This window comes from Glycine max, chromosome 2, assembly GCF_000004515.6.
Source record: "Glycine max cultivar Williams 82 chromosome 2, Glycine_max_v4.0, whole genome shotgun sequence".
Taxonomy (NCBI): Eukaryota; Viridiplantae; Streptophyta; class Magnoliopsida; order Fabales; family Fabaceae; genus Glycine; species Glycine max.
Window position 1 is genome coordinate 8,609,945 of NC_016089.4, and position 60,757 is coordinate 8,670,701.

General features: G+C 33.3%; 7 protein-coding genes, 1 long non-coding RNA gene and 2 other non-coding genes across 14 annotated transcripts; 2 read left to right on the forward strand and 8 right to left on the reverse strand.

Annotated features, from left to right (window-relative positions):
- Positions 1-816: 816 nt before the first annotated feature.
- On the forward strand, positions 817-3,086 carry LOC100792809 (small nuclear ribonucleoprotein SmD1a). The gene is made up of 5 exons (XM_003518618.5): positions 817-963; positions 1,090-1,147; positions 1,249-1,325; positions 2,340-2,531; positions 2,643-3,086. The coding sequence occupies exons 2-5, from the start codon at positions 1,134-1,136 to the stop codon at positions 2,708-2,710; spliced, it is 351 nt and encodes a 116-aa protein (XP_003518666.1). The 5' UTR covers positions 817-963; positions 1,090-1,133; the 3' UTR covers positions 2,711-3,086.
- A 6,626-nt stretch (positions 3,087-9,712) lies between these two features.
- Positions 9,713-10,456, reverse strand: LOC100797942 (glutaredoxin-C5). The gene has a single exon (XM_006574811.4). The coding sequence runs from the start codon at positions 10,422-10,424 to the stop codon at positions 10,005-10,007; it is 420 nt and encodes a 139-aa protein (XP_006574874.1). The 5' UTR covers positions 10,425-10,456; the 3' UTR covers positions 9,713-10,004.
- A 10,419-nt stretch (positions 10,457-20,875) lies between these two features.
- On the forward strand, positions 20,876-24,375 carry LOC102660216 (neurofilament medium polypeptide). Its single transcript, XM_006575763.2, has 3 exons — positions 20,876-21,069; positions 23,387-24,160; positions 24,327-24,375. Exons 1-3 carry the CDS (start codon positions 20,876-20,878, stop codon positions 24,373-24,375), a joined length of 1,017 nt encoding a protein of 338 aa, XP_006575826.2.
- A 516-nt stretch (positions 24,376-24,891) lies between these two features.
- LOC100798466 (uncharacterized) lies at positions 24,892-29,488 on the reverse strand. Of its 5 annotated transcripts, none has more exons than XM_041011839.1 (7): positions 29,290-29,481; positions 28,924-28,990; positions 26,977-27,076; positions 26,844-26,897; positions 26,252-26,329; positions 25,955-26,052; positions 24,892-25,444 (listed from the first exon to the last, which is right to left on the reverse strand). In XM_041011839.1, exons 2-7 carry the CDS (start codon positions 28,941-28,943, stop codon positions 25,435-25,437), a joined length of 360 nt encoding a protein of 119 aa, XP_040867773.1. In that variant the 5' UTR covers positions 28,944-28,990; positions 29,290-29,481; the 3' UTR covers positions 24,892-25,434. The 5 variants fall into 5 exon arrangements, with proteins under 5 accessions (XP_040867773.1, XP_040867771.1, XP_040867767.1 ...); XM_041011833.1 differs by lacking the exon at positions 24,892-25,444 and adding an exon at positions 25,491-25,880 and having other exon boundaries at positions 29,290-29,488; XM_041011835.1 differs by lacking the exons at positions 24,892-25,444; positions 29,290-29,481 and adding an exon at positions 25,491-25,880 and having other exon boundaries at positions 28,924-29,140.
- Positions 29,489-30,556: 1,068 nt separating this feature from the next.
- LOC100798999 (ACT domain-containing protein ACR4) lies at positions 30,557-33,652 on the reverse strand. The gene is made up of 7 exons (XM_041011842.1): positions 33,329-33,652; positions 33,181-33,226; positions 32,970-33,084; positions 32,793-32,860; positions 31,642-32,241; positions 31,295-31,399; positions 30,557-31,204 (listed from the first exon to the last, which is right to left on the reverse strand). Exons 1-7 carry the CDS (start codon positions 33,400-33,402, stop codon positions 30,860-30,862), a joined length of 1,353 nt encoding a protein of 450 aa, XP_040867776.1. The 5' UTR covers positions 33,403-33,652; the 3' UTR covers positions 30,557-30,859.
- Positions 33,653-44,660: 11,008 nt separating this feature from the next.
- Positions 44,661-46,349, reverse strand: LOC121173972 (uncharacterized). The gene is made up of 2 exons (XR_005889568.1): positions 45,538-46,349; positions 44,661-45,407 (listed from the first exon to the last, which is right to left on the reverse strand). It is a non-coding gene; the product is annotated as an uncharacterized lncRNA (long non-coding RNA).
- On the reverse strand, positions 45,836-45,939 carry MIR1512C (microRNA MIR1512c). Its single transcript, NR_048912.1, has one exon. It is a non-coding gene; the product is annotated as a microRNA MIR1512c (primary transcript).
- Positions 46,350-47,652: 1,303 nt separating the features above from the next.
- Positions 47,653-52,268, reverse strand: LOC100793694 (glucose-6-phosphate 1-dehydrogenase, chloroplastic). Its single transcript, XM_003518620.5, has 10 exons — positions 51,531-52,268; positions 50,917-51,149; positions 50,749-50,843; positions 50,549-50,663; positions 49,667-49,872; positions 49,436-49,585; positions 49,230-49,350; positions 48,910-49,139; positions 48,586-48,786; positions 47,653-48,285 (listed from the first exon to the last, which is right to left on the reverse strand). The coding sequence occupies exons 1-10, from the start codon at positions 51,730-51,732 to the stop codon at positions 48,030-48,032; spliced, it is 1,809 nt and encodes a 602-aa protein (XP_003518668.1). The 5' UTR covers positions 51,733-52,268; the 3' UTR covers positions 47,653-48,029.
- Positions 52,269-54,882: 2,614 nt separating this feature from the next.
- Positions 54,883-54,971, reverse strand: MIR1512B (microRNA MIR1512b). Its single transcript, NR_048898.1, has one exon. It is a non-coding gene; the product is annotated as a microRNA MIR1512b (primary transcript).
- A 2,417-nt stretch (positions 54,972-57,388) lies between these two features.
- LOC100794218 (uncharacterized) lies at positions 57,389-60,465 on the reverse strand. The gene is made up of 4 exons (XM_003518621.4): positions 59,600-60,465; positions 58,879-59,119; positions 57,934-58,051; positions 57,389-57,799 (listed from the first exon to the last, which is right to left on the reverse strand). The coding sequence occupies exons 1-4, from the start codon at positions 60,223-60,225 to the stop codon at positions 57,708-57,710; spliced, it is 1,077 nt and encodes a 358-aa protein (XP_003518669.1). The 5' UTR covers positions 60,226-60,465; the 3' UTR covers positions 57,389-57,707.
- Positions 60,466-60,757: the final 292 nt, after the last annotated feature.

Sequence of the window (60,757 nt, forward strand, 5' to 3'; positions counted from 1 at the left end):
GCATGGGCTTCACGTGCCAGAAATCTTGCGAGACAAAGATGACGAGTGGGAGCTCCTTTGGCGGTGCGACTTTTAGGGGTGGGTCACATTTTTCGAGGCGATCCTAACCCTGGCCTCGCCGGAGAAAAACGACCGGAGACACCGACGGCGTCAGACAGTGCGGTGGCGGACGACAGACGGAACCCGCTCTAATGCCAACTTGAAGACTAAGGTGAGTTGAAGGAAAAATTCACTCTTTCTCTCTTAGCTTTTATTGATTTCAAAATGATACATATATACAAGACACAAGAGAGAGAAGAACTATTAACAATGAAGTTGCCTTCTAAATAAAGCTTACCAACTAAGCTACCAAACATAGATAAATACTAAAATATTCAACAAAACTATTTGAATCAAATTAAAAAAAAAAACAAAATAGAAGTGGGAATTTCAGGTATTATTTTATTTAGTAAATAAAAATAATGTACTTGTCATTTAATTATAAATAATATAATTTTGTTAATTTTTATAATAATTATTATACAATTCATATTTATTATGAGGTTGATATTATAAAACTTTTTACGCTAACAATATATAGAAATGGAGCTTTTTTTTATTTAAATATTTATATTTTTAATTAATTGTTATACACCAATATTAATTTTTATTAAATAAATTGTAAAAGGAAATGAAAACAATGAAAAGTATATAAGCTAAAATTACACGAAAATCATTGAAGTATGCGAACCAAAAAAAATACAATTATAGCCTTTAAAGGTAAAAGAGAAAAAAAAAAAAAAGAAGAAGAAGAAGAAGTAAAGATAGACAATAGATTGAAAAGTGGAAATTCAAAATTCAAAATCACAAAATTGTCCCTTAAACCCTTACAAAAGAACCGCTTCTTCTTCTGTTCATCTCTCCCACTCTCACTTTTAATTTTTTGCCCTAAAACCCTCGCTACCGCCGTGGTGGCCGCCGAAGGTAAGTTTTCATCTTCTCTGATCTGCATCGTTGCTATTGCCTTCTAAATTTCTGCATTATTATTTTAATTTGTGCAAAAGAAAATGTTCACACCCTTGTTTTTGTTTTCTCTGTATTGCTTCACAGAAGGAGAGTAGAGAGCGCAATCGAGTCTTCATCTTCGACTCACCATGAAGCTCGTCAGGTTTTTCTCTTTCTTTGTTGCGTTATCTGTTAATTGCGTTTTTATTTTTTTTTCATTTTCTGAGATCAAAGTCTAATAATATACGAACACTGTATGAGTAGGTTTTTAATGAAGTTGAACAATGAAACCGTGTCAATTGAGCTCAAGAATGGCACTATTGTTCATGGCACCATTACAGGTTTCTTTTCTTTCTCTAATTTTTTCCCCCAGTGTTGTACAAGTGTAGAACCATTTACAAGCAACATATTAGAGTTGAATTCAGTGTAGTTTCGAGCTTGATTGTGAGGCATTTAATTATTTGCAAGGGTTCTCTCTACTCTTCAGGTGATTACTGATTAGAATAGATTATACTTCAGTACCTTCAACTTTTTAGGCATTTTCTTGGTCTGGTATGGGTAAACATATATAAAAGACCATCTCATTGGGTCGCGGGTTTCTATTAGCATGAAAGTGGAGAGGGATTGGGGATTTGGCTTCCAAAATTAATTTTCTTTGGCAGCTGAATAACTACAAAGGTTTCCTTTACTGAGTAGTTCATTCTGGGGGTAATTTGGAGTATAATTAGACTGTGCTGCTGTGTAGGATGATAATTTTGAGATACTGCAATTTCTTATAGTTCTTATAATGGTATGAGACAAGCTAACTCAGTGGGCTTTGGATGATGGTTTATTCTTGTATTAAGTTTTTGGCAGATAATTTGTGGGGAAATGATCCTTTCCTGGAAGATCTCAGGACCTCAATCACCTGTCTACTAAGCTTCTCACTCAACAAATTTCTCTTCTCATGGCTCAGTATTTTCTTGAAATTTCAACTTTTAGAGGAACTTGCATGATAGTGAAACTACTGAACTAGACTTCCTGACCATCTTACACTCTTACAATTTACAGTTTTACTTGATTCTAGTAATATCTTCCCTAGTTCAAATAGATCAATTTGGATTCCCCCCCACCCACACCCACTCTAAGATGTAACTTTACCATTGTTTGATTGAAATTATTGCAATCAATCTCTTCCGTGAAATTTCCTATTGGACACCCATCTGAGTTGAGTTTGATCCAGCCACGTGGGTGTGTAGATAATAAATCTTTGATTTAGTCAGTCCTTTTACTATCTTGCTTCTTTCTAGTTGAACTACACCAGCAACTTTAAGAGAGGAAGTCTTAGCTTACTGATTCTGGGACTTTTGCCACAGGTGTTGATATCAGTATGAACACACATTTGAAAACAGTTAAACTAACTCTGAAAGGGAAAAATCCAGTCACTCTAGATCATCTCAGTGTGAGGGGTAACAACATCCGTTACTATATTCTTCCTGACAGCTTGAATCTTGAGACCTTGCTGGTGGAAGAGACACCCAAGATCAAACCCAAGAAGCCAACTGCTGGTACTGTTTATAGTTTGACTACAAAATTTTCATCCATACTCAATTCACTCTAATTGTTTCTTGGTGAGTTCCCCAGGTTTTAATTTTAGCATATTTTCATTACATTTCCAGGCAAACCTTTGGGACGTGGACGAGGAAGGGGCCGTGGCCGTGGTCGTGGTCGTGGTGGTGGCCGTTGATTTGCACCTTTCTTCATTTTTGTGGCATGTGGTTGTAAGCTATGCAGCAAGAATTTCTGGGTGGTTTTAGGAACTTCTACGGAGCATATTTTTTATTCCTGCTATTTTCTTGCAAGAGCTTATCATGCTTTAGTGTACAACCATCTTCCTTCTGAAACTGATGTAACATGAATTACCTATCTGCTATTGCCTTATACTAGTTGTTAATGGGGATCTATTCATTGAGCAGTATGACAAATCGCCCACGACTTTGGTCATACATAACACAGTAAATAGGCCCAAGAGTTGCCTAATGAGTTTGAACTAGATGATGGATTTCCTGATGGCACATATTGTGTTATTTATTTATTTACATGTATGAATGGTATTTCTTAAACGTCTTATTTTTGTTTGCTTCCATTGTGTCACTGACTTACTGTCATATATACATATTAAGTTAATAATGTAAATTTGTTTAGTAAACCAGGGATATACTAGTTAGATGCACCTTTCGGACTGGTCAGACTCAGTCAGAGGGTACAAGTTGGTGCCTTTTGAGACAATACACATTTTGTTGTGCTACCTTGTGAAGGATACTTACTAATATAATGCCGCTCCTCTATGACTTTTTTGAAGTGCTAAATCATTGCAGCGACTCTGTTCATTATACCATATAGGTTCCTCTCTCTGTCTTTGCCCGTAAGCTTTAAGAGAGATACATGGCTTCATTTTCAATAGAACCTGGATTGCAACTTCCACGTGTTGTGGTTGTGAGCGTGTGATTCACATTAATCTAAATGGCCGTATGGAATGTTGCTAATGATATTCAATCAGCTTCATTACTTTCGGATTGGTAATAAGAATGTATGCCCTTTGGGATTGGTAATAACTAGTAATATTTTTTATTAATGTAGAAGTATGTTACCATTTGGTACTTGATGGAATTTAAGCTCAGTTAAGATTTACTCTTCATTTGAAGCTGTTGCGCTAAAGTTCTTTACATGGCTACGATCACGATGCCAATGTGGGGTGATTCAATTGGTTTAATAGACAAGACTTGTCATTTCTAATGTGCAATGGTCTGAATGCTCCACATAGTATGAGATGTAGAGCTTTCAAACTACATTGAGCTGTAGTTTGGGATTCCAAAGCTCCCGAGGGATTATTTTTCCATAGAAAACCCTGACATGATAGTGCTGCACAGCTTTGTTGTCATAGAAACCCCAAAGAATAGTAACACCCTCTTTATTATTGAGTCAAAACTTATAGAGACCGTTGCTAAATAGCCTGACTCGAATGAAGCCTTGTATATAAATAATGTCTAAAAATGTGTTTTTAACTTTCCTAAACATTAAATATCATAAGCACGAAATAGAGCATAAGATAATGCATTCATCTAGTTCCAGTTTCAAGGCCTTCCATTCATGCACAGCCCTGACATTCCTAAACCCACCTAAGCACACGACCCCATTTCCCCCAACAAGGTACTCATCCTTTACCCTCTTGAGTATCTCCGCAGAGTCGACGGATAAGAGCCTCCATGGCTCAGCAATGCATGCATGGCCATGCGGCTGATACCGGCCGAGATCACTGGCTTGGCCTTCAAGGAAAGGACACAGTGCTGTTCCAAGTTGTAGAAGCGGAGGAGAACGGGGAGGTTGGAAGTGAGCTCTTTGTTCGTGCCGTCGAAGATGTTTTTTTGGATTAAGGTTTTGGGGTGGAAAAGTGCAAGCAAGTTGGAGACTTTTTGGTGAGTGGCTGAGTCTGGGAAATGCATGAGTGCTTTTAGGATTCTAGTTTTTCTGCCTCTAGAAATGGATAAGAATTTGAACGTTGCCCGTGATTCTTACTTTGCCCACGTAATTTTATCTTCTATTTTTTTCACCTCGAGGATATATATGTTTTTACTTTTTAGTGTAAGCAGAAATTATCATATAAGATAGGCAGATTAATATTTTTTACAAATTATACCCAAAAATATTCTCTCATTTAGCCCAAGTTTTGCCATATGAATTGACGATGCCACATGACATGCTGCATTTTAGTATATTCTAAATAAAGCCGACAGATTATAATAATATTATTTGGAAAAGAAATATAACTAATATAAATAAATATTAACTATACCCAACATTTTTACCAAGAACTGTCAAATTCGCTAACTTGGCCAAAAACTACCTCAGTTAGTTAGAGCCTAGAGGAGATGTTTTGGTATCAAAATTCCCTCGTAAATATGGGAATGGAAACATGAAATTTTGTTTCACATGCAGACTCATCAGAAGAAGTGCCATGTTTAGTAACGATATTTGGTGCATTGAGGGGGATGTTTTAAAAAGGGAAGCTATTTCCTTCTTTAAAGACTCTTTTTGTGAAAAATCACAAAGCAACCCAGATGATTAATCTCTACAGTGAGTTCCCAAAATTGAAAATCAGTTAAGCTTATCTTTCTTAAGTGACTGGTAATTAAACATGAAAGTATTTGCAGCTCTAAGCTCTATGGATTCCTACAAGGCCTCAGGTCCTTATGGTTGAGTCTATTTTCTTCAAATCCTATTGGGATATTGTGGAAGATATGTTTAAAATACTGCACAAAGCCTTATTGCAGAAACATATCGTTCTTATTCTTATTATAAGAACTTAGGCTAACAACTTGATACAATGACATTTTTGTAGTAAAGTCCCACATCGCCCAAGTCATTGCAATGTCCACATCGTCCGGGATTTTAAATCGATAACGAGTCCCACATCGTCTAGTTCGATGACTGGGGTGTGGTTTTTCCACGTATTGCAAAGTCCTACATTGTCTAATTGAGAATTTGGGATTTTAAATCTGTTTCCATAGTTTTGGTTAACAGAATAAGGTCTTTTCTCAATATGTCAGCATGGAAGATTCTTTGCACCAATGTTACGGAATATTTGAATCTTGGAAAAATTGAGCCTTTAAGTGAGTACAATTTCACAGGTACTGATTTCAATTATTATGAGAGGCTCTTGCAAGAATCAGATAGAACATTAGTCCATGATGTCGGCCAGGTATATGTAGATCAAGACATAGTTGTCAAACAACCAAGAAATGCAATGAATGAGTGACAGTAACATCAAATAGAATTTGGGCCCAATCTAGCGTGGGAAGGGGGACTTAAACTAAGAAGCATCATTAATTTATGCAGGTATCATCGTTCATCAGCAAATGATTTGGTCGAGACAGTTCATTGTACTAACATTTTAGAGCATACTATAAGGGAATCTAATTAATGTGCATTGTTGGCTGCCAAAGGAAGGTTCAAAAAATTATGTGACTTTCAGGATCTGGAAATTAAGTCCTCCTCTTCTAAGTAACATCATGCATGCTATCTAATGCGATGGGTGTTTCCTATCTTAGAGCTTAGTTGCTCTTGTTTTTCCTTGTTATATCTTTCTGAAGCATAAAAAAAATCATATACAACTTAAACTCGTAGAAGTTTATTAACTTAATTAAATGACTTTATTACAATGTAAACTTTTTAGTACAAAGTTTGAAAAGTGTTAGGTTAAATAATATTGAATGAAATGCAATATACAGTGTGATTTAACATAAAAATGTCAAATAAGATTTAACAGAAAATACGGTTGTGTGATTTTAACAAAAATGATTTAGTAACTATCTGCTGCATTTTCCTTTTAAAAATAGTTTATTGAATTGATGGAATTGATCGAGAGACTTATTGAGTGCTTAAATAGTTTAATCATAATTGCATTACAGAATAATTAAATGCATATTTATTATACAAGTATGTATATTCAACATAGAGTATATACCACGCAGGTTCAAAAAATCATGCATTGTCAAAAAATCAAGAAGAAACTTCTTGCTGTGCCACTGCAGGCTCACATCACATGCGCAGAGCAGTACTTAAAATTTGGGGTTTAAAATCTGAAGAGGTCCATTGCAACTTTGCGTTACATATATAAGTTCTACATAAATCTTGCCACATGAGAAACTCATAATATCATATCAAATGTTGGAGAAAAAAAAAAGGTTCCACTCATACAACTAACTCAACATTGCAATTAAAAGAAAACTTGGTTAGTAAATATATTGTCGTTCGTTCAATCCATCATCATATTATTTTTATTATTCGTGACGCTTTAATATTTCGTGAGACCACACAAAGCACAAAAACATCACAGCTTTTCCCAAAAGGATTTGGTGAAATCTAGCCTGCCCCCTCAGTATCAGCTAAAAGTTATATAAATTAAGAAACTTTGAATACGTCACTCTACATACATTAATTTATCTTTAAGATTTATTTTGATCATATTTCTCAAATGTCTTTAGGACTCTTTTTGTGAGACTAAAACACAATCTACTTTTCTTTTCTTATTAGTGTTTCTTAAAATTTTATCTGCATATATCCAAACCAATCTTAATATGATATTTTCTTGAATACTAGCTAATCTATATAAACTATCATAAATTCATAAACTTGTTCTTATCGTTTTCATTAAATTTCATTCAGTTCAAGAGCATTATGCAGCCTATGAAAAAAATCTTAAAACGAATGTAAAGTACGTTTATAAATTATACATTATTAACATAATACTAATAATTGATTTATATCACTTTCTACCAAAATTACTATAGTCTTGTAACAGTGCAGATACTAGGGCCACATATAAATAATAACAATATTCTCACAATTTCTTCACACCTTTCCTCTGCAAAGCTAGCGAAACAAAAACAATACAGGAAGAAAAGTATTTTCCCCCTTTTCTCAGTTCATTTCTTATTAATTTGCCTTGTTCTGGAGACACAAAAAACAATGTTGAATGGCAGAGAAAAAAATGGCCCTTCTTGTACTTTCACTTTTCTTTAGAGCACTTATGGTCTGTTTCTGCTTCATCCTTGTGATCCATTTTGTGATAGAATTGTCAGCTGTCATGAATAATAGAGCCCGAAAAAATCAAGAAGTGCTGTGGGCAGGATTTGGCGTTGCTCTTTTCTTAATATTTTGCTTTGTTTTTGTTGTCTTTGCTATATTTTCTGGTTGTGGTATGCTTTATATAATGAATAGTAGCATCAAGATTGCACCTGCACCCACTCCTGTGGAAGCAGAACAGCAGCCACCCATGGTTTAAACACTTGAGATCTTCATGATCAAGAAGGATATTTGATTAACAGTATAATAGTAGGTGGTTTATTGCCCCCTCTTTTTTTAATGTTAATTTTACTGAATCTTTTTGCACCCAATTGCTTGTAATTAAGATTATATATGAACTGTACATGTTTTTTGGGCTACATAGAAAGGAGGGAGGGACACTTTCTCGTTCTCAAAAGCTCAAACCCACACCATACAAGATAGGGACTTTAGTGACACATAATAATCACACTAGCTACAATTAGCACTGACAAAATGGATCTCACTGATGGACCGGTCCTAATTAGAGTGAGACTGAACTAAACAAAAAGGAAACTCTAATAGTTCAATAGGTTAAATGAACTCAAGTCAGAATGGTATGATTAGTAATATATAATAAATATTAAATAAAATATAATTTATAATTTTAAATTATAATTTATAATTTTTTAAGAGGCAAAACATATTTATTAAACATAAAATAAGTGTCTATAAAAAGTGACAACTCCAAAGCAGTATTATTAATTTGAATATTCATTAAATTAAACATGATTTAAATGATTTTGTCAATACTTATTAGACAAAATTTATGCATAATAAATAATTTTTTACATAGAATTAATTTTTAAGTTTTTTATTAATTTCTAAATTGATTTGACTTGGTTGGATGACCTAACAGTCCAACATATAATTGGATTGGACCTAAAAAATTTCACTCCCGAAAAATATGGATAGAACCTAATTAGTCAGACAATGTTCAATGTGTAGCCTGATGGAACAGGCTAGACCGGCCATCACATTTTACCAGCCCTAGCTACAATGCTTAAGAGTCTCTTTGCGCTATATATGTTTTAGTGTGGCATCCTCAAATCATTTTATTCGTAGTCATTAATTAATACCCGATCTAACTTTCTTTTGCCTTATGCATTTCACCTTGTATTTTTATTTTAAGTAGTCCACCTCGGTTGCCTAGCAAAATGAAACCACAAGTACCAGTTATAAAAATAAGTAAAACCTTGTATTTCAAGACCATCTCGATCGATGGGTTGCGCAAATGGGGAATTGAAGTTTTACCATCTCTGTTGCCATGTCAACTTTGGAAATGCATGCTCCCGGAATTGTTCGTGAATTACTCCTGGAATCGGCAATAGATTCTGTAAAACGACTTGAGCTTCCTGTTTCTTTTGTATCACCGATTGTCTAAATTTTTTATGGGGGAAGATCCATTGCCACTGGGATTCTATGAAGCATGGATACGGATACGACACAGACATAGACATATGGACACTTATAATGTTCAAAATATAAAACATAATACCGATGTCGTATCGGTGTGAGACACTGACACGGACACGTGTCGGACACCATCATAGCTGGGATCTTACGTGTCTTCCATGCATTGCACTATTGCAAGCACCTGACACACCCCAACTAAATCTAGTTAAACATTTATTATTGTGTAATGATAATGATTATCTTAGCTAGCGAAATTACTCATTGAGCAATGATATCATCTTGTAAATATAATGTAAATTTTTTAATATTTTATAGAGACTTTGTACCGGTCGATTGTTATTTTCTCTTCCCTTTCATGAAGCAAATTAATAAGTTAGACGAATAAAAATTAGACCACACACAACCACTCTTTCACTTCATTCGTTGAGAATGCTCTCCAAAGAGTAAGCAGCTAGGTCCATTAGGCGAGAGATTATGACGTTTACTCTCTGGTCTCATACCGATTTTTATGTGATATATAGTTAAATTATTAATTAACTTTTTCCATAAATTGAAAAAAACTAGCTCGCTGCGTGTAAGCAGGAGATTGACCATAACTATGGACATGTGTTGGTCCTCTACCATATATAGGAGCACATTTATATATCAGAAGTTAAAGCTAAGGAAAAACTTTCACCAGAACTTCTTGTTCATTTCCATAAAACATGTGCTTCTTTATACAAGCTACACAACTCGCACAAACTACAAACAAAAAAAGCAAAAGAAAATTGCTTTTCCTACTTTTTCTTGTATCTTTGGAGGAAAACTAGTTAGCTAATGATACTCATATATAAAATCTCAAGTATGGATATAATAGTAATACTGTTGGATCCTGGAGATAATAAGCAAAGCAATGTCTTAAGTTAAAAAAAAAAAAAAACAAATAAGACAATAGACAGTGCTTTGTTTTACTATAATTAGTTTCAAAGCCACAAGGCACCAGCTTGTTTGAGAAGAGGAACAAGGGTGCCACTGATGTGGAAAGCCAAAACCCTGTCCATGGGGCCAACAAGTTTCCCTCCAATGAAGACCACAGGAACAGCAGAAGAAGTTGAGTTGATTCCAATTCCAAGGAGCCTCATGAGTGCTCTTTCCATATCTTTCCCTTTGGGGTCTTGGTCAAGCTCATGCACCGTAGGGTTAACCCCCATCCCACAGAAGAGCCTCTTCATTGCATGGCACATGCAACAGCTACTCACACTGAATATCACTACTGCACTCTGTGAGGCCAGCCTTGCAACTCTCTCCATCTGGTCCTCTTCCATGCTCCGATGAACCCTCATGTAGTAGCTCCATGCAGCAGGCTCCACTTGGTGGTAATGCATTATGTTCTCTTGCCTCATACTAAACAAAACCAATTATCAAAGTGTTAATTAGAAGGAATACTGTGTATGTGACTATGTGGTGAGAAAAGGGTGAAGGGAAGGCATGGTTTTATAAGGGTGAAGTAGTAATAAAGTTGAAGAATTGAATTGAATTGCTTTATTTGTCTGTTGTTGTCGCAGGGAGTGTCTCTGATTCAGAGGGAGTGTTGTCTGTGTTGTGTCTACTGTGCTTTGATTTATGGATACATTCCAGCCGTAATGCTAATGCATGCATAATATAAACACGCACAAAAACCAAAAAGCAAATGGTTACATTTAAATAGAGCCGGATGGATGTTTGTCCAAGATTGAGTGAAACCCTAAGAAAGTAAAAGTGGAAACATTTAAATATTTACAGATATACTATATTTAAAGGTAGTAAAAAAATTATGTATTTAAAGATTATCTTTCTTTACAAAATATATATACTTATTTATCCAACAAAATATAATTTTTTTTGTTACATTATTATATCTCTTTTGTCTACCTTTGTTAGTTGTTACATTAACCATATTTTTTAGCACGTTCTCCGTTCTCTTCTCTTCTTATAATTATATTATTAAGAAATGTTAGATAAGAAGAAATGTGGTATTTAAAGAGGCATTATTAATCTTCTAAAACTAAACAATATGGGATTTAAGAATGTGGATGTAAGTTAGTTTAGTATTACTATTATTATTTTTATCCGTTAAAATTAAACATGCATGATATAAATGTATAATTAATTGAATTGAATCCTTTGATTAATATTATTATTTTCTTAGTATAAAAAGGAGGTGTGACGTGAGAAAATCAATACAAGAAGTTCATACTATGGGAGTATATCATTGTAGATTATTTTATTTTATATATTTATGAAATCCATCAAATATATGTAACTCTCTTTAAAAAAAAATATATGAAAACAAGATTGGTATTGAAGGTTAGACTTTAGAGACATACTTTTTCTGGGAAAAGTGGAATTAGGTAGGATGTTGTAGGCAGATCTAGAGAGCGGTGTGCGTCCTTGTTGTCGACCAACCACACTCCCTTTTTGTTTCTTCCTTCTGACATTACCCATTCGCTTATGTTTCTGCCTTTGCAATTTCCATCATCTGCCTTCCCAAAATCCCAAATACTATCACCACACTTCAGAGTTCAGACTCAACACATGCTTGCTTCATTCCACTTCGTTTCATCTCCATCATCCTTAATTTCACTAATAATCATATTCTTAGAGTATTATTATAGTCTACTCCTAGATGTAAAATGATTGATTTATCATTTGCCGATTAAGTAAACGCCTACTTAAATCAAAATTATCTCAAGAAACATATATATAAACCAATACCAAAAATATAAGAGGTGTATTTTTTTATTAAAAAAGAAAATTATATATATATGCACGATTTAACCTTTGAAAGAAATTATCATATGGTCCAAAAAGAACATGATCTCAATCATTTTTTATGTAATAATGATTGAATTATATTCTTTTCATAAATTGAAAATCTTGTTATACATTACATAAAAAATGATCAAAACTATGAATAAGTAGTTACAGCAAAAAAGAAAAAGAAAAAGGATACGTAGTAATCCCAAGTCATGCAATAATTTTTCGCTATTTGTAGAGTTGTATGGCAACCGGTAAAACACACTTATAAATAATAATCTAAGGTATGTGGAAAGGAAATTATGTAGTATTTCTTTTGTTTTTTCTTTTTATTACATCAACCATACTATTTTCAGATTTTTCCTTGTTTGTCTCTCTTATTTATGTGAATTATTTTATAAATGTATTGCATGCATGTAATTTATGTGTGGAAGTAGAGTTATTATTATTTTGGGTTAAAAACTTAAAAAAATATGTATTAGATTAAAAAAGAAAAGAAAAATATACAAGTAGCAATAGCAATAGCATAGAGGGGGATGTTCACCTAAAGCAGTGACAAAGTGGCAGTTTTGGTGTTGAAAACACAACACATGAGGAAGGTAGGCGTGGGGTGGGTGTTCTTCAACCGCATGCTGAATCAGGCGGCGGAACCATACTGACGTGGCCTCACTTTAGGATGAGTTGTCGTTTTGGAATACTATGTGCATTGGAAATCACACTACTTACTTCACTCTCTCAACTCACCCCTTCATCTGCCATCACTCACACATTTCACCTTTTAACTTTTTCTCCTCTTAACTGTCATTAATCTAATTTTCTTAATTAAAAAATTAGATAGTAAACTATTACAAATAAAAAATATATTTAAGTCAAGAAAAAAATAGGCGGGTGAATATCTTTATTATCTAAATAAATTTATTAAACTCAAACTAGATGGTTGAGATTGAATAAAATTTATTTTCTTAGGTCCAAAATATATATAGTTTTCAAATACCAAGAGTTAATTAAAATAAACTCGGCCATACCTTATTAGTTTGTTTAGAAATGAAGTAAAGAGAAAAAAAAAGAAGAAGAAGAAGAAAGATATAACTAGGGAAGAAGTGGAGAATAAAAAGTTCGGATAGATTAATATAAGAAATAAATAACAAAATTAAAGAACTTCTCTGACCTAATAAGTTGGAGAATAATATTATGTCAAAATATTATGTCAAAATATATTTGAGAATAATATGTAAAAAAATTCTTAATCTCTGACCTAATAAGTTGGAGACATCCATAAACCATGATCTCCAACTACATGCTCACTCAAGTTTCATGGAGGCCAACCTCAAGTTCTATGTATATATAAGGCAAGATTGGAAAGGCACATGGAAGTTAATTTTCCAACACTGATATGGATTTGGTTCATCTCTCATGCTCAAACATTATTCCAGGATACTGGTCCCTCAACGATGGGCGCTCAAAGCAATAGTTATGCCATAAGTCTCCACATACAACACCCAATGCCATTTCAAATGAGTTCCAGGCAACAACTATATTTAGATTTAAGGATATTTTTAGGAAAAAAAACAAATTAAAAAGGGAGATATTCATCAAAATTGTATAATTAACATTATGGTTTAAAAGAGAGACTGAAATTTCATGAACAAAGACTATATAGTCTAATTCTTTACCATTTAGTTTTCTTTTTAATAAAGTTCTCTAATAGTTTGTGCACTACTAAAGGAACAAATCACATCCATCCCAATGTGTTTGTGTTTTAAGCCACTTTATTTTATTTATAAATTTTAACCAGATATGTTGTTCTTCAGAATTGGTGCAAAAATAGAGGACACATCATGTGAAATATGGAGACAATCATCTGAGTCGGTCTACAAGATTAAACACTTTTTTTTTATTTTGTAATTATTTTTTTATTTCCAATTTTTATTGTAATTTATGGTAACAAGATCGATCAAATATAAAATAACTTGAAGTTTGAATTTTAGAATTATTAACATTTGTTAATAATTTTTTTAAACGAAAAAAGGTCATATATGAAGATATCACGCATAATTTTTTTCTTTAAAGGTATAAAAAATTCCTCTAGGCCTAAGTTTGGACCGATCTCGCATTGCTTTAATGACACTATCTCAGAACACTAATGGGAAAGGAGGTTATGACAGAGAACATTCTAAATTTATAACAAAAGTCATAGACTTTTTCAACTCATTAATCCAACAAAAATCACAGGAAAATACTGAAAATATATAATATCAGTGGGCTGAAGGAATTTGTTTAAATGAAAAAATATAATTTGAATATATAAAAATATATTAAGAAATATTTTTTATTAATTTATAATTTATCATAAATAATTCATTGAAAATGATATTTTTAATATATTATGTGCATTTTTAACGAAGAAATAAAGTTTTTATCGGTTCATAATTTATTATAAGGAATTCATTGTAAATTATGTTTTTAAGATATTATATTTATTTATTATTAAAAATAATCATGTTAATTATTAATTTTTTTATGAGGTTATCATTAAAAAAACACATAAAAATATCATTATATATAAATTATAGTTTATTTAAGTAATTCATTAAACGTTTCCTCATAAACATTATATTTAATATTTATTAACATTTTAAAAAATAAAAATAGAAATAATTAACTTGGCTTTATAATCATTAAGACCTTGTTTGGTACAGATAAGAGAAATATGGTGATGAAAAAAAAAAGTAGAAATATGTGAAAGTAAAATAAAAATTATAAGTAATTGGTTGTAAGAAATAAAAAATAAAAAAAGACAGGAAAAAATCCAAGGATGCATTGAAATAGGTGAAAAATAATCGAGTAAGTCTCACCCTTTTTATTTTATTTTTATCTTATTTCTCCTCCTCAAAACACTCCTACTTATTTTCACCATTCCTCCTAATTCCTCAAAACTGTTTGGGTTATTTGGAAGAAAAATAAACTCTATTATGTTGAAAGAAAATAAAATAAAATTTGGAGGTGCTATTGGAACTAGTGAAGCTACATTCGTGGAAATGGCTAGCAGGCAAATTAATGAGTTTTCATATACACAATAATATCAGTGATGGATCCAGAAAATATTTTTAGTGGCAACAAAATATAATCTATTATTTTTTCAAACGAAAGATAGTATAAACTCTACTAAAAGAATATTAGAAAAATTAAAAAATAATAAAGGGAATAAAATTAGTACTATTTTTTTTTTATCTTTTTCAATTTTTTTACATTCATTTTTTTCAAAATAAGTTTTTAATGGAAACAACACCTATTTTTTTGTGAGAGTGAAAAAACCAAATTCTTGTGTGTTGAGAAGGTCTTATGAATAACAAATTAATGTGAGAACAATTGAATAGTGTGTTGCTGCACTGAATCAATATTGGATCAAACAGCGTCGGCATGCAGGGATATATGATTACGCACAAACGAAAGTAAGTTTGTGTACGTATTGGTTTGGGTTATTTACTAAACTGCATATTTATCTTTTTATGTATTTGGAAACACTGGTGGTTGTATTTTTGCATCTAGTTTTTCTTTGACGTTCCCAGTGTCAAAGACCAGATTTTTAATCAACGATATCTTAATTTGCGCTTTTTCAAAAAAATTGGCACATGATAAAACATTGAACTGCTTGGCTTATCTGCATTTATTTGTATAATTGAAATTGCCAGTTGGATGATCATAATTTTAGAAAATACTTGACTATTTTTTTATCATTGACTTGACTTGACTTGACTTTGAGTGACTTGGTTAATTTTTACTTTATTGAATTTTTTGTTAACGAACTTTAATTTATTGAAATTAAAAAAAAAAGTGAAATAGTCATTTGAGATATATCTACGTACGTAAGTTTTTCTTAGCCCGTACTCCTCCATGTGATTCACTGTTAATTTGATAAGGAATTAGAAACAAACAATAAAATTGCATTAACAAAATTGTGCAAAATTTTAAACTTTTTTTCTTCTTTGAATTGTTTTTTTTTTATAACTTGAACCATGCATACGACCCCTCTCACTAAAAAATAAAAATTCCATGCATACGACTTGTATCAACTCAATGTGTGATTCGCTTTATCGATGCATATAATAAAATTGTCATGGAACTCATCCAGCTCACAAAAGTCACGTGCATTAATTTTAATTGAAAAATATCTTTGTAGATGCGTTATAAAATGCCAAAATTGATGACGTGGAAAAACATGGAAATTTTATCTGGCATTCTTCTTCATTTCTGCAATACAATATTCATATAAAGGCATTTTTCTTGACCTCTGAAAGAATGATATAATATAGCTTACAATGGTGGTTTGATGAAGCCCAAGTGATCAATCAATACAACTGTAGATGGAAATTCTGTGCACAACTGCTCAATTTCAGAAATATATAGACCAATCCCCTGAAACCATTCGACTCAGTAATTATTAATTTCATTAACTTCATACATACAAAAAAATGTCCCATAACTGTCTAGAAGGGTAGCAATACCATAGGCCACAGACAAAGAATCTGACAACCTAAAGTTGTATTAATGGGAGGAGAAGAAACTCTACAAGATAGTTCTTTTATATATACAAGCAAATAAAAAAAAACACCTTCATACACCAGAAGCCCACTGGTATATTCAGTTCTCCGGCCCTTTGGAAAATTGCCTTCCCAACTTTATTTATCATCTGCAATGAGATCATTTCAGATATAACCCAGAAAAAAAAATAATTTGATTTGATAAACAGCTACAGCAAAACAAGAATTTTTGGTCACTGTGATGCAGGTTACATAGATGAAATGATGTCATTGTATTCTGTCCGAAACCACAATTTTGGTCCACTATAATGTATAAAGTTGTGCTCTAATAACTATTAGTGAAACATAGGCCCGAAGGAAAAAAAAATGGAATAAAAAGATTTATTTTGTATTTAAATTATATTATAAATAAATGACATATTAAAAATGTATCTCTTGAAGTATAAAAATTCTTCAATAGTATGAAGACTCTACGTGTATTCACGTCAAGATTGACCTCTATTTGTCAACAACCTTGACAGGTGGAAAAATACAAATAGAGGAGTGATATTGGGATCGTTTCAACCTGCCGTTCAAGGTTATTTATAGCACGCTAAGGATATCAAATCTCTTATCAAATCAAAATCATTATTGATAGTATCCTTTTTTAAGTTATATTATTTCTTGTTACCTTTTATTACTAACCATTTAGCTTAGCAATTAAAATTGAAATAATAATTGACCAAGTCAAACTTGTATCTAACCGTCTTTTCAACCTAAATTCCAAATATAAAATCATATATGTTTGTTTCTCTCCTTTCACCAAATCTTTCATATTATTTATATTTTCAGTGCTTGCAAAAATATAATAATATTCTACCTTTTTGAAATCAATTAATCATTTGATCATATTAAATTCTCTAATTTAATTAATCATCAAATATTAAAATAATTTCTTTAACAGAGATTAGAACATTCGTTTGTGTGTGACCCCATAAGTTTAATACTAAGTTAATAATATATTAATCAAATTAATATACTAATCAAGGTAGGCGTCTAGTAACACTCCTAAACGTCCGGATAGCATGAAGTAGCATTTTACTTTCAAGAACCATTAGAAGAGTAGTGTAATAATTTCTTCCATCTTTACAGCTCTGGGTTAACTCTAGAGTATGATATTACTGTCAAACCCTTGTGAGTTAACTCATAATGACTTAAGAAACTCATTTCTTCTTTCATTTAATTTTTTTGATCAGGATATAATTTTATTTATAGAGCTTAAACTTATTACCAAGAGTTGATGAATTCCTTCTTGATTAATCATTAATTCTACAAGTATTTAATCATATCCAATATCCATTCAACAAGTGCTTTAAAACATTAGGTGTCCAGAATTAAAATACAACAAATAACCTGTTAATTACTATGACAATCTCAGGTCAAAAAAAGCTATTATACCTCTTTTTGAGAATTTTTTATTGACAGTTTATGGTAAATTTTAAACATTAGAAAATTTCAATTGAGTCAGTTCAATGATCACATTAACATGTGACTCATCTATATATGCAAATTAATAAATGAGATCTATTAATATTTATCCAATAAATACTATTACATATATATTAATCTACCCAGATTATTGATACCCTATTTATAATAATCCTATGATCAAGAACAGTTTAGATTAAAATTAGAATAAACTTGTTTCTCATTATCATAATCTCTATTATAATAACACGTCTTTAATTTTAATCAAGGATATTATGAAATGGACCATGTAATCAAATAGTGAAATATGACAATGAAAATAAAATAATACTTTATTATTAAAATTAGAATTGATTACATGATGACTTAGATAGTGGACATACAAATTTATTCCCAACAAGGTCACCTATTACAACTAAGGAGGAAAATAAAATAGTTCAATTGTATCTCTTCAGCTTACACTGTGAATTCACACTAGAGAGATATGTGAAAAAGAAATGGGGTTGCCTACCTTTTCCCCAGGTGGCCACAATTCTGGGTTGAATCGAACAACACGATAACCATCCTAACAAACAAACACAAAACTCCAATTGCATTCTGAAAAAAAAAAAAGTTATCTTGATAAAAAGATATTATCCATTAAACCTTTAAGACAAGATCTTCAAACTACTTCAATCCATTTCCATTATCAGTTGGATTAGCAAGGCAACAACCAACAAATTCAGTCGGGGTATTTCTTCAAAGCATTGTCCAATGAACAAATTGACATATGAAATACCATATAATAAATTGAGACTTTATATGAACCTCTAACCTCCTTTGATACAGAAACCATAGATGAGTGAATGGATACAGTTGACAGACCAGGCTTTTTAAAAAAAACCATTCCTTACATACCTACTTCCTCCAACTGATATACTCTAGATCAGAATTATGGGGTAAGTATACTATGGATTAGAATTATGGGGAGTACCGAGAAGATCTACACCAGTGGACCACGAGCCATCACACAAAGGAACTTACACCACACTTTAACCCAAAACCTTAAGGCTTAGGTTTATGGGTCTTCTCCTCACTTATATGGTGCTCAACTTTTTCACTTTTGCCTGATGTGAGACTTCACCTCACACTTGTAACCCAACAATACTGCCTATTTTTTTCTACCAACGGAAAGCATTACAAAATAAAAAATATACATAAATATCTTTGTTGTCAGTTAAGTGATGACGTGTCTGTTAAATATTTGATAATACGGTTTATGATGGCTCAAAAAATCGCCCGCATTTGTTTCGAAATCAAATTTAAGTTTTTTGGTGGTTAAAAATCGTCCTAATCAATTAAAGTAAAAAATAAATAAATCAAACATGGAGAAGCCTCTTTCGAGACATCCAGTAGCCCTTCACCTACCTTCTTCTCCCTTCAACCTTCATCTGCCAAAACATATCTCAATTTTTTTTAAAAGAAACAAATATCAACCTTCGTTGAGGAACAACCTCTTCATGGACTTGATCTGTTTCCCCATCTCAAGTCATTGACAACCACAAACGACATCACAACAAAAGTCAAGCCATCACATGCAACACACAGGTTTATCATATCCACAAAACAATCAACAGATTCCTAAGCTTCACCTCTCTTAAGAAACCAAAACAGTGTCTTATTCCATGCAATAACATCAAACCATCATCATCATTATACATAAACAACTTTGTTACATAAGCTTTATGCTGCTTCAACTGCCATTCCAAAACATTCTGTTTACTTTTCACAAGTCGCGCGAGAGTATGAAGAGTGACGTCATTGGGACGAAGTCCAACTCGGTGAAACTCAGAGAAAAGAAGCAGCGCTTCATATTCGAGACATATGTCAACATAAGCTTTCATAATGACGCTCTAGAGAACAATGTCCCTCACACCATTCCATCCTACACAATGTGTGCCTCTTTAATTTGTCTAAATTTGGCATAAATGTTGACCAGAACACTGGTGACAAACACATCCTATAAGTTGATCATGACAGTGTTGCCTTAGAGGGACTTGGCGGCAGAGAAGGAGGCTAAGAGGAGGCACATTTTGAAGACAGGGGGCGAGAGTGTGGTGCATCGTAGAGACAAAGGAGTGGCGAAGGAGGCGAAAGAGGTGAAAGTCGTTGCGGGCTTTGCCGGTGTGGGCGGCATGGGCGGAGAGGATAGCGTTCCAAGTAATGAGGTCATGGTTTGTGTCGGGCGTTGTATCGAACATTTTATGGGCGGAGGAGATGTAGTTGCATTTGGAGTACATGGTGGTGAGCTTCCTCTCCGTTGTTGTTCTTCCTGGTGAGCTTTCTGTTGGGTAGGTTTTCCTCTCCACACTCCCTTCACTAACAGATCTTTTCTCAAATTTGGATTTTTCTTTGCATTATGTGCATGGTGTGTTTGGGATTGGGATAAGGTTTTGGTGAAGAGGCCTTGGAGGAAAGAGGGTGGGTTTCTAGAATCATTCGAGGAAGAAAGAGAAGAGGGCGGAAGAGAGAGGCCAAAAAGAAGGATGATACAGAAAAAAGAAATAAATTTATTTTAAATTTAATTTTGAAACAAATATCACACTGTTTGAGATTATCAAATATTTAATACACACATGATCACTTAATAGAATACACACATGATCACTTAATGGATGACTAAAAAAAAATTTAATTAGAAAATAGATGCGGAGAAAAAAAATAGAAAAAAAATTCCGGGAGATTAAAAAATTGATGACGTGGGGAAAGACAAAATCTCCATATGGTATTTTGAAACAAAGTTTGGGAGAACATATAAGAAGAATTGACACTTATGTAGAAAGAAAGCATAACTCAAGCCACGTCAGTAACTAGTTAATTTCTTGGCTTCTATTTCCTTCTCTTCTCCTAGTTCTCGAACTTTCATTCTCATCCCTCCTTCTATTATAAATCTCCTTGATTTTTTACCTTATTCTTCACGAACAAAAACAAATTCCTTAAAATTCCCAAAATTGACACGATCCGAATGATGCAAATGAAGAACACCCATTTGTACAGAAGCCGTTGGGGGCATGGTTGAGCCTGGCTACCACAAAGCACCCTCTAAGGTGGTTTCTATCCCTGTTCACTTCGTGGGTTTAAAGTGCACTGGAACCGAATTTGCCACAAAGATCCAGAGGGTGTTGAGAGATTTTCTGGTGAGGAACACCTTGAGGAAGATCGCTGCCATGAGGGTGGAGTTGGAGCGTGTAACATCCCATTTTTCGTAAACTAATTTTAAAAAAATTGTTATTTGTAAATAAATAGAGTTTTAAAAAAATGATGAGGTTTTTATAATTAAATAAATAAGAAGAAATAACTTTATTAATTAAAATAATGGTTTGAGAGAAAATAAATAATGTATTTTATTTATTCATTTTATAGGGAATAAAATAAAGTTTATTTTTATAAAATGATAAAAATAAATAAATAGAGTAAATGATAGGTTATGAGTACCATAACTATAAATAGAGACATGTGAGGTCAGTTTTCAGTTTCTATGCCTCATTTTTCCGTCAAGTTCGTTTTCTCTTTTTCCCTCCCAAAATCCTCTCTTTTTCCTGCAGACCACCAAACCTATCTCAGAAAAATGATGATCCTGGACTCGTTCACTGTTGGATCTGAAATTTAAGCACCATGTTTGCAACTCAATTTCGAGCATTCTCATCGTTGGGAATTGCGAAAAGATGTCGGGGCTGAGAGAAAAACCTTTTTTATCGCAACTTTTTATTTTCCCGTAGAAACCCAAAACTGTCTCCGTAAAACTACGATCCTGGATTCGTTAACCGTTGGGTTGTCATAAAATTTTAATATGTGGTTCGAGATTCAATTCCACACACCTTCACCATTGGGATTTGCAAAATAATATCCATGGAGAGAGGAAATAGAATCACACGAAGACATTACAAAATGGATGCTTCAATCCCTTCTCCTTTTGTCTAACACGTTTGGGAATCCTATCAGAGTAATCAGAGGAAAATCTTGAGGAATCTCTGAAAATTGCTAGAGATGCTGTTATCGCTTCCGGAACACATGTGAGTCCGCTTAGAGGTAAGGGATGAGTTTATTGCAATTGGGGATAAAATGAACATGTGTAGGGATTCTTAGGGGATTAATTTGGGATTTATTTTGGGATGTTTATTGAATTATAATTTTTCCTTTATGATTATAAATATAATATTGATATCCTGATGCAAATTGGTTGATAAAATAGAGTGCACTTAGTGTTTTCATTTTTTTTATATACCTATGATTTTGATATAACTATCTGAAAATATTTGAGGGGTTTTACTCCTTATGTTGTGATAAACCTTTTGTATAAATTGTTATATTGAGATTATGAAATGGTGATTCAAATTATGAGTATGTGTCAAATTGAACCTTTGATGAATGGTAAAATAAATGTGTATTGAGATGTGTGTATTGAGTTGTGAGCTATGAACTGTGCAATCACACAATTGTAAGTCCCTTTAAGAGCGACGAGTTAATACTAAGTCCCTTTAAGGGCGACGAGTTAATGCTAAGTCCCTTTAAGGACGAAAAGTTAATGCTAAGACCCTTAAAGGGCGACAAATTTAAACTATTTTGAAAACAATTGAGGAGTTGTGTGTTTTGTACAATTCATAGATAGAGTCTGTGTGCTAAAATGTTTTCTGGGTTGAACCTGAATCAGGAGAGAGATGCCCTAACGGACTCTTCGAAGTGTAGGCCTTGGGGGTAAATACACCCAGTTTGAGTGCTCCTTTAAGTCTATGTTGATCCCATATGGTAGGAGCATTCTCGCAAAACAACGTGACCCTGACTGGTCTCTCTATGATTTTACCTAGTGAGAGTGACCTGACATGCTAGTGTGTGGTTTGTCTTGTCATGTACTCCTAGGCGCCCTACGAGGTTTTTTACTAACATGGTACCACATTGCATATAGGATTGAGTCTTAGTGTATATGTTGCATAACACTTGTGTATTGATCGATATTGATTGACTTGGTGATATTGTGTTTGATCCTTGAGTACGTGAATGTTGCGAAAATGAATGAGATGTGTTGTGTTGTGATGTGATATTGAGCGACAAAATGATGAAATGACGTGAGCTATATTTAAGTAAGTTTTATTTTGTTTATATGATATCTATACCTACATGTTATCTTGTTTCTCTCCATTAGTTAGGAATGTGATAACTCACTCCTTGTGTGTTGTTTGTGTTTAGATCTTGTGATGATCTTGAACTTTGTGTTCGGGGGAGCAGATGACTAGGTGAATTGCTTTAAGGAACCTTGTGCTGAAGGACGTTGGGACACAATGCTCTGATAGGATGTGACATTGGGACATAAGTCTTTATATTAATTGCATGATGTTAGTCTATTTCATTTTACCTCACTGATTTAAAAAAACATTTTGTAAATTTTGATGGCCTTGTCTTGAACCAAATATATTTTTAATAAGTTATATTTGGTAATAGTAAAGTGAATGTGAATCTTTTACCCACGTGGATTTGTTTACCAATACATTTACATATTTTATTTATTTATGTATATGTCGGGGTAGAGGTGTCACAGAGCGGATTGAGAGCGAGGTTCGGGTGAAAGTGATGAAATTGAAGAGGGAACAAAGGGAGAGGATGAGGCTCTACGAGACCATCATGAACTTGCTTCTCAAGTTGGATTTTGTTAAGGTGTTGTTACACTACTCTGGCCTCAGAGAGTGCAGAAAGTCTCTCATCAACAAAGCTATTGCCCTTCAAGAATTTCTTGATCAAGTGACTATTCTCCATTTTGAAGAGAAGGAGGGTGAGTGTGTGGGAGAAGAGAATTGTTTGGTGGAGGAAGAGAAAAGTAGTGGAGTGGAAACTTTCAAGAGTGGGGAGGGTGAATGTGTTGGAGAAGATAATTGTTTGGTTAAGGAAGAGGAAGATGATGGAATAGAAACTTTGAGGAATGGGGAGGTAGAAAAGGAGAAGGGTAGGTGCATGGAAGAAGAAAGTATTGGGTTGGGAACAAGATTGGTAGAGGAAGAGGAGGGTGAAAATAGATGTGAGGAGCAAGAGGAAGAAGATGAGGAAATTGAAGCTTTGAATAATGAAGACGTGGAAGAGGAGGATAGTGAGGGAGGAAGGGGTTTTGTTGGGGAGAAATATTTGGTGAAAGAGAAGGATGGAGAAGGAAAGAAGAGGGAGTTGTTGTTGGAGAAGATGGTGGAGGATAACCAGAAGATGATGGAGATGATGGTGCAACTCTTTCAGAGGAATGAGATGCAGACTACACTTCTTGCATCTCTCAAACAAAGGGTGGAGCCGCTTGAGAGAGCCTTGGCTTGTGACAAGTTGAGGAGGAAAAAAAAGAGAAAGGATGATGCCAAAAATAAACAAAATCATCCTAAAAATGGCTTTATCTAACAGTCTAACTTGTGCCACCACTCAAAAGGATTCCTCCATCTTTGTGTGATTTTGGCTTCTACCACTCCAACTTGATTCACTTGTCCTGTCCAGATCTAGGTGCTCCAGTGCTCCTGAATATGACGCTGAGGTAGAGCAATAGATTTAAGGTACTTTGAGTTTTAATCAAGAGTTGTATTAATATTGATTGTAGTAAAGTTGTACACAGTCTCCAACAATTAAATTATGAGTAAATTGGTTTAGTGAAGTTTTGTCAAATTTCTCATTATATTCATTTTTCTACCTCTACAATCTACACTAACATTTCTTAAATTATTTGAAAAAGATTACACAAACATTCCCTGTATAAATTCCATGAATATCGTGTACTTTTATAAAGGAGGCTTTGTAAATGATATAAAAGGACTGTGTGCAATCTCGAAAAATCATAGGTGTCTGTAAGTTAGTCTTAATTATCAGCAACAAATGATTTATTTCCGCACAAAAGAACCAAATTAACCTCCATTTCAAGAGAAGACAACAATATTTACTAGGTGAATTATGACTCTACTCCACATTCTTACTCTTTTTTTTTTTTCTTTTCAGTGAGATTTTTTTAGAAAGAAAAAAGTTGTAAACATGCTATGTCACCGTGTTACCAAAAACAAGAAGAGCTCAGTAAGACAACTAAAAAGCATCTTCAGTGCTGCCACAATTGTAATTTATATTCAAGTATTCAACATCTAATTTCCCCTACAATAGCTAAAAACTTTTTATACAACTCAAACAGCATCCCCACTCTCAACTCTTGACCGGAGTCAATTGGTTTTGGAACATTTGTGTAGCTGTCCTCCCCATGATTCACTCTAAATCTGCTAAAGGCAAAGAGATCTCTTTGGCAATAAGATGCATTGCTTCTTTGGCTCCTTTGTAACCACATTCAGCAACAACAAATGGAAAATCGCTGTAGCAGCACGGTTGGAAAAGAAGGGGGCAAAAAGTTGATTTGGTTGTTTATGGATAAGATTCTCTTACCCCTTTCCCTATTCTACTGTTTCCTCACAAAGTTGAGTTCTATCTTAGCTGAACACATGTATGATTGGAAGTTACCTGCCCCACATCACACGGTTAGCACCAAAGTGAGAGACAACTTGGGATAAGAGAGGAGACAAATCCAGATAAGGAAACTGTGCTCTTGACACTCTGAAAAGGGCACTAAATTTCAAATGTACCTGTCCAAAAAAATCAAAATTTAGTACCACATGCTGGAGGTTTCAATAATTAAGGAAACAAAGACTAACAGTTATTTTCATAAAGGACTTCAGAAAGTTAAACGGATTTAGATAATTATATCAATATCTCAAATTTAATATGTTGTGAATTTACATCTTTTTTCATTTTACTAGTTTTATTAACAAGATAATACTTCAGTTGATGTCTGGTATTAGCAAAAAAAGAATAAGCATCTACAGGAGTTACAAATTTGTGAATTTTATGTCTGCTGTCTGATTTAAAAAAAGGATCAGCGGTATAGCAAAAATGTAATTAATGAAACTTTTATGCATGCTTTGCTTCCTTGAAGTTTTGTTCATGAGGAAAGAATCAAACTCTTGTGGGAATCTAGACAGATTTAAAAGTTGAGAAAAGACAAGACCGTCTTCATCATTTCTGCAACACAATATTCATACAAAGGAACATATCTGGGCCTCTGAGATGATTTTTATACAGAAGATATGGCTTACATTGGTGGTTTGCAAAAGCCCAAGTGATCAAGCAATACAACTGTTGATGGGAATTCTGTGCACAATTGCTCAATTTCAGAAATATGCAGATCAAGCCCCTGAAATTATTCAACTCATTCATTCTTAATTTTGTCAACTTGATATAAAAATGTGTCCCAACAACTGCATAGAAGGGTAGTAATACCATAAGCCACAAGTAGGAATGTCATGGCAACTAAAATTGTCTTACTGGGAGGGGAAGAAGCTTTCAAGATAGTTCTTCTATATATGCAATAAAAGGAAAGGAAGTAAAAACACCTTCATACACATGAAGCCCACTGGCACATTGAGTTCTCCAGCCCTTTGGAAAATTTCCTTCCCAACTTTATTTGTCATCTGCAAGAATAAAACAGAAATAAACAGCCCTAGTAACAAAAATTTTCTGAAATCCAGTATTATTCAAATCTTGTGTTTCTTGCCAAACATATTTATAGCCTTTATTTTGGATATCCTGTTTAATCATCCATAGACCCTGTCAATAATATAATTGTGATTTACTTCAAAAGGTCCGCTGAAAACCTAAGGGTCTTCCCTTGCTTGATATCCTTCCATCTGCCCTTAATCACAAGAAATTAAAATAACAAGTTCCATTCTCTCAGCCCAACAATTAAGTCAGTCCTATAAACTTTCCTCCTAGTATATAATACTGGCTGGTGGATACAATTACCAGTTCACCACTGAATATTCAATGCACATTTGGGGAAGGAAGGCTTCCTTATTGATTACTACCTTCTCCACTAATCACTGATATAGAAAAATAAGGGGGAAAAAAGAATGACTCAATTTTGTATCTTCACCCTAAATCATGAACAGACAAGACAAATGTGTGGGAAAGAAAGGGGTTGCCTACCTTTTCCCTGGGCGGCCACAAATATGGGTTGAATCGAACAGCACGATAACCATCCTAACACAGATAAAAAGAAAATTTCAATTGCTTTCTAATAAAATAATCTATCTTGATAAAAAAGAATAATCCATTAAACCTTCAAAACAAGATCTTCAAACTGCTTAAGCCCACTTCCATCATCTGCTGGATTAGTAAGACAACAACCAACAAATTTGGTCGGGTATTTCTTCAAAATGCTGTCCAATAAACGAATTGACATGAGTAATAAACCATATAATAACACTATAAAAATTAAAAGAACCCATTCATGGAAGATGTGATGACTATAGTGAACTCCAATTAAGTCCAAGTGAAAGTTTTTCCTCTAATATATGGCCATCCAACTCACAGTGCAACAAATATTATGATAACAACTAACAAATCAAATAAAGCTAATAACAACAACAATAATCTTATCTCACTAGTATGGTTGGTTACATGGACCAGGCAATTCATTATAAGATCCCTTTCAATAATTTCCTCCAATTTTCTGCAATCAGATAAAGCATAGCTAAGCACATATCACATTCTCACATATGGTTGTTATTCACCTGCATCTGAAAAATCCAAGATTACAAAAGGAATATATATATATATATATATATATATATATATATATATATATATATATATATATATATATATATATATATATATTTACTAAAGAGGAAGACTCCTTAAAATGCACACACATGTGCAAACACACAAGCACAAATAAACAAAGAGGACTCCTTTCTTCAAGTAATTAAGCAAATAGAATAAAAATGATGGCTAGTATGAAGCCATTATTCTGGATATATAGGATCAGTATGTGGAGATCCAATGAGAAAAAATTCCAATTGTCAAGACTTTGGGATTAGACTTTCCTAAGTTTCCTTTGCTATCAGGTATTGTATTTCCTATTAAAACTGCTTTTCATAAAATTATGACAAATAAAACTATTCCTCCATGCCAAACAAAATGCAGTCTTTTTCCCATTTCAAGTAAACCAGAACACTGCTTGAATCAAAATGTGGTCATCACAGCCCAGAAAGTTCATGTTAACCTTATCTTTGATGGATCATTAAGGCACAAGCATGTCTTGTTAAGTTCTCCACATTAGTAAATAAAAACTTTGATACATGCAACAGACATTTCTTTACATTTGCAAAAAAAAAATTAAGTGTGCCAATCTCCTATATACTTCGACAAAATTATATGAGCCTCTAACCTCTTTTAGTACAGAAACAGTGAACAGAATTCCAAAAATGAATGAATAGACACACTTGACAGATCCAGCTTTTAAATCATTGCATCCTGTGTTTATGTAATTTCACACGGTCCACAGTTTATATAGTTTAATTTTCCAAGGATTTTGGAGATCTTTTCTTCCTTTTTGCTATTACAAAAGGGAAGTTCTCTATTTTTACATAAAGGTCCTTTTTGTAACAGAATGTCCAATCCTATCAAGCATTGCGATTATTGTGTTGTTAAACCGCAAAACCTCTCCCTATCCTTCTCTCTGTACCCTATCCTCTTCCTTCTGTAGCAATTCCAGCTTTGTAAAACACTTGAAATGCTGAGATCATATTGCCAGTAGATATTCCATTCATACAAACTATCATTTCAGTATTGTTTGACATAAAAGTGCTGAATAACTGAGCTCTTACATCAAATGTGTAGAAAAATTGTTGAACATACGTTGTGACATAACACTATGATCAAATTTATGATTAATTGGCTGCACACTGAGTGCACCATCTACTCCTGCCTCCTCCATACACTGGGAAAAGTGAGCATCAGCATCAATGATACATACACAAAACAAAAATCTAATCACAATCAGTTTCCATGCAATTAGCCTCAGGCCATTAGGATTTGTAAGAGACAGCAGATAGGGAAACTGCACCAAACTCTAAATGAATTATTCAAGATTTGCAGGAAATACAAGAATAAGGCATCTACATACTGTTTACACAAAATATTCAAAAAGTATATACACTATTGCTAAGTTACTGACCAAGGGCATAATCATAGGTAGAGAGATAATAAACTAAATGCATACCTAGAGCAAAAACTCGGCATTTCCTGGAAGTAGGTTCTTGTCCAGGAGAATAAGGGAATCTACCAGCCTTCATTTCCCCCCCAAAAAAAAATGTTAATATTTACTATATAAACAACCTAACGAAAACAAAAGTGCAAAATCATTATTTTGCACACAAGTCTCTGCATAGGATTATGCAAAATAGTTTTTAACTTGATGAATTAAAAGTAAAGTTAATGATTAATAAATATGTATGAACTTTTTTAATAACTATAAACTAAAGTATTGTTATTTATATATAAAATAAACACAAACAGTGGTAATGATATTAAAGTTAATAATACACAAATAAAAAAAGGTGAAGAAGTGGAGTATGTTTTCTGTTACCTCTCGAGGTGAAGCCTACACGTGGAGATGGGAATCAATTAGTACTTTGAAGGTTGCACTGAAGGCCATGTTTCTAACTGTGGCAGCAACACTTCTGATTCTGAACCTAAACCTGGGTTTCCCCGAATAGCTCGGACCAACATCAGAAACAACAGTACTCAGCCTCAGCGCCATTTCATGCATGTCAAGGATAAGTTACTTGGCATGGAATTTCTTCATTTTTATTGCTTATAATTATGTGGAAGTAAATTATCTTTTCTTACTTTATAGAAAAATTATCTTTTTACTTTATTATTATTTTTTTATTTATTGAAAATATTTAAATGTAAAAAAATGATTTTTTTTTTAATTTTTAGAAAAATGATAAATAAAATTTCTAATATTTTAAAACAGTGGGAATATATTTATTAGTTCATGATTGATGTATCAAACTTTTGTTTTTTCATCTACAATGCGCAACTTCTAAGATTTTGCCTCGTCTCATGAGGGGAGAATCATGTGTATTTTGATGCATGATCTTTTGTTATATCAAAAGAAAATGTTAGTAATATATTATTTAATACAATTTTTTAAATATTTATTTTATTATTAGTTAAATATTTCTTTTGTTATAAAACTAAGTAATTTTGTTTCTCATTTAATAAGTCTTTTAATTTGCTCAACAATTTTGTTATTTTGAATAAATTATAAATAAAAAATGTATAAAAAGAAAATATAGTAGAAATGGTCTCATTTAATGATATTATTTTTCTTAATTTAAAAGTAGAATCCATCGGAACAAGCAGTAATTTCGATAAATTTCAATAGGCAGAAGAGCGTAAGGAAAAGTCTCATTAGCATTCCTAGTAAATGTTATGCCCTTGGACGTTCAGAACTTTTGTAAATTGCAGCTATATTGAGAAGCCAAATTTACATTGATATTTGTACTTTTTTTTCCCATTTGCGATGGGTTTGTGTCAAAATCAAACAAGCTGTAAATGTTACAAAAGTAACAAAAATGTGCATAAATATCTAGAGTGATGTATATGCAAAGGATTTTTGAGCTTAGAAATGCTTGATGGGCATCGTTCATAACTCAACCTATATATAATCTGTCTCTGGATTACATGTCAGAGCTATAAGGTAAAATGAGTGATTGTAGTTGAACCTGCACAGTTTTCCACACGCGTTTGCCAAAAAAGAAAAGTGTAGTCTTCCTTCCCTCTTGAACCAGCGTGTGGTGCCTATAAGAATTAAGAAAAGGTTTGTGCTTGAGACTAGAAGAATGTAACAAAGGCATATTAATATACAATTCACCAAGAAGCATGCCAAGATCAAACTCTACAGTCTCACATCTAATTACAGTCTCAGGAGAATGTAACAAAGGCATATTAATATACAATTCACTTAGAAACATGCCTATATCAAACTCTAGGATCTGACATCTAATTACAACTTACACCAAATCTAGAAAGATCTACCATAAAGCATTGCAATGGGATTCAAAGCAGACTAACTAGGCTAAACTAAGATCTACTGTTTACAAATTAGAGCATTACATATAGCTCCTAATTATGGAAATACTCTAGGTTCAAGAATAAGACTTCATCAGGCCCAAGTTGTAGAGAAATTTCTCAGAGCTTGACCGAAAGAGATTAGACAAAGAGAATTTTCCACTCTCTTGGGGTGGAGGTTTTGAGCAGACATCATCTTTTACATGCAGTATAGTCAAGCCAATCTCTTTTCGAACTGCTTCAATTGTTTCACTATTAACTGGATTTCCAGATACATCAGTCACATAGAAAACATTCATGGCTTGGGTGCCCCTGGTTGTAACTTCAGCACGGTTGACTGAAAGACCATTTTCTCTAAAGATGCGAGTTACATCAGACAGAAGGCCAACCCTGTCTTCCCCACATAGTTCTAGCTTTATGCCCTACAATATCAAATGCAAAATAATAGTATCACTTATAAATATTTTTTAAGAATGGTGAATTAGCATCCAAATCATGTGAGGTAGTAATACCTCAGAAGTTCGTCTCCTAATAGCAGCCTCCAAACAATGAATCACTCTTTGCCTTTCTGCTTCAGAACTGATAGGACTTCCATCCACATGCCTTATATAATATTCCTGTAAAAGAATGCAAAAACATATATATATATATATATATATATATGTATGTATGTATATTAGTGAAGTTTAATGGTATAGTTAGTACCTTGGGTGATGAATTTCAATAGCAACCACATAGAAAGGAGTTGTACAAATAGGGTTTTGATTTTCCTCAAGTAATATGACTTGACGTGTAATGTAACCAAGTATGATGTACAAGTACTAATTGAATGTCAATTCCAAGAACATCAACAACAAACCTGATATGCCTCTGGTCCTTCAGCAATGACAGTTCCATGGTACACAACATACTGCATATCTGTGAGTGTACACACGGTATCAAACAGTAACTTTGGTCTGTCTGGACACCTCAAGTTCACAACAGTGTATCCCTTATCTATGCAATCATCAACAGTTACAAGGAGCTTATTCCTGTCACTTGTTGACCCAGAATCCCCATCATCTACGTCATAATCGCGGTCAGCGTACATCAATTGATGCAGCCTCCTATCCTTGTGAGTAGAACCAACAGAAACAGCAGTGTTGGCGCTCTTCTTATCTATGTCTCCTTTCAGCACATACAGTAGAAGCTGCTTAATCTTGGCAAGGCGATCCGGATCGTCGATGGACAATCCCGTCGCCTCATCTGTGATGTAAACAACAGATGCCATTCTTGAATTGTGGGTCCAGACTTCTGCTGCTACCACATTGCATTTGAGGTCTGCAAGAACAGCAAACACTTCCGAGAGCAATCCTGGCCTGTCTCTTCCAGTTAATTCAATGGTTGTATGTTCTGCTTCAGCTTGAACCCCAACAGACCTTCTCAAGGATCGAAAACTAGAGGCTCTTGGACCCAGTGACTGAAACAAGAAAAAAGAATTATCAGCATGAATTGAGTAATTCAGATGGATCCATAGACAGTAATGACAAGCAAGAGTAAAATTGCTGATTCAAGTTTCAAAATGAAAACAAACTAGTCCTTCTTGTTTTGTCTGGTTCTTTTTCAAACTAATTGTTAATTTGATTTGTTGAAAAGAAAGATCATTAAACAGAGTCATGCTTTATTTCCTTTCTTGGAGTTATATGCAGACCAAACAATCACCAACCAACTACTCCTCTTCCCTTTGTTTTCCATCTCCTATTCCATTCAAAGATAACGACCAATAGTTGAATAGCAGATATTCAAGGTCATGAATTCACACAACTCTAAGCTGAAAATTGAAAAATTGAGCAGCATAAAGGCATAAAGAAACCATGATAACTCATAATTGAATGTTGTTATTAGGGGGATAAAAAGAAAAATATCAAATAAACATCATCCTAATTTCAATGCCAAATTATACAGGAAATGAACAAGCATAAAAATTGTCAAAGTAAAAATGGTCTGAGATTGGTTTTGCAGATCTACTACCTGTTGAATGCGGTCAGCTACATCATCTTGCATAAACTTTTTCCCATTTGGATCCGTGACATGAAAAACTGGCCAGTGAGCAAAAACCACATGAAACAAGATTACACAAGAACAGAAAACACAATTCACAAAAGCCATGGTAGAAGGAAAATTGACAAGTGTGAAGGGGAACCGTACCATCCATGAACCATTCTCCATCAGAGGAAATATAAGCTCTTCTAACACTGAGATTCATATCAGTAAGAACCTGAACCACCTCCAACAAGCTCCCACGCTTGTTCGCGCTATCAACCTGCAACAACACACAAGGAAAATTGGTCACACAAAAGAGAAAAGGACCCTTTAGCAATGCAGAAAAGACAAGGCCAATGAAAGGTGAATTTGGAACCTTTATCACAGTGTCTGTTCTGCTTGAAATGTTATCCACAGCAACTCTGCAAAAAAACATAACATGAAGCAAACTATTCAGCAGAATAAAAAAACACAACATTAGAAAGAAGGAAGAAGAAAAATGGTTGGAAAGTTGAGAGCTTGACCTGGGGGGGTTCATTCGAATGACAAGCTTCTCAAATTCATCATGGAGAGGGAGAGGAGAGTACCAACAATCCATTGGGGGGGGGGGGGGGGGGGGGGGGGGGGTGGTGTGGTGTGGTGGGAAACAGAACAGAACAGAGTAATGGAGAGTTTATGGTGTGTTTGGATAAAGGAGAGTGAGTGTGTGTTGTGTTATGTGTATGATTTGATTTGTGTGTTGGACTTTCGTTGTACTACCTTCGGAATTGGGATGTGTGTTGTGTTGGGGCTTTGGAATGTGGTCGGGTGATGGATTGGTGGGATGGCTCCTAAGATGGACCAAGAGTTCCCCAACGACACACCACAACACACCCCATCGATTTTACACTCATCAATAAAAAGGGCTTCTTTTTGTTTTTGTTTTTTCATGGGGTTAAATAATGTATTTATTATCTCAATTGATGATCAATAAATTTCTAATTACTTGCCAAAGATGTCTGTCCAAAAAATAACTTTGGCTTTCCTATGGTAACTATAACAACTCTACCTTAGCAGGGAATATCAAATGTTATTTGGGTCGAAATTTTATATATAAAAAGGTATAATTATGTTTTTAGTTTTTGAAATTTAGAATAAATTTAAAAAATATTTATGTCTTTACAATTTAAAAAATCCCATTTATATTAACAAAAATGGTGAAGAAATGACGATGTAACGTTATCACTTTAGGGATTAAAAATATTTTTTTTATTTAGTGAACTAAATATAGATTTATCTGAATTTCAGAAATTAAAAATATAATTAAGCCAAAAAAGTATTACTCATTTAAAAACAATATTTCATCAAATTAATTTTTTTCAAGTTAATTCATACACGTAATTAGACATTTAAAACATTTATGCCATTAGTTTAAAATTTTGCATTTTATATTTGATTAAATTGAGAAAGGGTGTGACTTTTGTGACTTTTATATATATATATATATATAATTCGTCTAAAGTGATAAATTTATTAGTCTTGTACATCAATCTCTTTTCAATTATTTCACAACAACTAGGAAAATCAATTAATAATATTAAAAAAATACAAGGAATTAATGCCCTGCATTTATCACTTTTTGATCAAAAAAATTATTAAGTAATTAAGGAAAATTTTATAAACAAAATAATACAGTAAACAATTTGGCGGAGGTCTAATAAAAAAGACTGAAGTCAAATTCCTAAAAAGTCTTTGTAAAAAGGACCAACGACGGTATTTTTTATTTTTTAAAAAGGAGTAATTACAGTTGTCGATTAAAAAATTAATAATTAAAAACTTTATGAAAAATAATAATTCAAATTTTAGCAGTTTTATAATTTATGCATATGAATTTAATTAGAATATATTAATAGTATTAAAAAAAGATATACTGTACGTAATCTAATAATTACTTTAAAAAATATTTCTAAACTGATTTTTTATTAATTGACTGCATAATTTTTTTAGAAAAGTGCATAAAAACTAAACATACACATATATCCGTATATTTTACCACGATTTCAATAAGTCATTTTATAATTAACGGTTATAAATGTTATATTTCATCTTAAAATCAATTGGTCAATAGATATATGTTGTTCAACAGATATATAAGCTGCACTTTAAAGACTATGCTCCAAAAATTGAGATAGTCAATGTAAGAGTTGAATATTTCTCAATAATAAAATTATCATTTTATTATAATGCTGTGGTGTTAAAGAGACTAGAGTGTTTTAGGTTTTAATTTGTTGAGAAACATGAAAAATAAAAATAGCGTTATGCGCGCGGTTGGTGGTGACTAGTGGCGACTGGTGAAACGTAAGAACCGCTTAGGAAATGAGCTGGCATGTGTTAGTGTTGAATGAATAAACCGCTTAAGAATGAGTTGGCATCCATCGTGACTTAACAACGTACTACTACTATTTACTATGTTTATGTTGTGTCGAATTATAAATCCATCAAAGCTCTTTTTCTTCTTAAGTCAAACCTTCTTTTAGGAGTCTTATTCATTCATGATTGAGATTGGTTCAGGATTAGTTTGCTTCCCTCCTACTTCATTTCTCCCTAATTAAAATCTCACGTGAAAATCATATCATAAATTAATTAATTAATTGATATGAAATTATTTACATTTAATTAGATATGTATCTACATTAAATATTTTAAAAAAGAATTTTATTTTTTATAATTATTTTATTATAAATTATTATTTATGACTAATTTAAGTTTATTAACTTCTTTTAAAAATATTTTAAAAATAATATCTGATTGAATGATAATATAAATTTATTTTATATCATTAAACTCACATTATCATAAGTAACAAAAGTTTTCTTTCAATTTACATATTTATAAATTAATTCAGGCATTTGGCGGTGATAGATATCCATGTATATCCATATATTTAATAATTTAAAATTTTTTTTCTACTAAATTTACAAAAGAGTATATGCATATCCACAAAGATGGCAATTCTTTAGAAGTGATCTTCTCAAGTATTTCTGAAAATGATATTATTGGAAATACCATAATGAGAAATGATATCTTTATAGAAATTGATAAACGTGTTTAGTTAGCATTTATTGATATTTTTAAGAGTATAAGAAACTAATTTGATAAAACGAAGTAGACGTCAGTTAATTAAGGAATGAAAAAGTAAGATATTCATCTATCATCATGAGAATTAATTAATAAACTGCAAGGAAAGATGGGTATTTAATCTTCTTAAAAAATAATAATTTTAAAATTATATTCTTTGAAAAAAATTATTTGCCTACCCAAAAAAAATCTAAAAATATATTATTTAAAAACCTATACTTTGTTTTATAACTAGCTTATTAATATGGATGAATTATTAACAAAAAATTCTTAATAATATTTTGAAAGTAGCATATTTAGATTTATAAAAATAGTTTATAGTCTTTTCATATTTTTTTTCATAAATCTTAATAAATAAATTTATCAAAAAATATTTATTATAATTTATTTTAGTAAGTTTTACGGTAAAATTTATGAATGGTTTTTTATTTGTTAGAAAATGGTTAATTAAATATTGTTGAGCTAATGGAAACAGCTTAAACTGTGAAAAACAGTGTTGTCGACCGAAAGAGAAAATTAATAGTATATAACGTATCCAAGAGTTTAATAATTAATTAATAGTATATAACGTATCCAAGTAATACGGAACACACGGAATCTTTTATGACAATGACTATCTTATAATGTTAAGTGCTCTTTCTAATAGAGTTGTTTAAGTTGTTTCTCAAGTTAAATAATTTGAGCTGTAAAAAAAATTAAATAATTTGAAAATTTTATTAGAGCAAACGGATTTTTGTATAGTTTTTAGACAAGCAACTATTATATGTTGTTTAAAAAGATACGAGTTAAAATAAGAATTATTGTGTGAATATAGAGATAAAATGAGACCCACTTAAAATAAATTAAGAACATAAATTAAGTTATGCTACCATTAAAGTAAAAATTATGAACCCAAATTTAGTTTTTTCATTGAAACTAGCTAGTAACCTATAATGAAATAATATATTCTAGTATAATAATCGTAATAGTATTATGAGAAAAGGGTGAAAAGCATCTCTATCATAGAATAAAAAAAAGGCATTAGATCATAATTAATTCCCAAGCAATGAGAGGAGTTAAAGTTCAACATAAGACCACATGTCGATTGAAGAATTAATGAGCCGACAACATATTCTCCGTAAGAATCAATTAATATTGGCATGAATGTATTGTATATGCATGTGTTAAACTATAAAGCCATTAAAACTTGTAAATAAATTGAAGGTGGACCTAGGGTCAGTTTCTTTTCCCGACCTTGTCTCATCTCCAACACAAGTAGTTATTTTCAATGTCGTAAGAAAATCAGTCATCAATGTCTATGCCATTAATAATTAAAAGTAAAATGTTACTATATATATATATATATATAAACTAAGTATAATCTTATGATCACTTGGTAAAATGTCAAATATTGTTAATAAAAAATTAAGGCGACAAATATTTTTTAGTTTTTTAGTTTTCTTAGTTTAATTGCACTCTAGCTGAGTAAAATATATATATATATATATATATATATATATATATATATATATATATATATATATATATATATGTGTGCACTTTATATCTACGTAAAATACAAATATGACTACATATTGTGATGAAGCAATTGTAGAAGGTTTTGCTAGCTAGCTGCACAAACACACTCGCAGTGTTTTAACTAGTTTTAACCTTTGATCATCTGTTTTGTGTTTTCTGAGATACATGGTTTATGGTTATGCAATAAGGAGAACTTGAAAGCAAAAGTGTCGTGTAGTTGGAACTCATTGTGGACCATATCATGCCTCTTTTGAGTGGTACCATGGTAGATGCATATGCTAAATATTAAAGTCTGCATTATAAGAGTGTCAACAAAACGAAATGAGGGTGGACACTGCTTCTCCTACACTTGTCCCATCTCTATCGCATAGATTCATTTCCTATCCACAGGACAAGTACATGATATATATTTAAGATTGTTTAATAAATATAAATAAAATTTTAAAAATTATGAAAATAAATATAAATGGATGTAACTTTGTTTAATAATTTAAAATACTTGAAAAATTAACAACTAAAGTTCAACTATATTCTCCAATTAACGATGAATTTATAGTAAAGAAATTTATTGACAAATTGTATCAAGTAGCTAGAGGCATATATTAAGAAGCTCATTGTAAAATAATAAAATATAAGTCCTATAAGAATGGAAAATCATAATGTATGTAAAAGGTTAAAAAAATGAAGTTAAATATAGGTCATGAATATGTGTGGGATGAGATGTGTATAATGATTTTTACCACATTCATGTTTACTAAACTGGGTACAAGCTAGTCCTCTATATTTTACTTAGAGTAATCTCTGAAGATCTTTGTGGACACATATTTTGTCATTCTTATATATGGTGATATTTTTGTTGGGACATGCGAGAAACAGTGAGCACAATTTTGTAAGTATATAAGTTTGGTTTTATATAACATCACTCGTAAAGCATTGCTGTTAGGGTAAGAACCCACAGCTAGCTTTGAGGGCAACGACCTCCAGAATGAAAAGAAGGAAGGGAAACACAAATGTAAGGAAAGGGAATTCTTATTTTCTGATGCCTACTTGATTATTTACATAGCCTTATATAGAAATTTCTATAACAGATTTTGTACAATTCTATCCTAGGAATATTCTAGTAACGAAATTCATTTTGCAAAATTGCCCATGAGGGAGCAAAATGCCACAAGCAGGATTTGGTGCAGATCTTCCTATTTTCCCTCTTCTGAAACTGCCCTCAAACGTAGTCTTCAAGGTATGTGGGCTTTACTACCTTTCTTTGGTCCCTTATCCTCTCTGCACCATTGATGTAGTTGCTTCCTGTATTTTTGTCATTCTAAGCTTGTTCATAACAACCCCTTTGTTTGCTATGCTATCACGCTTCCCTATCACTCTCTGCCCCATCAAAAACACCTTGTCCTCAAGGTGTTGGGTTTTCAGACTAAGGCCTCCTAAAACAATACTGGGTCCCAAGGTTTATGTCGATGAAGTGTACTAGGTGTTTCAATGGGTAGTGATTCAAGAGGAGCTTCAGGAAATCCAGCAATATGGAAGTGCAAAACACCCTTGTTGTTCAAACAAAAGTGGCGGAACTGGTGTTGGGGAAGAAGATCCGAAGTGATGGCGTTCTCGCCCGGCAATTCCACGAAGTGTCCGTGATGGAAGAACATCACGTGTAATGGGGTTTGGGCCAGTTCTGGGTCGGGTGTGGGGTTTGGGTTCAAATCAGGTGTGGGGTTTGGGTCCGGGTCAGGTGTGAGTTTTGGGTCAGGTCCTTCGGATATGGGTGTGGCTAGTTTCGGGTCAAGTTGCACTGTATTAGAATCCAAATGGGTCTGCGGGTTCTTCATCTTCTGCGATTAAGAGATGAACCCTAGAGGCACAACGATGGCCTCTATGGAACTTCTCATCGCATGTGAAGCACAGCTCGTGCTCATGGCGCGAGGCTAACTCCTTCGAGGTGAGACGCCTAACAGTCAAAGCTTGTGGCGGTCGCAATGGAGAAGGCAGCAAAGGGGGCAAGGGCACAATGAGAGCACCAATTGTTAGGGTAAGAACCCAGAGCTGGCTTCGAGGGCAGTGACATCTAAAATGAAGAGAAGGAAGGGAAACACAAAGGTAAGGAAAGGGAATTCTTATTTTCTGATGCCTGCTTGATTATTTACATAGCCTTATATAGAAATTCCTATAACAGATTTTGTACAATTCTATCCTAGGAATATTCTAGTAACGAAATTCGTTTTGCAAAATTTCCCATGAGGGAGCAAAATGCCACAAGCATGATTTGGTGCAGATCTTCCTATTTTTCCTTTTTCGAAATTGCCCTCAAACGTAGTCTTCAAGGTATGTAGGCTTTACTACCTTCCTTTGGTCCTTTCTCCTCTCTGCATCATTGATGTTGGTGCTTCCTGTATTTTTGTCATTCTAAGCTTGTTCGTAACAACCCCTTTGTCAGCTATGCTATCACGCTTCCCTATCACTCCTTGTCCCATCAAAAACACCTTGTCCTCAAGGTGTTGGGTTTTCAGACTAAGGCCTCCAAAAACAATATCGGGGTCCCAAGGTTTATGCCGACGAAGTGTACTAGGTGTGTCAATGGGTAGTGAGGCAGGAGGAGCTTTAGGAAATCAAACAATATGGAAGCGCGAAACACCCTTGTTATTCCGATAGAGGTGGCGAAACTAGTGTTGGAGAAGAAGACCCCAAGTGGTAGCGTTCTCGCCAGGCAATTCCACGAAGCGTCCGTGATGAAAGAACATCACACGTAATGGGGTTTGGGCCGGTTCTGGGTCGGGTGTGGTGTTTGGGTTCGGATCGGGTGTGGGTTTTGGGTCAGGTTCTTTGGATACGGGTGTGGCTAGCTTTGGGTCAAGTTGCTTTGTATTAGAACCCAATGGGTTTGCGGGTTCTTCATCTTCTGCGATTAAGAGATGAACCCTAGAGGCACAATGATGGCCTCTATGGAACTTCTCATCGCATGTGAAGCACAGCCCGTGCTCATGGCGCGAGGCTAACTCCACCGGGGTGAGCCGCCTGTCGGTCGGAGCCTGTGGTGGTCGCGGCGGAGAAGGCAGCAAAGGAGGCAAGGGCACAACGAGAGCACCAATTGTTAGGGTAAGAACCCAGAGCTGGCTTTAAGGGTAGCGACCTCCAGAATGAAGAGAAGGAAGGGAAACACAAAGGTAAGGAAAGAGAATTCTTATTTTCTGATGCCTGCTTGATTATTTACATAGCCATACGAGGGGGAACCAAAGGGGTTGGCGGTGGAGCTACCAGCGATGGGGTTCGCGGCCGCGGTGGAGGCAGGTGAAAGTCCGATAGCTTCTGCTCCTGGATCTTCGCAAGGCCGGCGACCTGGTCCACAGTCATAGGCTGATGGGGCTGGACTGCGCGGCGAATCTTCGGCGTCAAACCCGAGATGAAGCAAGGCAACAAGAAGGGGACCGGCAAGCCGATAATTCTATTAGCCAAGTCTTCGAACTCTTTCAGGTATGTTAGCACTGAACCCGTTTGAGTGAGTTTGAACAGGGCATCGGCAGGGTCCTCATACGGTGATGGGGCAAACCAGATTTGTGCAAGAACAGAGGTGGAGTGGTACGGGACTGGTGTGGGGTTGGGCGTGGTGGAGGAATGCACAAGAGCAAGGCGATTGAGATGCTTGTCCATATTGAGGGTCATAGAGTGCATGGTATTGTCAAGACGAGCAAGGGCCTCGTCGAGGTTGCGGAAGGCCATGAGGATCAATGAGAGCACCAATTATTAGGGTAAGAACCCAAAGCTGGCTTTAAGGGTAGCGACCTCCAGAATGAAGAGAAGGAAGGGAAACACAAAGGTAAGGAAAGTGAATTCTTATTTTCTGATGCCTGCTTGATTATTTACATAGCCTTATATAGAAATTTCTATAACAGATTTTGTACAATTCTATCCTAGGAATATTCTAGTAACGGAATTCGTTTTTCAAAATTGCCCATGAGGGAGAAAAATGCCACAAGCAAGATTTGGTGCAGATCTTCCTATTTTCCCTCTTCCGAAACTGCCCTCAAACGTAGTCTTCAAGGTATGTGGGCTTTACTACCTTCCTTTGGTCCCTTCTCCTCTCTGCACCATTGATGTTGGTGCTTCGTGTATTTCTGTCATTCTAAGCTTGTTCGTAACAACCCCTTTGTGTGTTATGCAATCACGCTTCCCTATCAATTGCCAACTAAAAACTAATTAGGAGAACAATAAGTGTCCTGATATAAAAATCGACAACCAATAAATACCCAATAATCTATTAAAAAATACTGGATACTATCCCACATGCATAAAATAATAATTATTGTCAATTCAATTCTTCAGGATTGAATTATAATAACAAGAAGAAGATCTATCCCTCTCCATTAGAAATGTATAAATAAATAAATTACTGTAAAGAGCATAAGGGATGGGTCGATCCTCATGGGGCTGCAAAATCCTGGCTTTGTGTCGTAAAGTGGTCTTTTTTTTATTGATTCAGTCCCCATATAAGATTGTGTACTAATGTAGAATCACTGAAACAAAAGAATCTCTCTTCTTTTCATCCAAATGTAACATGATCACATGGATGGTTCCCTTTCCTTTCGTTCCCTTCATCGCTTTCAATCTCTTATGAAATCCTTGATTAGAGTTTAATTTGTGTTTTTATTAGAATTAAAATTGCACCAAAAGAAAATTATAGTAGGAAAATATAGCAATAAGTCAGGAAGGTTTAATTGATTGATTATTTGACACATACTCTCATTTATTAAAATTCGTTCAAAATTATAAAATCAAGAAAAATTAGTTAAATATGATGTGAAATTCACAATGTTTTAAAAAAAATTAATAAATTTTAATAACAAAAAATACAGTAGATATTAAAAAAAGTGTGTTAAAGATCAAATGTGTACTTAGCATTTATTGTTAATCTTTGACTCAGTTATATACTTTTATTTCCTGTGCTCTCACAAGAGTTTAATCTTCCTTCTTTTGTTTTAAATTTTAAGAGCAAATAGTTTATACATATATAGATAGTATAAATTATTTTTACACTATTATTTGATAATAAATATTAATTGTTATGTATAGTAAGCTTAGCGTGACAATTTTTCTATGCGTGCATAGAAAATTGTTTGATTATAGATAATTTTTTCATATTATTAAATTGATGCAAAAATTTATGTTGTAATATTATTTCTCGACACTGTCTTCCTCAACGCATCACATAAGTCATAAGGTAATGCGTTGTCAAGTGTATTCGAAATAAGTCTTGACATACTATTTTAGTTAATTATTAAATTTTTCTTTCATCAGCTAAAAAAATATTTTAAAACATTTACTTTTAACTTTTTTATATTTAATTACATTTTTATTCTTAAATTTTTTTATTAATTTTTCATTTCACTATTTTTTATAAGATAAGGTTTAACTTTCTTCTTCTTCTTCCGCTTATAAGATAGAATTTTTATTGGTTTCACCCTTCTATTACATAAACTATTGATAATGGTAGATAATAAAATTATCTTATTCTTATTATTCTTTTTTTGGATATTTTTATATATTACACTGTTTATTTTAATTATTATACTATTTATAATATTCATTTTATTATTCAACATTATATTTCAAGGTATTGATATTTATAGATGATACATTTATTTTATTATTTTTATATGACATTGTGTATTTTAACCATTATGCTATTTATATTATTTATTCTATTATTTCTAGTTCAAGATATTTAAACTACTACACTGATAAACCTAAAAGAAGCATGACATCTACTTAAGTGTATGTTGTTTTTACTTTATTTTAAACATATTTTTAAAGATATTTTAAGATATAATACAAGACTAACAATAGAATACACATGCAGTATAAAATATATACAATAATTGAAACTAAAAATATAATTAAAATAAATTATCTATAAATATAAAATTATAAGACTTTAAAATTAATTAAAAATTAAAAAATATAAATATATTTATTTTTATCATTTTACATTTATAATTTATTTTAATAAATAATTTTATCAAATATTTATAATTTAATAAATTAACTTATCAACTTTTAATTACCAATTACTTTATGTTAAAAAAGAAACAGAAAACTACCCATTGCTGGTTAGATTTTTAGATTCTAACGAAATTTTCAAAGTATATATAATTTAAGTTTATTAATGCTATACTTTTTTGTATTAAGTTTATACAAATGAATATAATAAAATATATCAAATAAGTAAAAAAAAATATCACATCAACTATATAAAAAAAATATCACATCAAGTTGAACAAGGCTAAAGTTGTGTCGTATAACTAGAAAATTGACAGAATTTTGCTCTATTTACTAGTTACTAGTCCAAGTGAAATTCACTGCAAAAAATAAAAATGTAACAATATTGTGGCAGACAGAGAGTACTGAGATGTACGGTAACTAAGTGTATTGCCACACTCATCCAAACATAGCAGTGTCACACGAGCTCTGCACCATTCACACGTATCTGTCATTGCCAAAGATATTTATTTACTTCCACTCTGTAATCAATCGATCCGCTCCTATTTGCATTAAACCACACTTTCATTTCATTTGGTATTTTGGTTAGAGAGAAATTGGTCAGTATATAAGCCTATATTTAAATCAACTTATATTTTGTAACATATATGTATGGATATACTTTCAAAACATGTAGAATCACCGTTAAAACTATAAACAATATACTTACACGCTCATATTAATCAGTACTATTCATTATTTCTCAAAATCACTTCTCACATATCAATTTGATCAAGTATTTTGTGTGTGTGTGTGTACACTTTGGGTATGTTTAACCAGTTATTTTAGTTAATTTGTAGTGTTTTTTACTAAGTGATAACCCTGTTTGACTTGATTATGGAATGGTAAAACTCTTTACCTTAAAAGGGAGATATAGAGAGAATATCAAATGTTAATTGGGTAGAAATTTTACACAAATTATCACTCTTTTTAAATAAATCTTTCATGAAACGGAAATATTTTTCTAGTTAATCCATACAGGTAATTATATTTAAAAAAAAAACATTTCTGATGTTAATTCAAAAAAAATTACTTTATTTTTTAGATTTAACATAGCGACAAATAATTTTATTAAATACATATATTTTAATATTCTAATTTATCGGTGACGGTGAGTTTTGTAAATACTATGACCCGAATTCAGTGCGTCCCAAGTAGGAAAACGATTACGAGGAAACATATTGCAAATGTTCATAACTTCATATCATATCATATCATATCACTGTGCTACCAATGTGGTTTAGCTAGCCATTATTAAGCACCAATCTTTTTCTTCTGAATATAGAAACTAACCAAATCTTATAGAGACAATTTTGCAGAGAAAAAAAGAGAGAGAGAGAGAGCGAAACTATATATAGTTTTTTTTTTAAACCCTTCTGATAGAGAAGTATAGAGATGCAAAAGAAAAATATTGAGTGTCTCCAATTTAAGTTGCTTGCTCAGTTCTGGCATTCTGTAATGAATCTGAGTTAGGCTTGACTTGGGGTTGAAAAACTTTGCAACTGCTTCATACTGATTCTCTTCCTCAAAAGGCTTTGACACATGTCGTACTGGTACCTGATTCAAATACTCTGTTTCAACATGTTCCTAAGATATGAAGCTTCCATATAAATTGCAAAAAAAATTCATATTAACACAGCAGCTATCATGTTAATACTTTTAATTGGTTAGTTTCTAGATTATCTGCAAATAATACAGCAAAAAAATTCAAATATACCCGTCCATTTCTGACATTTGAATATCCATGAAGCAAACATAAAAAATTGTGAGGCAATGGAAGCATTTCTAGTGCAGCTTTGCCATGAAGGGTTGCTTATTAGTTATAACAACAGAAGTTACGTAACATGAGCAAGAATTGTCAACGGTGAACCATGTTAGAAGATTTGAAATGGCACGTTAATTACTCCATGGCCAATATATTGTGCAAGATGCCATCTGCAACCAAATTTTGAAAAGAAGATTTGAAATATCTGATAGGTGTATGTATCTTTAATTCACATTATATATAGAAAATAGTAATTTCTGAAAAAAAAAATCTATATTATAATTTTCTCTGTAAATTAACCTGAACATGTTCTCTATGATGAACCTTGGGATGTAGGGATATGTGTCAAAGCCTTTTGAGGAAGAGAATCAGTATGAAACAGTAGCAAAGTTTTTCAACCCCAAGCCTACCTCAGACTCATTACAGAATGCTAGAACTGAGCAATCAACTTAACTGGAAAAACTCATAAAAAGAAACAGCCTTATTGATGCTATCAGTTCATATTAGTTAAAATGAAAAATGTAGTGAATAACAAAAAAAGATTCAAAACAGATTTTTCCCCACAAAATATTACGAGGTCAGAAGAAGTAGCTGCCATGATTGATGCATAACTGAAATTCTTAAAGCATTCCCATTTTTCACATCATTATGATGTTGAACTACAATGGTGATGCTCTAAGAATGTTCAGTTAGGTATCAAGAAAGGAAGGTAGTGGAAACTCTTTTCTTATAAGGTGTGTCGAGGAAGGAAGGAAGGAAGGAATGAAGGAAGAAGTCAAGAATGGTGGGAATGAATGAACCTGAGGTGCTTGGATGAGTCTATTTATCAATGCATTAGTAGTGTGTGTTGTGTGGTGTGTCCAATTAGTCAATTACCACCAAATTAAATCTCACCCTTCAAAGAGAACCTTCCGGATCAAGTAGTAATTTCCAACGTTCTTCTTCTCATACATAGTACTTGTGCATGGTCATTCAGAGCAAAATGATAAGGTGCACTGCATTTAGGCGGAAAAACTGTGTTGTGTGATACCAATTAATCAATTAATTAACAATGATGCATCATCAAGCAAGGTCATTTCATGTAATATATCTGAACTTGAGTTTGGATATGAGAGGGCCATTTAATTACCTTGTGGTTAATTGTGAAGAAATGACAATATCATGGTAGCTGTTATCACTTTGCATTGGTCTTAATTTGTAGATACTTTTGTGATTTTGTAATGTTTAAGTGTTGTGTTCTTTTCTTATGTTGGGTCAATTTATAGAATAATAAATTGGCCACCAGCTTGCTTCCCTACTTAATAGTACTCATCTTATTGAAGTGAATGATGAATCACATGGGGTGGATCATACTAATGAAATGTTTTTTAAACATTTAACTGGTAAAGGGACCACTTCTTATGCAACTGTAATCTTCTCACTAAAATTAAGGTTTCTTCTAAATTTATACATCTAATTCAAGTGTTACTTTTCTTTCTAAATCATTCAATTTCATTTTGATAATTCTTTCTTTATTATGACATATATTACTCCATGATACGGTGGAACAGCCTGTTTGTTGAGCATCGCTTTCACGGTGGAAGGGAAAAATTGATTCCCACGCACATTTCTAATGCTAATTTTTTAGTTTTTAATCTCAGTTACAATCTAACAAACACTTAATCTTGAAGAGAAATCAAGGGACTAGACACAAATGATTAATGTGTTGAAATTAAGGTTAAATTGTTCAGATATTATTTGAGTTTGATCACTAATGAAAATAGTTTTTATCAGGTTTTATTTATATTTCGACCTAACTCTGAATTAGTCAAGATCTCTTTTTCATGATGAATCGAAAGGTTAAGACAAAAAAATCTTGAAAAGTAATTTTAGTTTATTATTAAATCATTAATATCATTCCTTGGTGGAGATGGATTTTACATTGTACCTTTCTAAATTATTTATCTCTTTAAGCAAAAGTCATACTTTAACATAACTCATGATCATGGTAATCCAAAAAAATAAAAGAATTATTTCTCTCTTTTTGCCCTTCTCTGCACCCTTCATTAAAACTCCTATCTTCTCTTCTTCAAACCAAACTTTCTTTCCCAGATTAAAAAAAAAAAAAGCACTGTTAGGCAAATTGGTCTATATAGACCTACATTTAAATGACCTTATATTTATAATGTTTTGATAGACTTTCGGAACATAATCCGTTAAAATTGTAGACATGGTTTAAAATATGTGCTAGCGTGTTTAGTAATTTTATGGCAATATTAACTTTACGACATTTATATTGTCCAGGTACAAAAACAATATTTTGTAACTTCTACGATAAAGGAAATTTCAGTTGAATATGAACTGTTAAAAAATATCCTCGTTGTTTAATAGTGGTAATACCATCAAATTAACGAGAATGACTTGAATGGGTTGAGATTCATACCAACTTGCTAACTTTCTTCGTTTTCTCTTTAATTGTGTTTCACAAAATGCAATGAGTACATAAATTCAAAATCAAAATACATCACCTAACTAGATTGACTGCCAACTAAATGAAATATTTGCTCCTGTCCAAACTGTCCCAAATCCCACATCCCAAGTAGCAACAAAAACTCAAAAAAATATCAATGATGTAAGAGCTTTATTACTCTACTTTGAAACTTGATGCTTTAATTGCTTTACATGATTTTCATGTGTGCCTGGTAGTCTTCCACCAGAGAAGTAACCATCTGCTGATAATATGATGAGAAAAGAAACTGCAAGCCAAGAAGAAACCACAAAATAGCATGCATCATAGCTAACATCAGTGAGGATTATTGGTCTACGTCTGTCCCAAGGTCACCCCACCGCACATTGTGTCTGGCTGCAAGATAGTGAGCACCAACAGGACCCCTACTACCATAAGGATAGTACTCTGGAATTATCTTCTTCTCTTCAAGCTCCTTCAGTACAGGTGTAAAGAGTGACCAAGCAGCATCCAGTTCATCGCTACGTATAAAGAGTCTTCTTTCTCCTTCAATGGCATCCAGAAGTAGCCTCTCATAAGCATCTGGAATCTCCTTTGAATATCTGAAATGAAAATTAAAATGTTAGCTAAAGTTAAAGTGATCACAAAAATGTCATCTATAAATGACATTTTATTATCTGCCTGCCAAAATGCCCGATTTCATTTGTGTAGCACGAAATAACCTGCATTTATGGAGTCATTGGAGTGGCAAAAAACATGCCCCAAAGATTAGATGGACATTGGATCAATGTTAACATATTTTGCCACCAGTTTAAGGTGAGAATAAGGTGAATGTCAGTTAATAATCTAACAAGTGTATTTCAGGGGTCCCATAAAGTTAATTTAGAGTAAAAGGAAAATACCTTGCTGCGTAGTGAAGATTCAGATTACTGCGGTCCAACTTCATTCCCAGACCTGGAACTTTGTTGTTTATCTTCAAATATATAGCCTCGTCAGGCTGAACTCTTATAACAAGTTCATTTGTAGCCCGATCAAGATCAGTACCAAAATTCCGATTGTACAGATTACCTGGTACATGCCTGAACTGTACCCGTATCTCAGCTCTGAACCCAAAACAACATAGCAGTGAAATATATTAAAAAGGGGGTGTGGAGACCTAGAAGTATAAAAAGAAGGTGGCATTAAACTAACATGGTAAAAAAGTAAAATTTATTTCCTCCACTTACCTTTTGTTGTGTAATGCTTTCCCAGCCTTCATTAGGAAAGGTACCCCATCCCATCTTGCATTATCTATGAAGAGGGCAGCTGCAGCAAATGTTGGAGTTAAGCTGCCGCTTGGTACAGTTTTGTCATCAACGTATGCTGGATATGTTACGCCTCCTCTTGTGTGGCTCTTATACTGACCTATAACCATATCATCAAGTCGCAGGGGTCTCATTGAACGAAGAACCTTGACCTGACATCCATTAGGTAATTGAAATTCTGGTGGAAAAAAAAACTACGACTATTTAGAAAATTGAGTTAAAGTTATATAATCATGTGAGACCTTTTCATTTCTAATATCCTCGGCATCCAAACTAACAGGGGTTTCCATTGCAAAGAGTGCTAGTATTTGAAGTAAATGATTCTGCATAATGTCTCTTATGATACCATAATGGTCAAAGTACCTACACATGGTACAGATATGAAAATGTATAAGAATCCCCATTATAAGAACAGAAAGTGTGAAAGCTGTTAAGGAATAAAGGTTACCCGCCACGCCCTTCAGTGCCAAAATCTTCTGAGAATATCAACTGTACATTTCTTATATATTGCCTTGACCATAATGGTTCAAAGATGAGATTTGAGAATCGGAGAACAGAAAGATTTTCCACAAGCTCTTTCCCAAGATAGTGGTCAATCCTGTATAATATTTCCCATTTTATAAAATGTACTTTACAATCTTAAAGTTGAATTGAAGATTATCAGTTTTAGTTAGAAAACCTGAAAATTTGATCCTCTGTCAGATACTGCTTGAGTGATCTAGTTAATGCAGCTGAAGAATCTGAATCACGACCAAAAGGCTTTTCAACAATGACCCTGGTCCAACCATTGCCAGAAGAAGCTGACAAGCTTGCACATTTAACAGCATCTATGAATATATTAGGAGGAATTGAAAGATAAAACAGGCGATTAGAAGTTCTCCCACCCTACAAAAACAATTTTCATATTCAAAAGTATGGTTAAAGTCTGATTGTAAAAATGCTCAGATTAGCTTCAACTAGGCAGACAAAAAAAAAATAGAAAATACAAAAATAAGGTACTTTCACTGTTCATATATAGACTTGGTGCAAATTAAAATAGCTTGCAAAAAAAAAAAAACATAAAAAAGTGCAGAGGGGGAGAAGAAAAGAAAGAATACAAGTGTGTCTAAGGAAACACAATAACCAAACATTTAAACTTATTCATTCCAATTGCAACATGAACAAAATGTTTTTTCTTAATAATGTCATCTAGCATTGTTATATTCAAAGAGTTGGAGTGTCAATGGAATTATGGCCAATTGGTCATACAGCCAAAAGTAAAACGCCATAAGATGCAGCAGATATCAACTATAGAGATAACCAATATATAATAGCTAATTTGTTCAAAGTCTTTCTTGTTTTCTTTATTCTCCACCCTCTTTTTCTTCATCTTTTTCATTTGCTTCTTGACAAGTGATTTTGCTTTCAAGTGAGAAATTGTATTTTGTTCCCATTAATAAAATACTACTGCTTCAAAAAACTTCATTTAAAACAGTGCTTGCTTCTTAGTTCTTACAGGAGGAATATGAACCACATTAAGTTAGTGACTACCGTCATTTCAGATTATTCCTTTTTCAACTACCTCATGTTCCTTCAGCTTCTTGTCTAGCGCTGCAAAGTTTTCCTGAGAATCATATTGACCAGAATGATAGAAACATCTTTTTAGAAATTGGTCCATCTTCTCATTGCAGTTTTCTCTGAAATTCCATAACACGAGTTTCCAAACATTAAAGATGTCCCCTAACTCTAAAAGCATAGTAAAAAGGGAGATATAATGATTACCTCTTATCAATTCTACAAGTGAGGGTCTTGCTAACCATATTTCTCAGTTCTGCATCAGTCATCTTACTTCGTGCATAACCATAGATGGTGAAGTGCTGCCATAAACCAAAGCCTTAGTTCAATCCAAACCACACAAATAAAAAAGAAAATTTTCCATCCAAATCCAACCTTAGGGAGACAATCCTCGTAGTAAAGCGCAAAGAGAGCCGGGAATATCTTCTTCTTAGCAAGGTCTCCAGAGGCTCCAACAACAGTAATACTAACACTGGACTCATTTTCATCCTTTTCAAAACCGTCTTCAGCCCGAGACTCCTCTGGGGACTTAACAGACAATAAGTCAGGCTTCAACTGCTTGTGAGAAGTGCCGTTTTCAACAGGGGTCACAGCAGCTGCTACTGTACCTACATTTACGAGCCGTATACATACTATCACTAAGGATTTCCCAAACCATATATTATAAGAATAAATAATATATGCACTACCAGTGTAAATATACCAACTTAGAGACTAAACTGATGGTTTATTCAGTAAGTTTGTTAATTTTTATAATAAACAGTTAAAAGTCATACTAATGATGATTTTTGATTGGTTGACAGGATAAAATTTGAAGCGGACATATATGCCTGATAAACTCATATTACGACATAAACACACATTTCCAATTCTCCCATCTCTCCCTAACACATCCCAAATCCGTATTTGAAAGTGCCCATGAGAAAAGATTAAAAATTTAAGAGAAACTCAGAAAAGGGTATAAGAAAAGTCAAAGAAGAAGAGCGAACCTTCCTGCTGCTGGGTGAGAACGGGAATCTGATAAGTTTGGGGTTGAGATTTGAGAGAAACCTTGGAGGGGAGAAAGCGCTGTGAGAAGGTGAGGCGTTGAAGGTAAGCGAGGTTAGACGACAGAGGAGAGGGTTGCAACGACGACGAGGAAGAGGAAGTAGCGAGTGAACGACAATGAGTCGAATAAAGCGCAGTGGCCATGAGGGATGAATAATTGGGAAGGGAAGAGAGGAGAAAAAGGGTTAATAAGAGAAAGGGTGTGAGTTCGGAGAGAACGAGAGAAAGTCCCTTGAGATCTCCGAAGGGATGCTTGTCCTTTCCCTTCACTCTATTAGGTTTCTTTTTCTTTTTTTCTATACTCTTCTTAGGTATGCAAATTTTGCATCCAATAGGTTTAGCTTAATTCATAGCACGCCCAATTTGTAAAACCAAACTTGAATTCGATTTTTGTTGAATACATTTTTGGAAAGGAGGCTAAATAAAAAAATTATTCATATAATCAACCCAAATGATTCAAACTTCTGAGAATATCTCATTATTTCATAGGATATCAAAGACTCTAATTTACACGGTTTAACAAAAAAAATTGTGTTTTGTCTTTGCTTTATGTCCCGTCGCAGTGCACCTAACCAAATTTTGAATTTTTCTCAATTTAATAACAATTTCCAAATTTTTTTTCCAAACTCGTACAGTCGTACTGCATGTCTGCGTCTGCATCATGAAAAGTGCCTCACTTGCGTCATCATATTAATAGTCAGCAATAAACATATTAAAGTCAATGAAAAATAAGGTTAAGCAAAATTAAAAAGAAAAATTATATATGAATAATACAAAATATTTTTATATTATTATTATTATCATTTAATTATAAAAGAAAAATGTAGAATTCACGAATAAGTTTCATATCAAAATTGTATTGAGAACTAATCAATAAATTTGGGGTCCACAAGGTAAAGAAAGCACTTTGGTTTTCCGCTAAGCAACCTTATTTGTCAAATCCAAACACAGTTTGAGCTCACAGGTTGTGGATAAGTTGCAATCTAATAGTAAATCTAAAAGACAAGGGTGGAAAACTGAGTTGCCAAGCACAGGGAATGAGAGAGGAGAAAACTCTTTTCTCTTTTCCATCTTGGACTTTGGTATCAACATTAATTTTTAAGCGAATCTTGTGTTCAACCTCTAACCAAGATGCAAAGTGTTGGGGATAAAAACCACATAATAATAATAATAATTCAAACGCAAACTTGTCATCCAATGAACATTTTTTTAATACTACACTAAATGTGAAGCCATTGGTGGCAAATAAATATATACTTGAAATTATTTACAGTGGCATACATTAAAATCTTGGTATAAGGATACCACCTCAAGAAAGAGTAAACTAAGATAAAGAGCCTAAGCTGTGACTTGCTAGTGTTGAGTGCATGAATGAGGAGCAAAGGATGTTTGTGGAGTAGACACATTCGTGACTGTTTTGAACCTGAACGACACTGCCACCATGACCAAGAAGCTTTGGCAACAAGAACTCGAATCAGATCAAAGCAGCAGTGGAAAATGCTTGTGCTGGCGTGGCACAAACCAAAGAATGGGAGTGTCATCCCTAAATCAAAAACTTTCCTTCATAACTGATCATTCATTCTTAAAGCTTCACATTAATTTTCTAAGATGGAAGTTTGGGAACAAGGGAATGCATATTTACCAAGAGAAGAGAAGAGAAGAGAAGAAAGATGTTGGTGGTGGTGAACAGAGCACCGAAACAGGGGAGGGGCAGAGCAACAATAACCAGGGAAGGAAGCAGAGAGAAGAGTGGTGGGCGTGGGAATGCAATGAAACTCAAGTGTTGATGGGTGACTCTCTTTATAGACAAGAGCCAAACACAAACAGAATGAGAATTCATTTCATTTTCAATGCATTGGTAGAGTGTTCAGTTAGCACCAAATTAAAAGGCATTAGAAAATGCAACATTATTACAATCCATAATCAAAAAATAGGCACAAGAAAGAAAGAAAGAAAAAAAAAATCATTAGTCGCCAAAGATGTTCTAATGGAGACTAGACAAATGTGCTGCAAGCCTACAAATTGTAGTAGCTGTAATTTTGGATGTAATTAAACTGTCCTGCAATTATTTCCCATCCTCGTACTCGTAGTGGACCACTATGACCAATTATTCATCCCATGGTCATGTAATGTTCCACCCTCTCCCTTGAAATTCACTAGGATTTGAGATTGGAATAGTATATATAAGATTTTAGGTTTTAACTTTGTTGTTATCATTCTACACAAAAAAGAAACCAAGAATGAAATTGGTCATGAAAGTAACAGCTAGTGTGGTCCAAAAGTGAATGGGAGCATAATTAATTAATTTCAATAAGCCAATAAACCAACAATTGTCATACTTTTAAAAGGTCAAGTCATTTTCATAAGCTTGCTTTTCCTTTGGTCTTTGGAGAATAATCAACATCTAATTGCTATTACATCCATGCACATTGCTAGTTCAGTTTTTATACATGTACCCTTCTAATTCACTTCAATTTATTTATAAATAGAATTAAATACATGTGATGTAAATTTGTCTAAATTAATTTTTGATAATTTTATAAATAAAATTTTCTGCTAATTGATATTTAAAATATGAATTATGAATTGATATAAAAATAATAATTTTATCTTTAATATTTTAATATGAAACTTTATAGACATAATTATGCAACTAATGCTTGAGATACTAAGAATGGTGAGATCCTTTATGGAGCAACAAACTTTGAGCTCTTGAGTCTTGATTGAAAGTATGATTTATCTAGAGAGTAAAGCATATTTTTGTGACGCATTCTCCTATAGTAGTCTTTAAAACTAAAAAAAAAAAAGTTTTTGAATTTTTTATTGTTTCATCTAAGTTTTTAAACTTAATTGCTTACAATCATTTGAATTATTAAACATATATTAATATTATCACTTAAGTCTTTTTAAAAATATTTGACGAATGTGAATCAATTATTTAATTGGAATTTCTTTAATTAATTGTAAGAACTAATTTAATACCGCTATACACTTTGATGGATTAAAATAATTATTTACTCTTATCTAAATTAAAGTATATGTCCATTTTCATTGCTGAGTGAGTCATTGTATAGATAATATAGTAAATCATCAATTTCTCTCATGAAGTATATATCATTGTCAATATTATTCCTTGAAATTAATACCTTATTAAAAATGTATTTTAAGAATAAATTTTAGTTTCACATCAATACAGATAAAATTTTCTGCTTAATCTGATTCTTAAAGCTATATAATAAGAGCCAAAGCATTACTTAGTTAGACCCAATAACTCTCACGTGTAGCTGCCATGATTGATGCATAACTGAAATTCTTAAAGCATTCCTAATTTTCACATCATTTTGATGATGGGAATGCTTTAAGAATTTCCAGTTAGGTATCAAGACTGAGAAGGTAGAGGGAACTCTTTTCTAAGAAGATGTATTGAGTGGTGAACAGAGCAACGAAACAGGGGAAGAAGGGTGAGAGCATCAACAACAAGGAAGAATAAAAAACAACGCAAAGAAGAAAAAAGAGAGAGAGAGAGAGAGAGAGAGAGAGAGAGGAGGAGTGAATGAATATGGAAATTGGTCGAGGTGGAGACATTTTATAGACAAGGTCAAGGAGGTCCCAATGGGAATTTCACACTGAAAAAAATAAATTAAATAGATGGACAAAGCAACGAAATTGTAGAGAAAGGAGTGAATAATTCCAACGTTCCGTAGTACGTACTTTTATGAATCTGCATGGACATTTAGGGCAAAATGACAGTGTTGCATTGTATGTGGTGCTTGTTTGTTGCTTTTTGTAAAATGGGACTTTCACACTTAATTGAACCACATAGATTAGTAAATTACCCCACATGCATGTTCCATTATCATACAAACTCTGGCATGTTTAACATGGGTTGCTGTGCCAATGACACATTAGCCAAAATGATAGTAGTGAACAACCCACTCGTTAAACAAATGTTCTTCTCCGTCTACTTTTGTAACCTCTTCTTGCCACTAATTAATTGCACTAAGCCAATAAACCAATAATAGTCATACTTTTAAATTGTCAAGTTGTTTTCATAAGCTTTTCCTTTTGAAAATAATGAACATCTAATTGCTATTAGATACATGCACGGTGTAACTTTTCTGTTCAAGTGCGTGCATCATTTAGGTAAGAATTTCCTATTCACATGCTAAAGCATCAACAAATCTATTCAATTATTTTCTGACAATTGGCCCAGCTAGCAAAACCAGAATGTAAACCATTCCATTATTGTTTTTATTTAAAATAATAAAAACTAATATAATTTAGGCTTAATTTTATCAGACAATAAAACCTAAGCTAATAATGAATTTAAGTTATAGTATTTCTCTTCTCCTTAATTATCCTTTTGGTTCTCATATAGTGTTTGAGCAATATGAATCTGGTACCTTTTTAATTGTTTAATCAGAAATGCTATTGACATGCACTCTCATTCATATTATTTTATCGGTCCTTAATTATAAGATTTTTTTTAAAAAAAATTATAAGATTTTTTTTTAATTTCTAGATGAATTATTTTTTTCCTACATACTTTTATTTAAGTATTCTCTCTTCAAACATTAATAAAAAACAAATAAGTGGATAAAGAGAATAAAATAGTAATTTTTGAATAATAGTATAAATAATTGATAAATTTAATATGATAACTATTTTTCTTAAAGGGTGTGAATTAGTTAAAAATATCTTATAATTAGGGATGAAGGAAGTATATTTTTAACCCTCACTATGATTATGATTGAATGAAATTTATTGAATATTATTAATTTTGATGGATAATGTTTCTCATTTAATGTTTATCTTTCCATTTAGAACTCGAACCCACAAAAATTGATAAACTTTGGCTTATCATAGAGAGCTTTAAAAAAAAGAGTGTGAAAGTGTGCTAAATTTAATTATAGTTTTTATAATTTAAATTGTACAATTCTCAAACTTGAGCCCAAGACACCTAAGTCCATGTCAACATGATCGTAAAACAGGACAAATAATAAAATTACTATACCACTTAGAGTGTGTTTAGATTAAGGAGAATATACTCAGGAAAAAAATATTAAGGAGAATAGAACAGATTTTTTATTGTATTATTTATATTTATTAAATTTTCCCTCTTAATCACTAAAATCAAATTTAGTTTTCTTTTGCTTTGTTCTACAGAAAAATTATAATATTTTAAAAAATTTATATAATTTAATCTCAAAATTTAAATTTAATCTCAAAAAATAAAAAAAAGTGTGATAAATCTATCAATCTATTTAACTTCCATTTGTTATCATTAATGAAAGAATCAAAAATAATTATTTACCCAAAATATAATTTAATCTTCATCTTCTCTATTAGACTCATACTTTGGGTCTCAAATTACGAGTAAATTATATTTTGGATGACAAACATTTTATTTGAATTTTATATTTTGAGTAAATTATATTTTGAATAATCGTTTTCGTATGTGTTTCCTTTTTTATCTCTCTTCCTAATTTTTCTTTATAATAATAATAATAATATATTTTCTCTTTTTTCACTCTCTTAGTGGGTGTCAATTAGCATTTGGATGTCTAAATATAATTTTCCATTTTAAAATTAGCCACGTCACCTATATATTCGTGCTTCGTAATTGTTCGGGTGCATTACTGAAATAGCCCATTCGAATAAAAGATTAGTTAAGTTGAATTGTAGATATGATTAATCACAACATTAACACGTAGAAAAATAACCAGCTTATGAGATAATCCTAGGGAAGAGACATGCCATGATGTCGTTCTGGAATGCAATGTAAAATGACACATGCAGATGCCTAGAAAAGATGAAGCCACTTCATTAATGTGATGAAATCCACTGAGATACAACTCAACTCTTCCAATTTGAACAACACACTACCCTCTAATTAACTCAAGAAAACAGAAGCCGGTGAAACTAATACAATAATAATACTCTAGGGTTGCTCAAACTGCAGGCAATGGCAATGTCAAGAGAGTCAAAACAAATGCTACCCGATGAGGTTTCTCCCCTGGGACGGAGAAGAACCACAATGAGTGGCCCATAAAATAGGGCGAATAAAATTTCTAATTCTACTCAATTTCTACTCCACAAAATTGCAGGCCGGGGAAACCTCACAGTACCACAGCAACCTTTTCTTGGGAACCAAACGCGGAAGGATGAGCAATCAGGGGCTCATAGTGGTCAGCTCCAGCACCGCACCAACCTGTATGTGGAAATTCGCTTAGAAATTTCATTAAAATAAAATAAAAATTAAAGGAAAAAATAGAGAAAACAAACTACTGCTGAAAGCTTGAGCAAAAATGGCCATATCTATTAAAATATTTTGCTCTCCATTACCTGTTCCTTTCATGAAAAGGAAAAAAGGAGGTTCATTAATTCGGCTCCTTGGACGATGTGGAAGGAAGAAAACACAATTTTCTTCATCGACCATGGCATCTGAACCATGTGCTTGCACCTGAAAATGATGAGCAAATTCAGATGGAAGCATGGTGACCGAAAATTACCCACCCACATGTACAAAAACTAAACTGCACAAAAAAAAGATGAATTTTTCCCTTTGCACCCATTATATTACGGGTAAATTATATCAGGAGAAACCACAATCAATACCCATATCAAAAAGTGGGAAAACAAGAAACTCGGATAATTATAAAAGAATTCCCAATTACAAAGTCATAATCAAGCCTTCCCAATTTATAAAGTCATAATCAAGCCTACAGGAAGAGTTATGACATTTCAGCAAGCCACTGCCTTGCATTCACATAACAGATGGTACTCACTCTAACACACAGTACTACTTTATAAATGCACAGAAGCAAATAAATAATTGAATCTGTCACACGGATATATCTGCAAATGCAGGCCAGAACTGAATAGTTCATTTAAAGTGGCTCTTTAAGGTCCCATCAATCTAGCAATTAGTTCCTGGAATGCAATTGAAGAAAACCCCAGACATGGATAATAAATATATTATGAAAACCTCTTAATAATAAAGTTCATTTTTCTTAAAAAAAATTATTTAATTTCAATTTGCTTTTACTAGATGAGAACTGTCATGCAGCAGCAGAAAGAAATTAAAGTTTTTCTCTAATATACACCGCACATCAAGCAGGAGCGCATAAAGATTGTCGCCAAATAATAATTTTCTGAAAATGACTACCTAATGAATAAGAGGATAGAGATTGCACAAAATTTAAAAAACAGCAGGTGAAACATCTTAATTGAAAGAATACAAACAAACACCAAAAGCAACTCAAGTGTCCACTGAAGGGCATTCATTACCACATATATCTCTCTCTTGAACTCTGTAGCAAGGCATTCAATTGCAATATCATCACCGAAAGCTGCAGCACGACCCTCTCTATTCTCATCTACAGATAATAAACCCTCCTCAGTATATTGCAAAGTGATGATATCATATTCATCATCAGGAGAACCAGAGATCAACATGTATTTGGCCCAACTTGGACCATCATTCACAGGAACACATCTCTCTTTGTAAATAGACTCCGCCGCCATTTCTCTTCAATCACAAAAACAACACATAGTAAAGAAAACAACCAAAACCAATCACAACAAACAGCACATTCTTGGAACTTCCATGCCCCATTTCAACACTTCTCACATCGAAATAAGTTAAAATCATAAATCTCTTTACAGCAAAGAAAAAGAAATGCAGCTCAGAAACAAATCAAACAAAACAACTTTCATTCTTTAGTTTCTCTCGTCTTCATATAAATTGTAGCTGTGAATCTTCTAATGTAACTAACAAAGTAAACTTCTACGCCTATAATCTCAACATTTCTGAAACCCTAAAAAAAGAAAACGAACGGAATAGGATTAGGACTAGTTCAAAATATTATGAAATGAAACAATTAAAACGTAGACAAACTCATTCTTGCTTTTCCTCTTTTCAATTTAAACAAATAAAAATGATTGAAACTTCTAACGATTCAAAAGCACATAGAAAAAAAAACGAATGAAACTCGTAACGATTCAATACCTTTGCATGCCGAGGTGAACAAGCTCTTCGATGGCCGAATCAAGAGCGAATCGATCCTCCTTCTTCGCCAACAACTTCACCTCCTGAACGACATGAATCCCCCAACCGTTCTTCAGATCCGGCGAGTACATGTGCCGAATCGCGTCGTCGATTGCTTCTCTCTCCTCAAAACTCACAGATCCGAGATCCTCCAAGAACCGCGCCACCGTCCGCCGCCGCAGCTCGCGCGCGTCCACGTCCTCGCCGCTCATCGCCTTCCGCGACGCCGTGAACAGGCAGTTTCCGTCGGCGGAGACCTCGCCGCCGTGAGAGAGCCGGAAGACAACAGATCTGAGGGCGGAGGAAGACGGCGGCGGCGACGACGACGAGTCCTCCTCCTCGGGCGGAGGCTTCCAGAGCACTCCCTTGGCGTGGAGCCTCTGGAGGTGGCGCCGCTGCTGCTCCTCCAGACCGACGACCTCTTCCCAGCCGCCGCCGGCGAAGGGCCCGCCACCGACGTTGGCCGAAACGACGAGATCTACGGTTCCGATAGGTTCTGGTTTGGGATCCCGCCACGGAAGCGCAGCCGGGGGCGAACCTTGGAATGGTTCGGCGACGGTGGTTGAGTCGCAGAGAAGCTTCCCCATTGCGATGAATGAAAGAATGTGTGCGATTACCGTTTTCTCTTCTTTTTTTTAGTCAAAATTTTCTTGATTATTCGGAAAGAAAGAGTTTGGTGGGTTTTCTTGTTCCTGTGTGTGTGCAACGGGAAAGAGTTGCAGAAGAGAGAGAGAGAAGAGAGAGAGTAGGGTTAACGGATAGATGGACGGAGCGGGAGAGTTAGACACGTGGATCAATGTGAACGTTAACGTTATTATGACCTTTCTCGCCCATATAAATATAATATAATATATATATATATTAATTACAAAAGTTAGTTATTGATTATTTATTATGTGGTTTCTAGAATATTCCCAAAGGATTCCGACAACTCATCTCCTCTGGTTACACTCTCCCAGCCACTACTATTTCAACATTAACTTCAAATCAAATAATGCTATTTCATTAGTTAATTTGAAAATATTGCCATTTTCATTAGTATTAAATTAAAAGTATCTCCAACTCCTTGTCTAAAAAAAAATCACCAACACACCAACCAACTCCAATTTTAACTACTTT

Bases quoted from the DNA above. Each gene is read 5' to 3' on its own strand.
- LOC100797942 (XM_006574811.4), bottom strand. From the start codon at position 10,424: ATGAGGCAAGAGAACATAATGCATTACCACCAAGTGGAGCCTGCTGCA.
- LOC100798466 (XM_041011832.1), bottom strand. From the start codon at position 27,099: ATGTCAATTCGTTTATTGGACAGCATTTTGAAGAAATACCCGACCAAA. The intron at 26,898-26,976 runs GTTTAATGGATT...TATCTGTGTTAG, and splicing joins TTGAAGATCTTGTTTTGAAG to GATGGTTATCGTGCTGTTCG. The intron at 25,881-25,954 runs GTAAGCCATATC...ATTGTGTTGCAG, and splicing joins GGCTTTTGCAAACCACCAAT to AAATGATGAAGACGGTCTTG.
- LOC100792809 (XM_003518618.5), top strand. The intron at 1,326-2,339 runs GTTTCTTTTCTT...CTTTTGCCACAG, and splicing joins TGTTCATGGCACCATTACAG to GTGTTGATATCAGTATGAAC. The intron at 2,532-2,642 runs GTACTGTTTATA...TTACATTTCCAG, and splicing joins ACCCAAGAAGCCAACTGCTG to GCAAACCTTTGGGACGTGGA.
- LOC100793694 (XM_003518620.5), bottom strand. From the start codon at position 51,732: ATGGCCACTGCGCTTTATTCGACTCATTGTCGTTCACTCGCTACTTCC. The intron at 49,586-49,666 runs GTTTTCTAACTA...AATATTATACAG, and splicing joins ACAGAGGATCAAATTTTCAG to GATTGACCACTATCTTGGGA. The intron at 49,140-49,229 runs GTCTCACATGAT...AATGGATGTCAG, and splicing joins AGGATATTAGAAATGAAAAG to GTCAAGGTTCTTCGTTCAAT.
- LOC100794218 (XM_003518621.4), bottom strand. From the start codon at position 60,225: ATGGGGAAGCTTCTCTGCGACTCAACCACCGTCGCCGAACCATTCCAA. The intron at 59,120-59,599 runs GTATTGAATCGT...TTGTGATTGAAG, and splicing joins GTTCACCTCGGCATGCAAAG to AGAAATGGCGGCGGAGTCTA. The intron at 58,052-58,878 runs GTAATGAATGCC...CATCATTTTCAG, and splicing joins TCAAGAGAGAGATATATGTG to GTGCAAGCACATGGTTCAGA.
- LOC100798999 (XM_041011842.1), bottom strand. From the start codon at position 33,402: ATGGATTGTTGGTACTCTCCTCTCCCTCTCCATGATGAATTTGAGAAG. The intron at 33,227-33,328 runs GTCAAGCTCTCA...GTTTTTTTGCAG, and splicing joins ATTCGAATGAACCCCCCCAG to AGTTGCTGTGGATAACATTT. The intron at 31,205-31,294 runs GTATTACTACCT...TTGATATTGTAG, and splicing joins TTAGGAGACGAACTTCTGAG to GGCATAAAGCTAGAACTATG.
- LOC102660216 (XM_006575763.2), top strand. From the start codon at position 20,876: ATGGTTGAGCCTGGCTACCACAAAGCACCCTCTAAGGTGGTTTCTATC. The intron at 21,070-23,386 runs GTAAACTAATTT...ATGTCGGGGTAG, and splicing joins CGTGTAACATCCCATTTTTC to AGGTGTCACAGAGCGGATTG. The intron at 24,161-24,326 runs GTTGAGGAGGAA...TGTCCTGTCCAG, and splicing joins AGAGCCTTGGCTTGTGACAA to ATCTAGGTGCTCCAGTGCTC.